This window comes from Myxocyprinus asiaticus, chromosome 41 (genome assembly GCF_019703515.2).
Source record: "Myxocyprinus asiaticus isolate MX2 ecotype Aquarium Trade chromosome 41, UBuf_Myxa_2, whole genome shotgun sequence".
In the NCBI taxonomy this organism is placed as follows: domain Eukaryota; kingdom Metazoa; phylum Chordata; class Actinopteri; order Cypriniformes; family Catostomidae; genus Myxocyprinus; species Myxocyprinus asiaticus.
In genome coordinates, this window is record NC_059384.1 from 12,240,035 (window position 1) to 12,312,123 (window position 72,089).

At 38.7% G+C, this 72,089-nt stretch overlaps 1 protein-coding gene across 1 annotated transcript; it reads right to left on the bottom strand.

The window, feature by feature from the left end:
• Nucleotides 1–3,392: 3,392 nt before the first annotated feature.
• Nucleotides 3,393–60,219, bottom strand: LOC127431625 (parapinopsin-like). Its single transcript, XM_051682152.1, has 4 exons — nucleotides 59,072–60,219; nucleotides 53,612–53,940; nucleotides 21,606–21,839; nucleotides 3,393–7,226 (listed from the first exon to the last, which is right to left on the bottom strand). The coding sequence occupies exons 1-4, from the start codon at nucleotides 59,433–59,435 to the stop codon at nucleotides 6,951–6,953; spliced, it is 1,203 nt and encodes a 400-aa protein (XP_051538112.1). The 5' UTR covers nucleotides 59,436–60,219; the 3' UTR covers nucleotides 3,393–6,950.
• Nucleotides 60,220–72,089: the final 11,870 nt, after the last annotated feature.

Genomic DNA, 72,089 nt, shown 5'->3' on the forward strand with positions numbered 1-72,089 from the left:
TCATCTTATACTTAATATGTTGTATTTGGTTGTCACCATTATTGTGATTTGTATGTCAAATAATAAGACCTACCCGATGTAGCTCGTTGATATATATATATATATATATATATTTATTTGAAAGTGTGCTATGGTAAGTAAGTAATGTCATACCAAAAGTCAAATTAGTTTTATAAAATAAAAGCTATTGTCCTGGCTGTACTATACTAAGTTTTTTGAATATCCACTCTGTAATGGGGTCCGCGTTGACATGTTGCGGATGGCCGCCTATGTCTCCTGTAGGACGGGCCGGTACTTGCGCACCGGGAAAACGCCCGGTGCTCCCGACGGCCAGTCTGCCCCTGGTTATAAATGTTTCAACTAATAATATCAACATGAAAATAGCCCGTGAAGATCTTCTAGTGATAACAGCCAAAGCAGATAACCTCAAACCATGAGATTCATCCGTGCAAACGATCAGTGCCGCAACACATGGACATGGATTACACCACTGGAGTCATGTGGATTACTTTTATGTTGTCTATATGTTTTGGACCTTCAAAGATATGGCCACAATTCACTTGCATTGGACCCACTGAGCTGAGATTTTCTTCTAAAATGGGGTTAGTAATGTTGATGAGTAAATGATGCGAGAAGAGAATTTTCATTTCTGGGTGAACTATTCCATTATCATCAAGGCACAGGAATCATAAACAGGCATAACCATAAAAAAAAAAAAATAAATTAAAAAAAAAACTTAAAAAAGCATAACATGTAAAGTAAAAACAATAACAAGTAAAAGAAAAGACAAAAAAATAAAATAAAAAAAATAAAAATAAAAATAAAAATAAAAAACTAAACATTTGTAGATGTTATATATATTCCAGGTGTGCATTTTTACATTTTCTTCAGTAGGCCTTTGGCCTACTTTTTTAATGTAACTAGACTACAAAGAATATCTATAAATGCCGTATTTTATGACATGACAGAGCATTAGTTAAGTTTCTTAAAACACAAACGCAAATCAATATTTTATGTCCATGTATTTATTTATTTGGTTAGTAGCCATGTAATAAGTGGGATAATGTACAGTCAGCCGGTTGTTATAGCAAAATAAATCCCTTCTGGGTGATACAAGACCTCTCCGCTATGCGTCGGGGTTTATTGTGCGATAACAACTGGCTGACTGTACATTATCCCTTACGTATTAGGGCTGGGAAATGTAAAATGTTAATTTCTGTGATTAATAAACGTGTTTTCATCCATCTTCAAGAAGTATTTTTCACATTCTTTTTTTTTTTCACAGGCTTTTCATAAAATTTTTATAAAAGAGTTATAAGCCATGAACCAAACCAACCAGCTCCAAGGTGAATCTCAACATTACAAACTTTGATTTGAAGCAAAAAAGCATTTAAAAATCATACAAAAAGACAAAATTAACAAAGTTTTTTTTTTTAACAGTCTAGACGTTTTTATCTAATTATTAATAGTTTTTTTATTTTTTTTTTTTTTTTTTTTTTACATTTTATAAAGAAATAATGTGTAGTTAGAGGTTTCTGTTTCTTTACATATAAAATTGTACCCCCAATCATTTCCACACAGTGAAGTATAGATATTCTAAACTGATTAAGGAAAATACAACACTGGTATCGGATCAGAATCGGTATTGGCTGATTCAGAGCATTCAAATATCGGAATCAGATTGGAAGAGAAAAAGGAATCGGTGCGTCCCTAAATTTTAAACAATGAAGTTGAATTTATGAGAACTGATGGCTTCAACAAAGGCATATACCATTGATGAACAATGTCAGAGCTCATGGTAGGTCTGTCTTTAAAGGTTTAAAAGTTATCATTAAAAAATCAATACGGCTATGGCAAAAATTTATAGGATTTTTACTTCCGGAACCAGACTGTTGCGCACTATTGGAATATACAAATTTCCAGGAGGTACACGCTTGACTCAACTGCACATCCTAGCACAGAAGCTGATTGTGTGGAGCAGTACATGCTTATTCATCACACGCGACGCATGTCCAGGGCATACTAAACACAGGAGCGTATTTACTGTATGAAGAATGGAGACTTCACCAGCAAGTGGTGAGCCAGGTGTGGGAGAGATACAGGCAAGCTGCCCTATCTCTTTGCATCGCCCAAAAACGCTCACTTACTGTCATCTGAACCAGTGTCAAAAGCTAAAACCACAGAGACTGAATGGCAGCCAGAGAAAATAAAGACATTTGGAACAGCATGAGGTGAGTAACCGTTGAAAAAATAAATGGGGACCAATCACTGTATCTAAAAACGTACACTCTCCTATTTTTCATATATTAACCTAGAACAATCATATGTGCACACAAAGGCCCAGGTGAGAGTGAAATTGTGTGCACATTGTGAGGTCCATTTTGAAGCAAGTGCCATGTTAAAAATAAGTGATAGGACTGTCTACAGCTGAAGACTGTGAAGAGCCCCTATGCGACCCTCTGACAACTACTGCCTGCACCAGAACACCCATCAGCACCACACATACACAAACACACACACACAAGCTTTTTCTATACACTCCTTGTATAGCTGGAGTCTTAACACTGGGAGGTGGAAATGTATAATGTAATAAATATACTGTATATATGGTCACAGTGCAGATAACACCTGCATGTAAAATGAGTGCATGACTTGGAATTGAAAGTGAAGGCTCTTTCTTTTTGGCCATTTGCATGCCATATTTGAAGTCCCTATGTTTTTTCTGTTCTTTATGTCTTATGCACTTAGATTGATCAATCAACATCTGGAAGTATGCATTATGCATAGCTGGACTCATGTTGGATATGATCAGTCAGGTTTAGGTACAGTAATGGGTGGTCCTGGTGGGTGATGAATGGGGGTGCGGGTAAGTAAGCTTCTTCTGAGCCATCAAGAACAATTTTTTCCAAGGCATGAGAATTCCCTGTGTATCTCCACCATTAAAACTATTGATTCATCCTCTACGAGAGGAATTTATCATACTATGTGTGACTTTCCCATTTTCAAGTTTCAAATCAGATCCCAGTACATCACACTGTTATGAAAGACACTAAGAAAGCAGACATCTGTCACAAAGATAGATGATGCAGAGGTTTTACCCTTTGCATTTTGGTATGAAAAAATAGGAAACATTACTCATTTTGTTTAACAGAAGTAAAAGAGAGGTCATTTTTGACAGCTTAGATCAAAAATCTTATATTTTATGCCAGAGCAATCTGGAAATTTCAATGAGGCAGCTTGGTTCCTGAACAAACTCTGAATTGTGCTTCATCTCTTGTAATAAAACTGTCTTACAAATTGATCTTTAAAGACATTGTGGTAATTTAAACTCAATTTAGCAATCATACAAAGAGTTACTTTTATAGAAGCCAGATACATTTTTTATACTCAGACAGATATTTTTATTTGCAATAACATTTGTAACATTTGGGGGGAACAAAAATCTGCTTTGGTAATACATAATACTGACAGTTGCTTGCAAACACACACACACAAATATGTTTGTCAAATGGACCCGTCTTCCTAAACGTGCAATCAGAACGTAGAACAACAATCTCTGCACTGCAAAAATTATTTTCTGTCTTTCTTGATATTACTTAAATACTAGAAAAACTTGTTTTCAGAGAATACATCTTTCTGATCTCATTGGCAACACGGTTTAGTGAGGTTTACACTTAATAACAAGAGAAAAGTATTTGCTATTGGTGTAAGAAACCTAATTCAAAACTTAATGTATTTTCAAAAAAAAAAACTAAAAAAAAAAAACTTATTTTGTTTCTCAAGTAAATAAATTACTGGAAAACCACACAGAAATACTGATTAGGAAAATACATTTTTGCAGTCTGACCAAAGACAGATCACTATGATGAAACAAAACATAGACTAATGAAAAGATAGAAGACAGCAAAAGTATCAGAAATCATATTAAATTTTCTTAAGAATGTACCACGCAAGGGAAAAATCCTCAAAAGATAATAGATCAAATGCAATTATGAAAAAATGTGTGCTGTTCATTTGCATTTGTATGCATTCTGAAACAATATGCACGGCACTGCCTGCATAGAACATTCTTGCTTAATTTACTGAATTAACATTTTGCAAATCGTCAGCTTTGCATTATTGTTTATCGGAATGGCAAATCTATATTACAAGCTAAAAAACTGGGTCACATAAAATCCCTTCATCCCTCAATCTACAGTATAAATAGTTCTCATAAAAATACTCACTAATGTTATTTCACACCCTCTTTTTTGTACAATATACAAATTACCCTGCAATTAACTAAAAATTATCACACTGAATTAGTTTATTTCACATATCCACTCTCGTAAAAAATAATCCTGTTGCTCCTTTAATCCGAAAGCTTGTGTTTACAAATTTGCTATTCAGTAATAAACTATATGGGTTTATGAGGGTAATCCTCCATTCCAATATAACACATAAAGTGATGATCGTTGTCAATCCAGACTTATAAAGCCTTATGAAATTTTTAGTTTAGTGCTAAAATGCAAATATATATCAGCATTTTTTAAAATTATTTAAACATTACAGAATTTCTAGTGCAACCTAGTAGGTTCTGTTGTATGTACTATGTGTACTTGCATAAGAAGGGAAATGTTATGACACTGAAATTGATCAATAAAATGATCATATCACACTTTAAAACATGTTTTTCTTTCACTGACAATAAGAAAAGCTTAAGATAAGCCATAACAAAATCTAGTAAAAGTGGAAAATAGGACTTTCGATGTTTCATGGTATGACCCCTTTAAATTTCAACAGCATTGTAAAAATATCCCCTGACAAAAAGGTTTTGTGTGGTTACTGTATTGTACTTGTAATGTCCACATGACGAGCAGAATTATGAGACAATTAGACTGCAAGAATAGCATCACTTTCAACAAATTGTGCTACAGTGGTTGTTAAACCATGAAAGGCAACTCAAGAAGAAAATGGCCATGTTATAATATTGGCGAAAAAAACAGACTCATGCTTAGTTTCAAATATAAACAGACCTCACCAAACTCATTGGTAGATTTACAGTTGAAGTCAGAAGTTTACATACACTTAGATTGAAGTCATTAAAACTCATTTTTTAACCACTCCACAGATTTCATATTAGCATACTATAGTTTTGGCAAGTCATTTAGGACATCTACTTTATGCATGGCACAAGTAATTTTTCCAACAATTGTTTACAGACAGAATGTTTCACTTTTAATTTGACTATATCACAATTCCAGTGGGTCAGAAGTTAACTGTGGCATTAAGCAGCTTGAAAAATTCAAGAAAATTATGTCAAGCCTTTAGGTAATTAACCAATTAGCTTCTGATAGGCTAATTGGAGTCAATTGGAGGTGTATACGTGGATGTATTTTAAGGCCTACCTTCAAACTCAGTGCCTCTTTGCTTGACATCATGGGAAAATCTAAAGAAATCAGCCAAGACCTCAGAAAGAAAATTGTGGACCTCCACAAGTCTGGTTCATCCTGGGGATACATTTCCAAATGCCTGAAGGCACCACATTCATCTATACAAACTATAGTACGCAAGTATAAACACCACGGGACCACGCAGCCATCATACCGCTCAGGATGGAGATGCATTCTGTCTCCTAGTGATGAACATAGTTTGGTGCGAAAAGTGTAAATCCATCCCAGAACAACAGCAATGGACCTTGTGAAGATGCTGGAGGAAACAGGTAGACAAGTATCTATATCCACAGTAAAACAAGTCCTATATAGACATAACCTGAAAGGCTGCTCAGCAAGGAAGAAGCCACTGCTCCAAAACCACCATAAAAAAGCCAGACTACAGTTTGCAAATGCACATGAGGACAAAGATCTTACTTTTTGGAGAAATTTCCTCTGTCTGATGAAACAAAAATTTGAACTTTTTGGCCATAGTGACCATCGTTATGTTTGGAGGAAAAAAGGTGAGGCTTGCAAGCCGAAGAACACCATCCCAACCACGAAGCATGGGGGTGGCAGCATCATGTTGTGGGGGTGCTTTGCTGCAGGAGGGACTGGTGCACTTCACAAAATAGATGGCATCATGAGGAAGGAAAATTATGTAGATATATAGAAGCAACATCTCAAGACATCAGCCATGAAGTTAAAGCTCGGTCGCAAATGGGTCTTCCAAATGGACAATGTCCCCAAGCATACCTTCAAAGTTGTGACAAAATGGTTTAAGGGCAATAAAGTCAAGGTATTGGAGTGACCATCACAAAGCCATGACCTCAATCCGAACTGAAAAAGCGTGTGCGAGCAAGGAGGCCTACAAATCTGCCTCAGTTTCACCAGTTCTGTCTGGAGGAATGGGCCAAAATTCCAGCAACTTATTGTGAGAAGCTTGTGGAAGGCTACCCAAAACATTTGACCCAAGTTAAACAATTTAAAGGTAATGCTACCAAATACTAACAAAGTGTATGTAAACTTCTGACCCACTGGGAATGTAATAAAAGAAATAAAAGCTGAAATAAATAATTCTCTATTATTCTGACATTTCACATTCTTAAAATAAAGTAGTGATCCTAACTGACCTAAGACAGGGAATATTTTCTACGATTAAATGTCAGGAGTTGTGAAAAATTTAGTTTAAATGTATTTGGCTTTTAAACTTCTACTGTACATCCAATACTTGACAAATAAGAAACTTAGATCCATGTGCATTTTTTTCCTACTATTTCTGCTTTAACCACTTTAGTAGTGTCGTCTTTGTCTGCATCTGTTCACATTCAATATCCTTTCTTTCCCACAAAGGTCATGCATGCTGCATGACATATGATCTCCAAAAAGGGCTATGTCCCAGTTCCTCAGTCCTTAGCAGACCATGGCAACTTCCCCTCCCTCAATTCTTTTTTCTGTCCGTTGTTCACCGTGACCTCTATGTCATCTTTAAATCCTCTGTATTGGAATGGGTTGTGATATTTGCTTGACTGTAAAAGTTCAGGCATTGTAATAGGCCACAAGAGAGACAACAGGTTTGCTGGGCATTTGGCCCACAGCAGGAGAGGGTCCTTCACCCTCTGAGGAAGTTTTCTGCCCATCGCTGTGTTGAGCATAGATAGTAGGGGGGCCAGCTGAGGCCACTGCAAAGGTCATGTTCTGGCCATTGGCACGTCGCACCGTCCTGAGAGTTTTGGTGACTTTGGAGGAGTTTTTAAAGCTGGAGCCTCTCTCTGGAGTCGTGCACATGATGAGGGCATGGAAACATCTGCAAAACTGACACACAAAGAGACTTAAAACATAAAATTTGTAATCCTTAAAGGGATAGTTCACCAAAAATTACAATGCTGTCATCATTTATTGTTATGTTATGCCAAACCTGTGTATCATGCTTTCTTCAGTGGAAAACAAAAGAAGACATTTTGAAGACTTCTTAAAGGAATAGTTCACCCCAAAATTTAAATTGTCTCATAATTTACTCACCCTCATGCCATCCCAGATGTGTATGACTTTCTTTCTTCAGCAGAACGCAAATAAAGATTTTTAGAAGAATATCTCAGCTTTTTTGGTCCATACAATGCAAGTGAATGGGTGCCTACTTTGTGAAGCTCTAAATATCACATAGGTCAGCATAAAAGTAATCCATATGACTCCAGTGGTTAAATCACTATCTTCAGAAGTGATATGATAGGTGTGGGTGAGAAACAGATCAATATTTAAGTCCATTTTCACTATAGATTTTACTCCCTGTTCAGTCAGTTTCCACTGTCACTTTCACATTCTTCTTGTGTTTTTGGTGATTCACATTCTTCATGCATGTGCCCCCTACTGGGCAGGGAGAAGATATTCTATCAAAAATTGACTTAAATATTGATCTGTTTCTCACCCAAAAGTATCATATCACTTCTGAAGATATGGATTTAACCACTGGAGTCATATGGATTACTTTTATGCACCCTGTATGTGCTTTCTGGAGTGTCAAAATGTTGACGCCCATTCACTTGCATTGTTTAGACCTACAGAGCTGAGATATTATTATAAAAATCTTTGTTTGTGTTCTGCAGAAGAAAGAAAGTCATACACATCTAGGATGGCAAGAGGGTGAGTAAATAATGAGAGAATTTTCATTTTTGGTTGAACTATTCCTTTTAAAGGTTGCAAAAAGCACCATAAAAGGATCATAAATGTGGTCCATATGACTCATGTGCTTCCAAGTTTTCCAAAGCCATACGCTGCTTTATGAAACAAACTGACCAAAGTAATTTTTGACTGAAAATCTTGCCTTCTGCCATAGCTCTCCTTGGCGGTTCATGAGAGTTCATGAAAGAATTAGTCCGATTTGTGAATGAATTATTTCCTTGAGTCAGATCTTTTCAATAAATTGGTTGATCTTGTTCACAAAACCAGTCTGAATGATTTGTTCATGAATCAGACTAATCTGTTTCTCAAGTTCAACTCAAGTTATTGTTATAGCTCAATGGAGGGGAAGATTGTCAGTGAATAACAACTTAAATTTTTGTCTGTTTCTCACACAAAGGTATCATATGGCTTAAGAAGACTTGTAATATGGCACACAAGTCATATGGACCATTTTTATGATACTTTTCCACTGTTTTTGAAACTTGAAAGCTTCAGTCCACATTCATTGGAAACTGGAAAATAAAGACCAGCACAGTCTTTATCATTTCTGCTTCTGTGTTCCATGGAAGAAAGAAAGTCATACGTGTTTGGAACATCGTGAAGGTGAGAAAATGGTGACAGAATTTTCCATTTTGGACAAGATGGAATTATTTTTCTTTTCTTTGCTATTGTAATGGATTTGCAACAGCAGGAATGATAAACTAGCAGTCAAAAGGGGGGAATAATCAGTCCTGGAACAACTGCTGATGCTCTGTCTACTCTAATGTGGAAAGGCTTGTTTACAAATTGAAGGCTTTTCGTGCACAAAATTCAATAACTGATGCAGGACCTCTCAGCATGAGTATAGGCAGTGATTATCCAAGAGTGATGGAGATGCCTGTTTGAAGGTGCCAATCCCATGCTGAGCGCCTGTGTATACATATCTACATTCCCCCGCACACAGATTGCACACTCACAGGAAACAGCTTGCAGACACTGACCATCAGGTCGTCACAGATGGAAACAAAGCTGCTTTACTTGTTGAAAATGAGAGAAAAATGGATACCAAAAAAATTAAAAAATGGAATCAAGGGACTGTATTATTCTCCAAACCTCTCCTTTGTGCTCTTGAACTGCATTTTTCATTATAGATAAAAGTCTATTGTAGTTAATCATTCCTGTCTAGAGGTTTTGTAGGAGTAAAATGCATTTTCCAAGAGAAGGTGTTTTATCGATTTGTAAGAGAGATTTCCTGTACCACATCCTCACAAAATTTTATGGCCTTCGCCATAAAATTTTGAGCCAAAACTTTAAAGAGATACACTGTATGAATACTAAAGCTTAGAAGAGCATTCGTAAAGGTCAAGCAACTCCATTTCTCTAAGGGAAGACATATAACCTCCCTTAATGTCAGTGCAAGATATTTTGCTCTAAGAGGCCAACACATTTACATAAGAATGCAAAGGACTAAATGAGGAAATGTTAGAGAACAACCCACCTTCAGATTGCGAAACGATTTCATGCAAGTTTTGAGTAGATGAATGGCTAACCATAAAAGGAATGTGTAACTAATTTGCCCTTCAACATTCTCAATTTCAGGAGCTCAGCTGGACATCCTTGGAGGCAACCAAGACAACTTAAATTTATTTATGAAATATATAGGTTTTTTTTATGCCATGATGGCAAAACTATATGAAATACAGTGCTCCAAATGTCTGAGACCACTAGTGAAAATTCTTCTATTTTGCATTTTTCTAATTTAATTTTAAAAACAATTACTAATTTGGCAACTTCAGATACATTTCAAAATATCTTTGAAATTTAATTAGCATTTTATTGTACAGTACGTGTACTTTCTGGGTAAATATTAGGTAATTATGTTGTACCTCAAGACAAGTGTGGGGTAATAACAGGTACTTACTTATGGTATATGTGCATGGTAACTTATGTTGTACCTACAGACAAATGTGGTATAACAATACTTACTTACCCAAAGAGTACCTACATGGTAACTAATATGAAACTTTACAGTACATCTCAATGCTACACACATGGTAAATCAGTAATACTTACAGACAAGTGTGGGGTAATAACAGGTACTTAATTATAGTGTATGTACATGTTAACTAATGTGAAACATTACGGTACTTACCAATACTTTAAAAATGATATGTATTAGTAAGTACAAGTCCTCATGGTACATGCTTTGGAAGTTGGATGGGATCTTACATAGAACCAAATATGAAACTCAGCATTAACTATACAGTATTTCATAGGGTTAATACTTAGTTATTTTAAGCACAGCCTTCTTCACATGACAACTGGTAAAGTTAAGTGCAAATATGAGTCTGGTAGCTACTGCATATGTCCAAAATGAGAACTGTTAACACACACATAATTATTATATTAAGTATAATAATTATATATGAATTGCCAGAAATTACAAGGATGTAAGGAGGGTAATGTCATGGTACATACCAATCAGTTAAGAGAATTAATGTTCAGTTAAATATTGTTAGGTAAGGTGAACTGCAATGGTACTCAAAAAGTATCTTCATCCATGCTTGATTTTGAATTGTAGATTTTCAGTGTGGTCTCAGAGCCCACTGTATGTTGGAATAATTCCTACTGCTATCACCTTCACACCACCTTAAAACCTATGCTTTGTGTCTGTCTGATGACAAAAACATTTGAAAATCTATGCATTTTATGCAGCTGTAGATTTCAGGGTAATATAATCAACAAAACAGCGAGATTTCACCCCTTAAGAAAACGTAGTGTACTTAGTATACGTCCATTTTCAATGTATACTTATAGTCTACTACATTTCCTCAGAAGATGCCAAACTTTGCAGAACCATCACATTTTATCAGTTAAGGGCAGCTCTCTTTGTGTTTTGTACAGCTAAAAAAGGCTGCACAACCTAAAACCTTTATAAATAAGTCAATTATCAATGGCTTTTATAACCCCTGTAGACCTGGAACAGAAAACACAGAGAGCTAGACAGAAAGATGAAGACAGAGAAGAGAGATAGACAACTACAGGGGTTTAGATTGGGTTCAGGGGGTCACGGTTATGGCAGGCTGCAGATTCACACTTTTCCCAAGACAACTGGCTTCAGTCAGCCTGTTAATGGCTGTTCAGTGTTCTGTTAGCATTGACAGGATGCAGTCATGCAAGACCATGGCACTCTCTGACAGTCACCTCAAAAGCCCTTACAGTCTCCCCTATAAATCCACAGCCATTCAAGATATCCATCTGCTTAATGTATCTACCAGTGTCCGAAATTTATGTTTTTATTAAAAGGAAATTCTGTCATCATTTACTCGTGCTCATGTTGTTCCAAACCCGTATGTCTTTTTTTGTGTCCTTCCGATTAACTCAAAAGGAGATTTTAGACAGAATGGTATAGGGACAAGGGCTGGGCAATATGTCTACAAAAATTATGTCTCTATATTTTTCAGTCAATTGACAATATATATATATATAAATCTTGATAATTATATATTTGCTCTGAAATGATTTAAAATGTATTTGTTTTTGTTTTCAGAAGAACTATTATTTCAACTAAACAGCCATTAGTCAAGAAGACTCAAAATGTTTAATGCATTAAGTAAAAATCTAGTTAAGACTTATTTTTTGCAACTTATTCTTTGAAAATTATTTTAACACTGAATTATTATTGTGGGACCCAGCCAAGTTCCTTATTATTATAATATAATAATACTGAATAATTATTACTATTATTTTAAGGATTAGATTTGATTTATGCAATAGTAATGTGTTTCTGTCATGTTATTTTTTCAACTGGTGCTTTTATTTTGGCGGAACACTGAAAGTGCACTGGAGTTTGTATTTGACAGTTTACAGTGTTCCTCATTACAAATTTGATGAGACACTGTGATTTTCTTCTTTTCTGTGATACTGTGTCGTGTTTTTAGATTTCTATAATAACTTGTTGCAGTTACAAATGTTTGGAATTGCACGATTGTGTGAATCTGCAGTTTTCACAATGTAAGCAAACGGCTCTGAAAACAGCATTTTATGCGAGCTCCTTGGTATCATGTGTGAACTGAGCAGCAGTCTAGCTAATGAAGAGCGGAACGTTACGTTGAAACGTTACGTATATTAAAATCCTGTTGATGGAATTTTGCTTTATGTGCATCTCCTTTGTTCTCTACTGTTTTATTATGAGTTTTTTAGATTCTGCACCCTAATACCTGGTATATTGGATGTGCATGCCTTTGTTTGTATATTTTTTTAACTGAGCAGCATGTCACCAATTCACTCTGCAGCGTGCACTGACCATGTATTCACGTCATAAAGTCACAGCCTTTTGAGGTTTACTTCTTACATATGACTATGTCCTGAAAGCCCTGAAGAATCATGAAATTAGTCTAAAGATGTGCTCTTTAGGAAATGCAGCGGCCAAATAAAAGGGGCATTAAAATTATCACGATATTCACGTAATTGCTTAATTTTATATCGTCAGGAAAATAATTGTGATTAAATCGTGAATTTTCAATATATCACTCAGCACTAGTAGGGACAGCCTGTCACCATTCACTTTCACTGAATGTAAAAAAAGATGCAACGAAAGTGAATGTTGACTGAGGTTAACATTATGCCTTACATCTTTTGTTTTCCATGGGGAAAAAAAGTCAAACAAGTTTGGAACAAGTAAATTAAGACAGAATTTTCATAATTCCTTTAAGAAGCCATATTTGCCCCCTGAAATACATTTTCAGGGGCATTTCTTTTACCTTTGTAAGAGCCTTTTTTCCCCCAACATATACAGTATTTGTCCAACATATTTTTCATAAAAAATCAGAAACAACATCACATTTAACAACACTAGACTCTGAGACAAAAATACAGATATACAGTAGCAACTACAGGTCACTGTTGTGCTAAACCCAGGGGCATAACAACTATTAGATATGGGGGCCACAACTTTTAGAAATTTAAGCGGCAATCAGCCTATTTATTATCGTCTACCCTCAGCAAATCAGTTAGGACTGCTGGGCCTATTGAATATTAATTACATGACACCACAAAATTAATATTAATGAGACAAGCTAATTCATTTTTTTTTTTAGATGTGCCTAAATCCCTGTCTAAACCCATAACTAGAACAGAATATTATGAAATATCAAATATTAGATAACAAACATTACGTAACAAAACAAAGCAGTAATTCATTTGAAATATCTGTGGCATTTTTGTCACTTTCAATGGCATTTCTTCCCAAGCCCCAGCTAATTTTTGACTCTAGTATCTACTGATAGGGATGACTTAGTGGTGGTGGTAATAAACCTGTATAATTCTGAAATTGGTCACATTGCTGTCAGCTGTCACAGATGTAGCTCTCTGATCTATGTGGGTGTTTTTTAGGGGGCAGCAGGCAGGTGAAGAATGTGATGCTTGTAAGGTGGAAGGAATAAGTCTATAAATGGAATCAGATCCACAGACTCATTACAGGGGCCAGCAGGAGGTCCAATGAACGCTGCAGAGATGATGAAGGTAGCGCAGGTAGATGCTGATTATCTGGACATGCTGTAGGACAAGAATGTGGTAGACTACTTCTATTTTAGCCAAGCAGATTTAGTGCAAGTGATATATTGGTTTTACATGGACATTAACACAATTAGTTATAAGGATAAGATGACACTATTTTTTTCTCAATATGGATGTGATATTTGTTTCGTGGTTAAAGGAATAGTTCACCCAAAAATAAGAATTCTCTGATCATTTATTTACCCTTATGTTGTCTCAAACTTGTATGACTTTCTTTCTTATGCAAAGCTCAAACGAAGATATTTTAATGGAGTTATGATGTCTATTTGTCCAACTTTGACCAAATTTCAAGCTCCAAAAAGCAAATAAAGGCAGCACAAAGGTAATCTATAAGACTTCAGTGGTTCAATCCATGTCTTCTGAAGTGATCCAGTCAGTTTTGTGTGAGAACAGACCAAAATGTAACTCCCTTTTCACTATAAACATAGACAACAGCAGTCTCCTTGGCGATCATGATTTAAAGCTCAATTAGACTTCCTTGCGCAAATGTGTCAATCACTAGGAACATAGTTGCCAATTTCATTTTTTATAAGCGACTTTGGGCTTGTTTTTTCAGAAAGTCACTTGTAAAATGTGTAGTCGCAGGTTGCGTTTTTTTGGGGCTTATTTTCAGTAGTCGGTTGCCGCTTTTTGGGCTTGCTGGGGCTTCTTAGCACTTAGCACAATAAAGTATAACACACTACTGATCGCAGCTGTCAAATAAATGTAAACGATGAGAGAATTATAATTTTTGGGTGAACTAATCCTTTAAGGTCGTAAGCCAGAGACAAAAAGCTTACTTGTTGGTTTGTTAGTATCCATATAACTTAATGCACAAGTAATTAAATAAAATATGAAATATTAAATCAAATATAAATCAATGTGACGAGGAGGAGGGCGTGGCCGGGCCGTGAGGGTGCACGGCTGGCGCTGAGTCAACTAATCAGCGTGAGAGAGAGATAAAGGGGAGCCGGAGACGCCAGTTCATGAGAGAGAGAGAGTGTTTGTTTATGTTTGTTTTATGTTGTTTTACATTCATTTCTGTCATTAAAGTTTACATTGACTGTTCTGTCAGTTCCCGCCTCCTCCTTGCCCACCTTACCTCATTACAATAAATTCAGGGTCGATTTAAAAATTCTACAAGGCACTATCTGGTCTTGCACCCCAATATATCAGTGACCTTCTCCTCCCTTACTCCCCTACCAGAGCACTCTTCTGATCAACTTTTATTGAGGGTTCCTCATTGCCGCTATAGATCTAAGGGTGATTGTGCCTTTTCTGTGATAGGTCCTAATCTATGGAATTGTCTCCCTTTCCATGTGAGGTCAGCTTAATCACTAGCCATTTTTAAATCTTCTTTAAAAACATTTTTATTCTGTGGCTTATTATGTTTATATTTAACATTAAATCAATCTGTTTTTATATCACTCATATATTATGTCATTATTTATTTCTTTATTTGTTTGATCTGTAAAGCACTTTGGGTCAACTTCTGTTGTTTTTAAATGGGCTCTATAAATAAAGTTTGACTTGACTATATATTTCAAAACAAAAATATTGGTCAAAATACAGATAGTCCTGCTCCAAACTTATTCCATTGGTTGGGCCAGTGTTGCTGTGTTGGGCTGGGATGCTCTAACAAGGTCTCATGACAACTTGCAAGATATGGTACAACTTGGCTTGTACAAAAAAAGGTACAAATTATTTTCCATACAGACAAACCAATCAACAAACAGAATTACAAATCGATTAATTACAAAAAATGTTAGCAAGCCTCCTATCCAACACTTTATTTTATTATAAGAAATGTCAGTGATGCAACACAAATGACTAATGTATATTAATAACCTGTAATATATGCTTTCCTTATTTTGTTCCAAACCCAATGTGTTATTTATACTATGGTACACAAAGGTTCCTATTAAAATTATGGTTAGCATTTGGGCTTTGGTAAGGGTTTTAGGTTTGGGGTTTGGGTTAGGCGTTAAACTTAATAAAAAATCATAAGAACGCTCCTTCAAATCCCTGATGTGTCTTTATCTTAAGTGATACAATAGTGATTAAAATCATGGTTAGCTTTAGGTTTGGGTTAGGGGTTAAACTTCAGAAAAGTAGACAACTAATTATAATTGTCTCTGCATATTAAGTTTGTATAGGAGAAAGTACTTTAACATTGAAAAAAATAAACATTTAACCTTGGAAGCAGTTGGGATTGAGGGAACCTTTTTCACCCCTGGTAGATAATGAGCAATAATTTTTGTGCATACTCATGCTGGATAAGTGAATGTTCTGTTGGCCAGGGCAGGAAAGAACAGCTCAGATCAGAGGGGTGTGCTGGAGAGCAGACCTTTGACCAAGTGATACTCTGGAACAGAGATGATTAGCTCTCTGTGGGGTGTCGAGAAGTTTGGGGATGGACAGAACTTACTTGCCAATTACAGTACAACTGATCACAGGTGGTCCCACCGCTTGAATGAACTGGCTTTTCTCTCTGGAAATAGACTTTGGAAGTGGGCACTATTGCACACCTTAATATTATTGTAACATAGTTTGCAATGTGTCTACTTGGAGTCACTTTTAACACTGCAAAAATAATTTTCTTTGTTTTTTTTTTTTTTTTTTTTTTTTTTGTACAGTAAAATATATAAAAATCTTTAAAATAAGATACATCTACTTCAGAAGAACAATTGTTTACAGTAATAAATTAAATGAATAGTTCACTCAAAAATTTAAATTCTGTCATCATTTACTCACTCTCATGTTTCTCCAAACCCTTATGATTTTACTTTCCTCTGTGGAATACAAAAGGAGATGTTAGGCAGAATGACAGCCTTGGTCACCATTCACTTTCATTGTATGGAAAAAAAGATGCAATGAAATCAAATGGTGACTGAGGCTAACACTATGCCTAACATCTCATTTTGTATTTCATGGAATTAAAACAGTCAAACAGGTTTGGAACAAAATGTGGGTGAGTAAATGAAGACAGAATTTCATTTTTGGGTTCATTATCTCTTTAACACTTGTTTTCTAAAAATCTATATTGAATCAAGTTGATATTTCTAACCCCATTGGATTAAACAAATAAATAAAATAAAAATTAAGCATAAACCTCGCTAAATGTTGTTAAATGTATGCTTAAAACAAGAAACAACAATTTGCAAATAGGAGAGAAAAATAAACTAAAAGATATGTTCTATGAAAACAAGTCACACTATTGTTGCTTTTCAACTAAATTGATCATGTTTTAAGGACATTTTTACATTTGTACTGAAAAACGCAACAAAAATATTAATTATGAAAGTCATTTGCAGTGCGATTTGCATGTGGCCCTTATCAGCAATTAATGAACAGTGAAGGTTGATGTCATGTGGAAATGTGATAAAGTGCCCTCTATAGTGCCCTTCCAGTGGACAAAGTGTGATGCAGTGCCCTCTAGGTGCCCTTCCAGTGGAGAAAATGTGATGCAGTGCACTATTGGGTGCCCTTCCAATGGAAAAATTGTGATGCAGTGCCCTCATGGGTGCCCCTATGTGTGAGTAAATGTGATTAAGTGTCCTAGTGGGTGCCCTTCCAATGGAGATAATGTGATGCAGTGCCATGTAGACTGCCCTAATTGCTAGAAAATGCTAAGGTACCTTAAAGTCAACGATGTGGACACAGTTTTCCCTACCCTGACTAAGCTCCTCAAAATATATGCCACATTGCCAGTGACAACCGCTCCAGTAGAGTGGTCATTCTCTAAACTGAAGCTGATCAAGACCCAGCTCAGGAACAGATGTGGGGAAGGCAGGTTCTCAGATCTTCTGCTGCTATACATTGAGAGGGACATCCCAGTTGACCCAAACGAGGTCACTGATATTTACTAACACATGGCCAAAAGAAGAATTCTACTCTGATTCTACCACCCTGACTATCTCCCTAACCTGACTAAGCTCCTCAATATACAGCTCATTCTCAGTGACATCACTTGTGTGTGTGGGCGGGTCTGGGTGGTTTACGAGGACATTTTTTTAGGTTACAAACTGGTAATTACAAGGGTATTATGCTATAAATGTGGTTTATGAGGACATTTCTAGTGTCCCCATAATTCAAATCACTTAAAAAACATACTAAACTTTTTTTTTTTTAAATGTAAAAATGCAGAAAGTTTTCTGTGAGGGTCTGGTTTAGAGGTAGGGTTAGGGGATAGAATCTATAGTTTGTACAGTATAAAAATCATTATGTCTATGGAGAGTCCTCATAAGGATAGCTACACCAACATGTGTGTGTGTGTGTGTGTGCGCGCATGTGTGTGTGTGAAATAAATGGTTAAATAGTTAACAGTTCCCTGTGTATTTTTATTACAGAAGTGTAGCAGTTATACTTAAAATCTGAGTCACATAATAAAACAATTTAAATCTTAACCACGATTTGGAACTGTTTCATCATAAATGCATCACAAATATCTGCGTGCTGGTGCCCAACCACATGCAGCTGGTGCCCTTTTAATTTTTTTTGACCCTGCCCCACAGACAGCCTGAGTCCACCACTGTCCTGAACCCGTGTGTTTTAAGAGTGCTGTTATTTACTTACAGGCTGAGGAACTTTGCCACGCTCTCTCACTCCAAAAGGGTCTGAACTCGTTTTTTCCTTACTCTTCTGTGCTCTGCTGTCTTTCCATCTCCACCAGTCATATCGACACATGACGGGTAGATACTTGAATCTGTACAGCACTTTAAGTCTTCAACTCGCCTCAACTCACAGTTTCCATGGTTACGGGCTGGGAGGAATTGAAGACTGAAAATGACATACAGGTGACTTGGTGGCTCCGATGGGCAAAACCAGTTTCCCAGATTCTTCATCTCCCGTCTTATCACAAACAATAGTTTGAAGCATATGTTCTCCAAGAGCTTAAACCCATACAGATGAGAGGTGTACAGATATTACAAACACATAACTTAACTTGTTCATATATGTTCAGGAATATAATACAATTTGTAGCTGGTATCAGTAAGTCATCTTTGAAGGGAAACTTTCTTTGGAAACATTCTATTAAACTTTCTACCATTTCCTTTGAGCACATTTTGAGACTTCAGCCTCAAAAAATGTGTTTATATTCACTCTATTGGTTTGTGCTTTCTTCCGAAGACTTGAACATAATTGCATGTAAAAGTATTTTCATCTGGAGGGAGTACTGTTGATTATTTTGGCCAGCTATGAACCAGAATGAATGATGGAATACAAACCCACCATCAAAGTAGGGACAAAATGTCTGGGTTTGAAGGGGAACACAATGAGTGAGAGAGGAGAAGGGAAAGCAAAATAGAGATAGAGGTTATCAACAGAGTAAAATCCAAAAGAATTCAACTTAAAGAAAAAAAATTGAATAAAATCAAATCCTGGTTTGCTCCCTATCTGTAAGAACTTAAAGGAACAGTTCACCCCAAAATGAGAATTCTCTCATCATTTACTCACCCTAATGCCATTCCGGATGTGTATGACTTTCTTTCTTCAGTAGAACACAAATAAAGATTTTTAGAAGAATATCTCAGCTCTTCTGGTCCTTTCAATGCAAGTGAATGGGTGCTAAAATGTTGAAGCTCCAAAAATCACAAAGTCAGCATAAAAGTAATCCATATGACTCCAGTGGTTAAATCAATGTCTTCAGAATCGAAATGATAGGTGTGGGTGAGAAACCCCACACCTATCATTTTTTTTATCTCTTTACTGCTCAGTCGATCTCCACTTTCACTTTCACATTCTTCTTCTTGTGTTTTTGGTGATTCACATTCTTCATGCATATGTCTCCTACTGGGCAGGGAGAAAAATTTCTAGCAAAAATGGCCTTAAATCTTGATCTGTTTCTCACCCACACCTATCATATCACTTCTGAAGATATGGATTTAACCACTGGAGTCTTATTGATTACTTTTATGTTGCCTTTATGTGCTTTTTGGAGTGTCAACATTTTGGCACCCATTCACTTGTATTGTGAGGACCTACAGAGCTGAGATATTCTTCTAAAAATCTTAATTTGTGTTCAGCAGAAGAAAGAAAGTCATACACGTCTGGGATGGCACGAGGGTGAGTAAATGATGAGAGAATTTTCATTTTTTAGTGAACTATTCCTTTAACCTAAACAGTACACTAACTCTAATAGTGGTACTGAAATAGTACATTTAAGAATATGCAATTTTCAACAGCTAACCCTGGAAACTTTATTAATGCACCTATAGTGGCTTGATTGGTGAAACTTAATGGCCATGAGAGAATTCTATATGGCCAAAAACTCTTTGAATTCAAGAGATCCTGCTTTGCATGGGCTCTTTTAAAGAAAAACTGGCAACACTTTACAATAAGGTTCCATTCATTAACATTAGTTAATGCATTAGGTATCATGAACAAACAATTAACAATATTTTTTTATATATAATTTATTAATCTTTGTTAATGTTAGTTGATAAAAATAAAATTGTTCATTGTAAGTTCATGTTAGTTCATAGTAAATTAACTAATGTTAACATATACAACTTTTGATTTTAAAAATGTATTACTATATGTTGAAATTAACAAGAACTAAGATTAATAAATGCTTTTTAAGTATTGTTCATTGTTAGTTCATGTTAACTAATGTTGTTAAATAATGATGAATGAAACAAATGGAACCATATTGTAAAGTGTTACTGAAAAACTTCATATTATCCGGACTCTTTGTTAAATAATAAAAATAGAAATGAATAGCATGGACTCATTACAAAAATACAGGCACCATAAAATATACATAAAAGCCATGATTATGTGAATTTTTGTGCATTAATAACAAACTATAAACCCATGAAGTATCTTCAAACAAATGATGCTAGACCTTTTCTCAGAACAAAAATAACTTTTCTTAACCATTTTGCAAGTATGTCTAAGCAACTGGTCTAAAGGTATTTTTAGTGTTAACCGAACAAACTTCTTTTTGTGAAATGTTTTGCTTACTTTAACAAAAATTCCACTTGGTTTGATATTTTGTTATTTAATGCACTGACATTCATCCATTTTAAAGTAATGTTCCAGGTTCAATATAAATTAAGCTCAACTGACAGGGTGTGGGGTAGGGGAATCTCATCATGAAATAAATATTTTTCTCCAAAGCACATTTGCCCCAATTATTGGCACCCCTAGAAATTCTTCAAGGATCACAGCTGGAGAATTGCAGAAATTAGTTTGGTCTTGGGGTCATAAAGTCTCCAAAACGCCCATGCCCATGATTAAATATGGTGTTGGATCTTTAATGTTGTGGGGCTATTCTGGAGGTTCTGGACATCTTGTTCGGATACATGGCATCATGGACTCTATCAAATACCAACAGATAAAAAAATCTAAACCTGACTGCCTCTGCCAGAAAGCTTAAAATGGGCCGTGGTTGGATCTTCCAGCAGGACAATGATCGAAAGAACACATCAAAATCAACACAAAAATGGTTCACTGACCACAAAATCAAAGTCCCCTGACCTGAACCCCATAGAAATCCTGTGGGGTGAACTGAAGAGGAGAGTCTAACAGCGTGGACCTACAAATTGGAAGGATCTGGAGAGATTCTGTATGGAGGAATGTTCTCAGTTCCCTTGCCATGTGTTCTCCAACCTCTTTAGGCATTATAGGAGAAGACTCAGAGCTGCTATCTTGGCAAAGGGAGGTTGCACAAATTATTGAATAAAAGGGTGCCAATAATTGTGCCACACATATGTTTCACAAACATATTTGTTTTTTGATCAAACTTGTGTTGTGTTTGAAATTGTTTGATATCCATTAGAGGATAGATTTTTGTGAATATTTTGAATGAAAGATCAAAAGGATAAACAATAAAGACATATTTTCACAGCCTTCTTTGCTCATATTTACCAAGGGTGCCAATATTTTTGGCCACAACTGTATGTCACTGATGATAAAATAAGCATAGACATCTGTGCATATTGAGTGATCAGCTGTTCAAACAGTGTTAGTACCCACCTGTTTGTTCATGAAGATGTAGATTATAGGATTTATGACGGTGCTGGTCTTGGCTAAGAGAGAGGGAACAATGCTGGCTGCTGGAGTCACCAGACCAGGCTGCCCAAATGTAGCAAGCAGGGCCATAATCCCATAGGGCAACCAGCAAAGCAGGTAACACACCACCATGGTGACCACCATGAAGAGAACTCGCTGCTCCCGTTTACGACTCACAACCGTATTGATCCTGCTCACCTTTGTCATTGTGATGGTGGAGGGAGGTAAAGAAAAACAAGAAAGACGTGAGTAACATGACATTAAACTGGGCAGCTGCTTCATTTCTACTGTAAAAACAACAGAAACCAGCCTAAGGGGGTTTGCTAGTTTTAACTGGTTTAAGATGATCTAGTTGGTCTCTTAGCTTGGCCAAACTTGTTTTCAGCTGGTATAGCTGCTTTTCGAGCCTATGCTGTTGTTTAGCTGGTGTGGACAGTCATCCAGCTGGTCTGGAAACCGTCTAAACCCTCTAAAACAGAGGCAATTGCTTTAAGACTATACAGGTAGCACAGCTTCCCCTAAAATTTTATAAGAAATGTGGCAATAAGAAGTTTAATACAATTAATCTAAATAAATTACATACTACTCTTTGTGCATTTCAATATATTAAGTGAATAAAAGTAAATATTACACATTACTATTGTGCTGTTCGTTAAGTTACAAAATCCGCTTTATTCTATGATAAATGTTCATAGAAGTAAGTAGACGCACAGCTCATAGAGCCCCACTGAAGCTGTTTCAGTGGGAGTCTCAGATATCTGTACCATTCAAATCAAGGCGCAAAAGATTGATGTTCACTGGACAAAAGGCTCTTAACACGTCATTTTGGGTCCCGTCCAGATGCCATGCTCCTCTTGGAGTCTATAGGAGCTTTATGAGGGCTTTTTGCATTGGATCTGCATGTGATTGCCTATTGGACATTAGGCTTTCAATTATGTATTTATGTCACACCTGGAAGTCAGGATCCTCTGTATGATTGGTCGAGCTCTCAAATGGGCAGGTTTTAAAAGTTGATAAGTGCCACAAACACTCTAAAATCAGCAAAACAGAGTAGCTTAACTAGTCTGACAGTTTGACAAGTGCTCAAACCCCCTCTAAAACCAGCAAAACAGACCACTTAAACAAGTTTAACGGGCTGATAAGTGTCCATAACCCCTCTAAAACCAGCAAAACAGACCACCTTAACTAGTTTGACAAGTTGATAAGTGCCCATAACCCCTCTTAAACCAGCAAAACAGACCACCTTAATTAGTCAAACAGGTTGATAAGTGCCCATAACCCCTCTAAAACCTTCAAAACAGACCACCTTAATTAGTCAAAAAGGTTGATAAGTGCCCATAACCCCTCTAAAACCTTCAAAACAGACCACCTTAACTAGTTTAACAGGTTGATAAGTGCCCGTAACCCCTCCAAAACCAGCAAAACAGACCACCTTAAGTAGTTTGACAAGTTGATAAGTTCCCATAACTCCTCTAAAATCAGCAAAACAGACCACCTTAAGCAGTTTGACAAGTTGATAAGTGCCCGCAAACCCTCTAAAACCAACAAAACAGATCACCTTAACTAGCTTAACAGGTTGATAAGTGCCCATAACCCATCTAAAACCAGTAAAACAGACCACCTTAACTAGTTTAACAGGTTGATAAGTGCCCATAACCCCTCTAAAATTGCAAAACAGACCACCATAAACAGTTTGACAAGTTGACAAGTGCCTGTAACCCCTTTAAAACCAGCAAAACAGACCACCTTAAGTAGTTTGACAAGTTGATAAGTGCCCATAACTCCTCTAAAATCAGCAAAACAGACCACGATAAGCAGTTTGACAAGTTGAAAAGTGCTCAAAAGCCCTTTAAAACCAGAAAAACAGACCACCTTAAGTAGTTTGAAAAGTTGATATGTGCCCATAACTCCTCTAAAATCAGCAAAACAGACCACCTTAACTAGTTTAACAAGTTCATAAGTGCTCAAAACCCCTCTAAAACAGGCAAACAGACCACCTTAACTAGTTTAACAAGTGCTCAAAAGCCCTCTAAAACCAGAAAACAGACCAACTTAACTAGTTTGACAGATTGACAAGTGCTCAAAACCCTTCAAAAACCAGCAAAACCAAGCACCTTAACTAGTTTAACAAGTTGATAAGAGCACAAAACTCCTCTAAAACCAGTTAAACAGACCACTTTAACTAGTTTAACAATTTGATAAGTGCTCAAACCCCCTCTAAAACCAACAAAACAGACCACCTTAACTAGTTTAACAGGTAGATAAGTGATCAAAACCCCTCTAAAACCAGCAAAACGGACCTTGACTAGTTTAACAAGTTGATAAGTGCTTTAAAAAAAAAAACCTCTTAAACCAGCAAATCAGACAAGAGTAACAAGTTTGGCAGACCAGTCTAACCAGCTTGTCCAGGCTAAGAGACCAGCTAACCACCTAAGGCTGGTTAAAGCTGTTTTTGTTTGCAGGAATGGTTTCTTAAAAGGCCCATCATACGTTTGAGAACAGCATACAGAGCACGATGGATCATTTTCTCAGTGTTGTGTCTGACAACTGCTAAGTGCCCTTTTGATGTACGTAGCCAGGCAGGAGTTGATACTTTAGTCCCTTAAAGCGAGAGTTCACCCAAAAATCTAAATTCTCATTTTATAAAAGTCATTTACTTAACCTTATGTAGTTTCAAACCCATATGACTTTGTTCTGTGGAACGCAAATGGAGATTTTAGGCAGAATGTTCACATCTAACAGACTTGGTCACCATTTACTACTTTCATTGCATCTTTTTCCAAAAATGAAGGTAAATGGCAACTGAGGCTGTCAGTTGCTAACATTCTGCCTAACATCTCCATTTATGTTCCTTGGGAGAAATAAAGTCTTATGGGTTTGGAACAATTAGTGAAAGAATTTTCATTTTTGGGTGAACTATCCCTTTAAATCTGGCGCAGTGGTGGTCTTGAGTTCTGGTGTACTCTCTCACACCACGACGTGGATATGGAATGAACTCATTGAAGGCTGCTTAACAGTGGTTACCATCCCTTAGTCCTCATAATTGGCAAAGACAAGTCTGGGCTGCGCTTGGATTGGGAACAAAGGACAGCTGTGCTGGGAGGTTAAAGGGCTGAGAACAACTTAGCTGAATCTGAAGCCAGTATATTTTATTCCTGTCACACTTTCTCAGCTTAACTCTTCTGTCAGCTTAAGTCTCTCTCTCTCTCTCTCTCTCTCTCTCTCTCTCTCTCTGAGGGAAGTCATGCTCCTGAGCAAAGACTCATGTCTACTTTATAAAGCAGACCTGCTTGTTAACACAAAAACAAAAACTATAAAATATGCGTGGATACAACCCAATATCTAAATAATGCAGATCATCAGTGAAGGGATTAGTTACTGCTCAAACTAACATTAAAACGGGATAGAACTTGATTTGTATGTAGTGTGTGTCAGTGTTAATGGTGGTTCCAGATTTAGTATACCTACTGTAACAGCCCTTAAAGGGATAGTTCACCCCAAAAAATTAGAATTCTGTCAATATTTACTCATATTCCTCATACTCATATTGCTCCAAACCTATATGACTATAACAAAAAAATAATAATAATTATGAAACACAAAATATATTTTCTCCACATGAGTTTTAAGAAAGACATACAGGTTTGGAACAACATGAGGGTGAGTAAATGATGACAGAATTTTTATCATAATCATTATCACTAATTTACTGTAGGCCACATTTTGAAATACCTCAAAAATTTAAATCATAATTTGCATCATATCATATAATTTAAATTATAACGTTAAAACATGTCTTACTGATTGGCCTGTACTTCTGGAACATAATGGCTAGCTAGAGCCAGCATAATTGTTCTTTTACAGAGAGCTAATAAAGAACATCAGTGGCAACCCTTTCTTCACAGGCAGTCCTCAGTAGTTTTCTAGTGCTGATATATCACATTCACACAGAAACACTCATTTCCACCGTCCACTTTGAGAAGAAGCGGTTTCTTGACAAATTAATATTTAGCAGAATGTCAGTTGAATGATGAGTCTCTAATAGTCTCCCTGTGGAGTTGTGCCAGTTTTTTGTTGTTATTTATGGTCTTATCCAAAAATGAGTCCAGTGCCTATGCACAGAAGGGCACCATGCAGGGGAACAGAATAACACAGGCTGCAAAGTGTGAAGGCCAATGGGGGTTTAAAGTCCTAGCAGAGAACATCACTGGAGGCCGCAGCCAGAGGCACAGCTGTGGTTGCACTACCAATTTAGAGCGAGAGCTTGCCGGGGAGACATGATAGCTGTTTGAGATGCAACACAAAGGTGGGTGGACAAAAAAGGGCAGTTTATACACTGCAGGATAGAATTGCAATATAATTTTGATAGGCAGATGGAACTTTTATGGTCACATTAAAGGAATAGTTCACACAAACATGAGGTTTTGTCTGCTACAAAATAAAAACAAAACAAACAGAACAAAAAAGCACTACAAAAGTATCATAAACAAGTCTTGTAGAGGCAGGCAGTGGCTTTGTGTGAGGAACAGACTAAAATTTAAGTTGTTTTTCACTGATAATCTTACCCTTCAGTGGGTTGTTAAAAACTACATTTTCTGTCTGTTTCCCACACAAAGCTATCGTATGACTTCAGAAAACTTGGATATAGTAAATAAGTCGTGTGGACTACTTTCACTTTCATTATATGGCATTATCATCTTTTGTGCTCCACAGAAAAAAGTAATATGGGTTTGGAATGACATTAGGGTTTGTAAAAATGACAAAAAAAATAAAATAAAATAAAAAATAATATATATATATATATATATATATATATATATATTTATTTATTTTGCGTGAACTATTCCGACTAAGACAGGATGCCAAGCTGAGCAGACTTAATAGAATAGAAAATCTCAAATGTAGCACAATGGGATACATTGAGTTTGATATGTTTTTTTGGTGAATTTGTGTAGGTGTTCATCTGCATTCCCTAATCCTTCAAAAAAATTCTGTAATTACAGCACAACTCATGATGAAACATTATTGCTGGGGAATAGCAATTAAAAGCAGTGATTTTAAAGTGCTGGGATACAAAATGGATTACACAAATAAACTGTGAAATGGGAAAATTAATGCAAGTAGGAATAAGTTTTGTGAAAATTACAATAATCATGTGCAACACACACATTACAAACACATTTAGAGTGAAACCAAAAGCTCCATGAGCTTCCATGAGCACTACCACAAATATATAGTCTTTAGAATTTTCTATCCAAGACAAAATAATTACATGATACTGAGATGAAAAGATTATATAGCAACCTTGTCTCATTACTATACCAAAATTTTTGCAAAATTACATTTACATTATGTGGCTTGTTGTATGTATCAGTTTCCTGTTAAAATTAACACTAGAGACGCTAATACATCAATGACATTTATTCCCTTTCACACAAATCATAAGTAAAAGATTATCAGTTCATAAACACTTACTTCATCACTTACTACACTCAAACTACTTATGTAATACATTTTAATGTTTGCATTACATAACCAACTACATTTATAAGCTTGTTCGTGCATGATCAAATTGCACTGTAGCTCAACTGACAGAGCATTGCACTGCAATACAAAGGACCAGAATATGAGTCCTGAAGAGCACACAAGTTGGCACAAGAGCCGAAAGTGTAATATAAGCTCCACAAAATGTGGTTGCTTCAGCACTTGTGTTTTTCATGTCACATTTACTTTTTAGGTTACTATCGGTTTAGGTTTAAGGTTTAGGGTAGGGAGGTAGATATTGTGGGAGAGGAACATTATCATTCTAGAGCCTTTGACTGGATAAAAATCCAATGTCACTGTAAACCCTAATAAGATATCAGAACTAACGTTTTTTTTGGCAATCAGTTACATAATTTGGTTTTAATTTAATAAACTCCCAAGTTTAAGTTAATAGAGATTTCAAGTTTTTTCATGTTAATAGCTCTTAACGATACGTGGGCATTTTGTTCTACAACATAAATGACACAGTTATACCTCAAACATGAATTTTGAAGCCAACATGCTTTTTTTTTTTTTTTTAAGTGTGTAATTCAATACGGCTTCAAAATTCCCATTGTGGTGTGACTGTGTGTAATTTATGTTGTAGAACAAAACGTCCACGTATCCTCAAGTAATGTTTGCCACAGACCTTATTTACTCATAAGTTAAAACCTGAACCCTGAAAAAACTCATTATAAAAACTCATAGGAAAATCCAGAGGGAACCCATGGCGAATTCTCTTTCGGGTTTTTGGACTACAAACTGAACAGCTCTATTGAGTAAGCTAACTGATACATTTTGATGTCACGTAACTTTAAATGTAACTCTTTGGCTGAATTTTAAATTATCAAGTAATCTCAATTTAAATACTTCAAGTAGAGAAAAACTAGTAATATCTAGAATTAGCTAGTGCAATGAATGCTAGCATGCTAAATGTATGCTAATTGCTAATAGTATGCTTTGATTAGCATAGCAATAGTTCAACGTGTAAAACAATATAGGACATTTTTACCTTGTACCCGTCCTCAACCTAAGCTCAAGCTCCCCTGTTCACCGTAATGGTAACCCCCCCAAACTCCAACATTACCGAAACTCTTCTAAATAACAAACACACCAAAAATTAAACACTAACAAGTCTCCCCCTTTACATTCATCTTGCACAAAGGCAAATTAGGCTATAAAACACTTAATTTTAACATTTACCCTCCTTGTCAAGTATCAGGCAAAGAGTGTTGGAAATAGAAATCCCCTGCCCAGTTTCATTTAAATTTAAATTCCTGTAAATTTAAAGAATTTAGAGTTTTCTTCAAACTCAAAACAATAAATTAATCCAGGTTACTTAGAGGGTGTAAGTTTTGTGAACTCAAAAGAAAGAGAAAGTTCTAAATACTTACTAATTAATTTATTTGAACTAATTTGTATGATTAATTTTTTCCTACCCAAAACAATTAATTATTTCAAGCATTAAGGTTTACAGTGTGTAGTGCAAAATACGTTTTTGATATTTGGGGCTGTTTTCTCTGTAAAAAAAAAAAAAAAAAAAAAAAAGACTACATTTGAAATGTGTCTATATGTTACAGGTGATTCTTAACTTTTGGGAGTACACTAGCATATAAATGGCTCAAAACCAATTATAGATGACCTAAAAGCTATATCATTCAAATTTAATGAGGTCTTTAAAACAACATCATGGCACCAAAATCTGATGACATCCCTAGAGCTGTCAATCTCCTAAAATCTTCTTGGAGAGTTTCAAATACAAACGATGGCCACTCTGCAACCATCCACAAACTTGCATCATTACAGAGGATGAATACATGTAAATGGAGGGAGTTACATACATATTCGGACATACAGTACCTGATGTTGTGGTAACAGGTTGGTAATGAGACTCTCCCCTCAGGGTGCATGTGAGCCCTGCAGTCAGAAGGCAGCAAACCTAGTGAGACCTAGCGATATGAAGGAGATGCTAATGTGTATGACAGCACATGTGGCTGTCAGGGGTTTGGTCAGAGAGCAGGTCAATTGAGTCTACAGGGAACCTCTCAGGTTATGTGGTACACTCTGTCACAAGGTAGATTTTGAATAGCACGTGGCTGTGTGATCATAGTTGAGACCCAAAAACTGGCTTTGTTTCTGAAGATCTCACTGTGTTCTCTGATTTTTGTGAAAAATAGTTGTAGGAAATTAGCGACTTTGTGGCAGGGTATATTTACAACTGTAAGCATTCATCACCAATAATATGTAAGAATTTTATATGTAAATTAGTTTAGGAATCTTGGCCACGTTTGACCACCATTATATGAAGGATAAATGACAAACGATCAGATTAGAAATCTGAATAAAAATTCTCCAACATTAAATATGTAATACAACATGCTCGTTGTATCTGCTCACAATTTATATGTAAGGGATTTTAGCTCAAGAAGGGAATTATGATTCATCCGGGGAACCATGCCGAGTTGATATGACGCATCTGTTAACTCTTTAGAGCAATACTATTCTCATGGCCATCGAAAAAAATATTATCACAAATATGTTGAAATATTGTTCGAGCACGGAGCGTAGACCTTTAAGAATCAATTGACGAGATTATTTATCAAAATATACCACAGTCAAATCCTCTTTGAATACAAACAAGACTTTATTTCTAATCTAAAACATCAACTAACTAACACACATAGATGAACATAAAACAGGTTGGTGAGTGAGCTGTGACAGAACGTGAATGTAAACAATCTGTAACAGAGAAAATTTAACTTTATGGAGTCTATAGACCATGCCCTGAACCCTCAATACTTCATTAACAATTGGGTTACACAAAGTATTTAAATAAAACACAAACACCTATCTAGCAAAAGTCTAGAGGTGTACTTGCATTGTGTTGCGTTTCTTTGGTACTTTGGGTCTGTAGAAAGTTCTGGTAGTTCCGTCGATGTTTTGGACCTCTGTTAAGATCATGGACGCTGGATAGTTCTGTACTGGAATGATCAGGCTGGGCTTTGAAGCGAGGCCTCCCGCAAGGGAGACTTACGACTCCCCGTCACGTGTGTGAGTCGTTGAGCAGAGAAGATAACTCTTTTCGGAACTTTGCGTTCTGAGCATTCCTGAACTCTACATTGTGCGGAACCTGGGTAGAGGGGTGCCGAATCGAAGCCAGCTGAAGAAGGGCTAAGAGAACAGCAAGAGCCAAGAGAGAAAGAAGAGAGAGAGAAGAGAGAGTTTGTCCTAGGCGGGGAGGTTTTGTTGAGTTGGGGTTAACCGTACCCCAGTTAGAAGTGTCTTTTGCTGGGTCACATGGTCATTTCTGTCCTCCCCTCAAGATAATTCATTTATGGCCCATTGTGTGTGAAGATTTCTGTTTCCCGCTCAAACTAGGGCAATGTTTAATCATGAACTTTTATATAACTAAATTGCTAAGGAGTATTAGCAAATAACCTTCAATAGCATTTGAGACATGCAAAATGAAACTCAGTGATAGTAAATATGACATACTTCCATGAACATTCAACATACTAGTTACAGAACATGAAAATACCTGATTAAAAATCATAATGGTTAATTCATTGGTTTTACAGCATGGGTAAGCATGTCTATGCGTCAATGTATCACAATTTCCAGGGTTATTATCAGGTTAAACCTTGAATGAGAGTTCTAGGCACTTTAGCAGATTATGTGCAGGATAAAATTACAGTAAAGTAAGTTTTGTGATTGTGTAAATGTTCCTGGATTAAGATGTCCTGATATGTGTATACACATGAAAAGTTCATTTTTACATTTGAAGTTATAAGCAGAGCATTAGTTTTGTGTCCTGCTAAAAAGAGTTCAACGGCTCAGATCCAGTGCATGTCTGTTCAATCTCTCTGTCTTGAACAACGAATTTTAATTTTAAGTGTCGCAAACTGGTCCAAGAACAAAGAAGCCGTAGTCTAGGATTCTATGCTTTACATTGCAATCCTGAAGATTTCTTGGGAGAGTCTCTTGCAGATGGTCAAGATGGCCATGTCATGTGATGACCATTAAGTGTGGGGGTTTCCTGATTTATAACATGAGTGAGGAGGGTTCTGAAGGAAGGCTATGTGCTATCTTGAAAAGTTTCCTTTGTTCAGATGATGGTTAACACTCAACAGAGCAGCTTTTATGGACTCTTTTCAGGCCTCTTGCTAGTTTACTCCCGAGTTTGGTAGACTGTTGGGTGTCAGCAGGGCAGAGTCTTTAATTTATGACGTTGAGGAATTTCGGGGGCCTCTCTGTGTCTTATTTTTAATAACTTGGAAGGAAATATCAGTGTAGCTCCTGGATTCAAGTAATTTTGTGTAGAAATTGTTCATTCTTCTGCCCATAATATACTACATAGTCCTCTTTATGAAAATGCCTGTAAGCAGTCTGAGGTACTTAAGTAAACATGTTAATTCACCAGTAAACCTGATATTCTGCTGATCTGGCGCTGTGTTAAATTCTAATTTTACAGCACCTGATTAAATTCTAACTGATTATCAACAAATATTAGTTTCACGCAAGAAGGCTTCATTTCATGCTACTAGTCTTAGAAATTACAGTAACTGTTTTATTACAGTATACTATTACATTACAGTAAACTATTTGTAGTAGTGAAATGTGAGGAACAATAATTCAGTGCTTTAATGGTTGTAATCAGTGATACTTGTAATATGACATTTTATTTGACAATAAAACACTGACATATTTATGAAATATTTCTGCCTTTACAAATATTTCTTGTGCACCCCAAAAGGACACTCTACTGTTGAGCCTCATGTATTCAGATATAAGACAAAGGCAGGCCTGCACACAGTCGTAAAGCCTGACTGAGGCCTACACACACAGTCATAACATCTTACTGATAACAACTGTGCCAAAATCAAACAAAGGGAGTCCAAAACAGACTACAAACCCCATGAAGCCTTGCTCACTTTACATCTGTGTGTGAAATTCCAAAGGATCGAACTCTCAACTCCTTTTGGATGAAATGCACGACAGAACGCCCCTCAACCATGACGTCATCGGGAGTAGAAATACTTCTGAGATCCTACTGGGCGTCGCTTCCAGCAACTTTGCTTGCCATGCGTAGACGCAGCTCATCGCTGCTCTCAGGTGTAGCCTTGTTGCACAAGGAAGTAACGTATGAATTGAAACTGTGGCCATACAATCTCCATCTCGCTGGACGAGTTGAGATTACTCTGTGTTCCACCGAACACTCTAATGGATCTGAAGGAGACCACCAAGCAATCCACATCTTCATCCGTTTGCCTGCAGAAGTGAAGAAAGAAGATTTCTCTTCCCTCTTCTACCGAGTCAACATCACTGATTTCTCTGCCAGCCCGCCGAGAATCAGCAGCTGTACCGCCCACTGACAGAGCGAGGAAACTGCCTCCCGTCATCACCCGAGCCTCCAGGAACCGAGTCAGAGTCAAACGACGGATGAACACACATTCTACCTGCGTCCTCATGCGATTCAAGTAAGAGGTTTATGTCTGGGCAGAGATAGAATATTATAGTGTGTTATTCTTGTGTATCAAGTTTATTGCTTGTACAGTTTACGGACCGCCGAGTCCGCTCATTGCTGCTAATAATACTTAAGGTATTACTGTAACGTACTGTTACCACAAATTAGATTTGCTGTGTTGTAGTCCAACCACGTTGGACTGTTGTGTATTTCCACCATTGCAGATGAGACTGGCACACTGAATTTATCCATTAAAGAACCAAAGACCGCGGGACGGTTTACGAGCAGTTCACCGCTTCTCTGAGTGATAAACTAACAGCTGCTTTCTCTCCCACGATCGCGAAACCGCCTTCGGTGCCACCACTTTATTCTCTCTCTCTCATACTAACCACACACACACACGCAACCCCTCATAATCATACCCGCACACACATTTGGCTAGTAGATAACTTGGTGATAAAGCTCAGCTTTGTCCCTGAGTTATCGTACAAGCGGGGACATGCGGTAAACGGGCAGACGCCATTAACCGGCTTCTCTCCGCCCATATTCGCGGCTATATTCTCTGGCCAGAAATCTCGCATGACGTACTCTCCACGAGAGTCACGTCCGCCATTTTGTGCACGTCACTCCTTTCACACACACACACACACACACCCACACATTCACACACACACACATACCTTCCTCTCATGTGTTATAGGCTTATTTTGGTTACCATATCTAATCATGTCACTGTTTAGTTTGTAGTTGTAACTCGGAAGTTTATTTATGTTTTATATTTCAAAGAGAAGTGTTTTGGTTTGTTTTGCATACACCTGTGTCAAAGGCTGGCAGGGGATGTCAGTGTTCAGATTCAAGCCTTCATTGTTTCCTTTTGAATGTAGATGTTCTCCGGACGTCGATTTCCCTAAGAGAATAATCCTATATTGAGACTGTTATACTGTCTGGTTATTAGTCCCTGATTCCAGGGTGGTGCCCCGGTGATATTAATCCTTTTTAATATTCTATTGATTTTGATAATTGATAATTGATGATTGTTGAATTTGAAGGATCAATAAGCTAGTGTTAATTCTAATCAATGTTCCATTGATTTTAATAATTAATGATTATATTTGATAATAATTAATATTCTATTGAATTTGATAATTGATGGTTATCTTTGATGATTGTTGATTTAAAGGATTAAAAAGCTAACACTGATTCTAATAAATGTTCTATTGATTTTAATAATTAATAATTATCTTTGATAATTATTAATTATTGCTAATAACCAAACCCGCTCCTGAACGTAGTGCACAACACTACACACACTCACTGTTCTAAATAAATGAGAAATGGCAACGATACTGTTGTTAATTTAGGTAACAGTTTAAAAAAAGAAAAGAAAAAAAACGTAAAACTGCAATACATTTTACACACTGTGAATTATATATATATATATATTTTTAATTTACAAAAAAAAAAAAAAAAAAAAAAAAACCTGGCAGCTGTGGTTGCCAGAAATACACAGTAAACAATACAGTGACCATGTTTCAGGCATTATTGTGCCTTTATATTTTACAGTTCACTACCATATATATTATTTAATGATATAATGTTAATACCAACCTACTGGAACTGCAAAATCTGCTTTTAAATGTACTGTTAAGCAATAAGAACACAATAAACATTCACTGACAACATCAAATGTAACCTTAAACACCTTAATGTACATAACTGATATTAAAAATAAGAAGAAACATAAATCTTTCAATAAATATTATAAAATGTAAAAGGTCACGCAGGGTAACAGCCAATTATAATTTTTTAACAGTAGGTTACAGTAAAAGTACATGTATTGTTAAACATAATATACATTTTCACCTGTAACTATAAAGAAAATCATACTTCTAAAAAGCTTTTTTATTTTCTTTTTTTTTTACAATATTTTACCTTAACATTTAATGTATTGTCTTGTTTAATAAAATAACATCTTTCATCTAGGCATCATTTATGGGTGGGACAGGAGAGTCATGTTCCTACCACTTTTTGAAATAGCTTTCGAAAGGTAAGTGTCTGATGGAGAGGAAACATTTAACAGTTGCAAATTTAGGGATAACGTTATCAAATGAAATATGTGAAATATTTATTGGGGCACTGAATTGGTCATCAAGAATGACAACAGTAAAAGAAAAGAAAACATTAAAAGATTATTTGAAATTAACTGTGCATAACCTAATTAATACAGTATTAATGAGTTTCGTGACGTTACAACCGGCAACCCCCAAAACTGTCCCCACCACTAAACAAAGTGACACCCCTGCTTTCATTGTATACAGTGCTCTTTGCATGTATAAAGTGCAAGGAAATATAATCTAGCTTCAAATTATGATCGTACCAGGTGTCAAGTGTCAAGATGTCAAAATTTATAGTGAAAAAAGAGATACATTTTGGTCTGTTTCTCACCCAAAACCTTATCGCTTTAGAGGCATGGATTAAACCACTCGAGTCATCTGGATAACTTTTATGCTACCTTTATGTCCTTTTTGCTTGGAAGCTTGGAAGTTTTGGACCCCATGGACTTGCATTGTATTGACATACATATGAAAATATCTTTGTTTGTGTTCCGCTGAAGAAATAAAAGTCATACGAGTTTGAGTTTTTGGATGAACTATTCCTTTAAATAAGTGTTACTACAACAAATGATTACAAGAAATGAGGGTAAAAATGACTTGGAAACCCCAAAACATTCAGAGAGAGAAAAAAGCAGGAATGTAAAATAGCTGGCAGGAAAAAATACCCCTGTATGTTCAAATAGACACACATACAGTAAGTGAGAGAAAAGTAAGTAGAGAAAGAGAGTTGGTAGTTGAAAGACAGATGGCTGGACTGACAGATAGAACACTGAGTGAGAAGCACACAGTAAAGTCAAAATAGACTTAGAGAGAGTGGCAGCCAGAGAAGGAGCGAAACAGTGAGAGTAAAAAGGGGCCAGAATATAAGTGAGGAAATTGATTGGGCAAGAATGACAGTAAAGCAAAGAAAGGATAAAACTTTATTCTAAATTCTAGACCAACCTGTCTCAGTTAAATAGGCCCTGACGATCCTCTCCTGATTGATTTGGGGCATAACCTGATCTGTCTTCGCACGCACTAAACAAATACAGTAGACTGAATCATTAAATCTTCTCTCTGACAGGTAGGCAGAACAGTTGTGAGTACAGCTGCTTAAATAGCTCCTGGGAGACTGTCTCTCTCTCTCTGTCCCTTTCTTACTTTATCGTTTTTGGTCTCTCTCTATTCTTTAAGAAGCTAAAGTTTCTGTACAGCATGCATAAATCAATGTCTTTAAGCAAACGTTCCAACAAAATGAGTTAATCACATTCATGTCTGCATTCTATTCTATGTACTTACATACATTTTGGTAGGGCAGTGGTAGCTCAGCGGTTAAGGCTCTGGGTTACTGATCAGAAGGTTGGGGGTTCAAGCCCCAGCACCGCCAAGATGCCACTGTTGGGCCCTTGAGCAAGGCCCTTGACCCTATCTGCTCCAGGGGCGCCGTATCATGGCTGACCCTGCACTCTGACCCCAGCCTAGCTGGGATATGTGAAAAAGAAGAATTTCACCGTATATGTGCAAATGTATAATGTGTGATAAATAAAGAAAATTATTAAAATTATTAATTATTATTAATTATTACATGCAAACTAAGGAAGGGGTGGTGCGTTCAGCAATACAAACACTCCTTCCACTGCTAATCTCATTTACTGTGTGTAATTATATCGCTTTCCCATAATTATTATTAATTTTTATTTTTTTTTTATAAATTTCTCCCCTTTTCTCCCAATTTGGTGTGCCCAATTCCCACTACTTAGTAGGTCCTCGTGGTGGCGCTGTTACTCACCTCAATCCGGGTGGCGGAGGACAAGTCTCAGTTGCCTCCACTTCTGAGACCATCAATCCGCGCATCTTATCATGTGTCTTGTTGTGCATGACACCGCGGAGACTCTGCATGTGGAGGCTCATGCTACTCTCCGCGATCCACGCATAACTTACCACGCACCCCATTGAGAGCGAGAACCACTAATCGCGACCACGGGGACGTTACCCCATGTAACTCTACCCTCCCTAGCAACCGGGCCAATTTGGTTGCTTAGGAGACCTGGCTGGAGTCACTCAGAACGCTCTGGATTCAAACTCACGACTCCAGTGGTGGTACTCAGCATCAATACACGCTGAGCTACCCAGGCCCCCTTACCCATTAAATTTTAAGGAAATTCAGTGTCCAGTAAATATTGATTGTTGTTATAAAACCCAATCTAACATCCATATAAATCATACAAGGAAAGACTCTTTGGGGCTGTTTTATACTGTAGTTGCTAAGAAAAAATTATGCATGCCTTAATATATAAATATGAGTGAAGAAATGTTGATGAGACAATTTTGTAAATATCAAAATATAATTACATCATTTATTTGGTGCGTACAAGCGGTTGTGTTTGATTTATTAAAAGAGAACATTTAGTTGATTACATTTAGTATACATCAAACACTGTATAATTGAGCTCCAATATCCTCTGAATCATCCATGAATTTCTTGGAGCAAGTTTGTATTCAATTGGTATTCAACTGCAATCAATCCTGAGGAATTCAGTTATTTACAAAAGCAAGCTTTTAATCACTGGGTCTCTGACACTAAGATTGTTTACAATGGGTCACACTAGGTAATCCATGTGTGCATGTTTGCACATAAAAAACAGTACATACCAACTTGTATTTTACACAAGCTGTCAGTTTATAGTCATTAGTCTTGTATGTCGATATAGAGAGATGAGATGGACTGGCTCTATGCAACCCATAGTAATCAATTTCTGTTGGGATACTTAGATCCACTGTAACCAACAAATCAACAGGACTCATTCGTTTTAATAGCTTTGCTTCATCAGCCACCTTTGGTTGGATACGAATCAGGATAAAATATAGCAAACAAATAATGGAGAAAAGACCCCGCCCTTCTTATAGAGGATTCCTAAAGGACTAAGGTTTTATTCCATCTGTCCAACATCCAACCAATCGACAACGACTGCTCTAAACAGTGCAAGGTGTAATTCACACGTTCACATTTTCATATAATCCTTGAGAGAGATAATTCTATTTGACTTGCTGTCCATGATGGAGAGCTGAAGCATGAGACCGGACTCAAGCTCTAAATCCCCCATTTGGCATACTTTATTAATAAATTATATAAGATTTAATACATAATAGATAAGTGAACAGAAATAGAGGTTGAGGATGAGATCGTGAAATAATAGCTTGTATACCCTTGCATTGTGATTGACAGGAATTAGGTGAACATGTTCCACCCAAAGTTTTGTTAAGAACTCCATTATGTGGTGGATGCGGCACATTCTTGGGTTTGCCTTGTAACTTTCTGTTTGAGAAGTGCAGAACAGCATTTCAGCAGTGGCTGCATTAAGGAACATGTGACAGGAGACATACATAGTGGACTAAAGCACTGAACTGGTAAGCAGAAGGTTGTTGGTTTGATCCCCATAGCCACCACCATTGTGTCCTTGAGCAAGGCACTTAACTCCAGGTTGCTCCAGGGGGATTGTCCCTGTAATAAGGCCACTGTAAGTTGCTTTGGATAAAAAACCTCTGCCAAATGCATAAATGTAAATACAGTATGTTGTATTATGTGACATCCTGAGGGCTGTCTGTTCTTTCTGAAACAAAGCAGGCAAGGAGAAAAGGCTTAGAATAAGACAGTAAGCTAAGAGCTATCAGCTGGTGCTACCAGTATCAAGCAATGCACAAACAGGGTTGGGAAGGTTACTTCTAAAAAGTATTCCCCTACAGATTACAGAATAAATGCTGTAAAAAGTAATTTGAAACATATTCCATTAGATTACTCATGGTCAGTAACATAATCAAATACTTTAGATTCATTCTTCAGCACTGGCAGATTTTTTTCACTTGTTTTGACTATAAAGAAGTAAATAAAGTAAGAAAATACACTTCGCTGTAAAAATACATTCTCTGAAAAAAAGCCTAAATATCTTATGCAGTTTTGCTACTATGGTAAAAAGACACTGGCTACCACCCCTGGCGTTCACTAGTTCACTAGTTCTAATCCCAGGGCATGCTGAGTGACTCCAGCCAGGTCTCCTAAGCAACCAAATTGGCCCGGTTGCTAGGGAGGGTAGAGTCACATGGGGTAACCTCCTTGGGGTTGCCATAATGTGGTTCGTTCTCAGTGGGGCACGTGGTGAGTTGAGTGTGGATGCCGCAGTGGATGGTGTAAAGCCTACACATGCGCTATGTGTCTGTGGCAATGCACTCAACAAACTACGTGATAAGATGCGGGGGTTGACGGTCTCAGACGCAGAGGCAACTGAGATTTGTCCTCTGCCACTTGGATTGAGGCGAATCACCACACGACCACGAGGACTTAAAAAGCACATTGGGAATTGGCCATTCCAAATTGGGAGGAAAAGAGGAAAAATCTAAAGAAATAAATAAAAGAATATATTTTTGGCAGTACATCTTTGCCATAATCTCAAAGGTCTTACTAGAGAAAAAAGTTATGTTCTGACGTGAATTTTCTTCATAGAATTCGTTATAAAATATAATCGTGCCTGGTTAAAGATGCATGTAAAGGCATGAAATAGCATTTTAGCTTACCATAAAGCTAAGTGTTCACATGACAATTTAAACAAGGTAAACTATTTTTGCTGCTCCAAACTTCAAAACCCCACAGTGTACACAGCGACATCCATTCCCTATCTGTCACTCACTCGACGTTGGTGTCGATGTAGTGACACTAGGGGTCACTCTTGGGAGCCCGAGACACCTCTAGTCTTTGATAAAAGGCCAATGAAAATTGGCGAGTGGTATTTGCATGCCACTCCCCCGGACATACGGGTATAAAAGGAGCAGGTATGGAACCACTCATTCAGATTTTCTCTTCGGAGCCGAACGGTCATGCTCACTGAGCTGAATACTACTGTTCATTCACCTCTGCTGGATCTGACGGCGCATTTCAGTGGCTTCTCCCTCCTCTGCACTGGTGCACTGCAGAGAACGCCCCTGGGCGCATTTTTCCCCTCTAAAAGAGTATATATTTCTCTAAAAGAGCGCACACACGGAACGTCTTTTTAAAGACGCGTCTTTTTAAAGATGCTTTTCCGATTGTGTGTTATTCCTGGTTGTGCTCATTATCTCTCGCCTTCTGACAGTCACGATCACTGTCTTTCGTGTCTGGGAACTGCTCACGCGGAGACAGCATTCGTGGATGGTCATGTTCTCATTGCGAGAATATGTCCATGGCAACGTTGCGGTCGCGGCTCGCCTTCGTAAGAAAGCGAGACACCCCAGAGGCTCCCGCCTCGGTCCTTTTACCCACGGGTATGAGGCCAGTGCGGCTAGCACTGGGGGCAATTTGGGGACCCCAATGGGACCGCCTCCGCCGGGTATCACCCCGCGGACCTCCCATTCCCCAGCACGCTCGTCTGCCCCGATTGGGCTTCCAGGTGAGTCCGCCGGCTCGTCTCACGGCGAGTTCGACCTCTTCTTCAGAGCCCGTAAAAGTGATGAGCTCTCGAGCGCAGCATCGGAGAGCGGGCTCATCCAGTCGGAAGCCTCAGCTGGGCTCCTCCCTTCGGGGTCGATTGCCCTGTTACAGGCTGACGCGGAGATGACGACATGCTTTCCCGGACAGCCGCGAGCGTCGGCTAGAGTGGAACTCACTGCTCTTCCCTGAACCCTCGCGCCTCGGTGATTGGTTCCTGGGCTCGCGGCGCCGCTCAAAGCCACGCCCCGCCCCGTTCCTTTCTTCCCGGAAGTGCATGAAGAGCTGACAAGGTCGCGGGAAGCACTTTTTATCTTTTCAGCTTCCCCGCCCTCACTACCCTCGATGGTGGGACAGCCAAGGGATATTCGGCAATCCCCCGGTGGATAAAGGCGCTGGTGGTGCACCTATGCCCGCAGAGCGCCGCCACCTGGCGCAGATGCCCAAAGCCCCCATCCAAGGCCTGTAGGTTTACGTCGTCTCTGACGGCCAAGACCTACAGTGTCGCTGGACAAGCCACCTCCACCCTGCATGCCATGGCTCTCCTGCAAGTCCACCAAGGCGCTAAAGGAACTGCACGAGGGTAGTCCTGCCCCGGGATTGATGCAGGAACTGCGCTCGGCGACCGACCTCGCTCTACGAGCGATGGAGGTCATGGCGTGGTCTCTCGGGCGGACGATGGCCACACTAGTGGTCCAGGAGCGCCACCTTTGGCTCAATCTGGTCGAGATGGGTGAGGCTGACAGGACACGATTCCTTGCTGCCCCCATTTCCCAGGCGGGCCTATTTGGCGACACCGTCGAGGATTTTGCCCAGCAGTTTTCGATGGTAGAGCAGTAGATGGATGCTAGTCGGCATATCCTGCCCCGGCGCGGCTCAAGATCCCGCACCCCGTCTACTCATCGCCAAGGGTGTCCCCCTGCGGTGACTGCCCGGCCCCAGCATGGAGCCCACCGCAGGAAGCAGAAGCCACCCATCTCGCGGCTGCCCAGAACCTGTGAAAGGCTTCAAAGTGCCCTTGAGACGGGCGACCCAGGGACAATGAAACCCGCTGCTCTGGAGCTGGTAAGCAGATCTCCATCCTTACCTTTTGCATTTAATTGCGCTGCATGCCCAAGTGGCTGCAGTACTCAAGAGCTCAGCAAGAGCGGTTTCCTTGATCCCTGGGTCACATATCCGGTGTGTACAGCTGTCATCATGACCACCGTCCACCACTCTATTTGGCAGGTTTGGCACTCCAGCAGCGGTCTCCCGCCCCTGAGCGCCCAGCTGTGGCACAAATCCGCCCCCGATGTGACAGTCTCCACGGGTCACGAGGACAGGCCTCTTCCTCCCCCATCCCAGGCTGTTCCGGGGGTGGTCACAAGGAGCCAGGTAAGTGCTTCGATGTCCTTAGACTCAGCACGGCCACGACGTGGTGTGACACCTCGAGCTCCGCCCCGCCGCGAGGCCCCACCTGCCGGTACGTCCGATGACGTTCAGCGGTGTCCACTTCACCTTGGTGGAAGACGAAAACGCTGCTACCTTGTGCGTAGATCGCTACCCTCCTACGGAAGGGCGCGATAGAACCTGTCCCTCCAGCCGAGATGAAGAAGGGGTTTTTCAGCCCCTACTTCATCGTACCGAAAAAAGGCGGTGGGTTGAGGCCAATCTTGGACCTGTGAGTTCTGAACTAGGCTTTACACAGACTCCCATTCAAGATGCTGACGCAAAAACGCATTCTGGCGAGCGTCCGGCATCAAGATTGGTTCACGGCGGTAGACCTGAAGGATGTGTACTTCCACGCCTCGATCCTTCCTCGACACAGACCCTTCCTGCTGTTCGCGTTCGACGGTCAGGTGTATCAGTACAAAGTCCTCCCTTTCGGCCTGTCCCTGTCTCCTCGTGTCTTTACGAAGGTCGCAGAGGCTGCCCTTGCCCCGTTAAGGGAGGTGGGCATTCACATTCTCAACTATCTCAACGACTGGTTAATCCTAGCTCACTCTCGAGACGTGTTGTGCGCACACAGGGACCTGGTGCTCTTACACCTCAGCTGACTAGGGCTTCGGGTCAACTGGGAAAAGAGCAAGCTCCTCCCGGTTCAGAGCATCTCTTTTCTCGGTTTGGAGTTGGACTCAGTCTCCTTGACGGCGTGCCTTACGAACGAGCGCGCCCAGTCGGTGCTGGCCTGTTTGAAGGCATTCAAACAGGGAACAGGGGATCCACTGAAACTTTTTCAGAGGCTCCTGGGGCATATGGCATCCTCAGCGGTGGCCACCCCGCTCGGGTTGATGCATATGAAGCAGCTTCAGCACTGGCTCCAGACTCGAGTCCCGAGACGGCCATGGCGCCACGGGACACACCGCGTGGCCATTACATCGGTCTGTCACCGTCTTTTCAGCCCTTGGAATGACCTCTCGTTCCTACGGGCAGGTGTTCCTCTAGAACTGGTCCCCAGGTGCGTCGTGGTCATGACAGACACCTCCAAAACGGGTTGGGGCGCTGTTTGCAACGGGCATGTAGCTGACGGCCTCTGGACGGGTCTGCAACTGCATTGCCACATCAACTGCCTCGAGTTGTTGGCAATTCTGCTCACACTGCGGAGGTTTCGGCCTTTGATCCAGGGCAAACACGTGTTAGTTCAGACAGACAACACAACAACGGTAGCATATGTCACCCGCCAAGGTGGTTTGTGCTCTCGTTGTATGTCACAACTCGCCCGCCGTCTCCTCCTCTGAAGTCAGCAGCACTTCAAGTCGCTGCAAGCCACTCACATCCCGGGCAACCTCAACACTACAGCGGATGTGCTGTCACAACAGGTTACCCTCAGGGGAGAGTGGAGACTCCACCTTCAGGTGGTCCAGCTGATTTGGATTCGATTCGACAGGCACAGGTGCACCTGTTCGCCTCCCAAGAATCCTCCCCACTGCCCGCTCTGGTACGCCCTGACCGAGGCCCCCCTCGGCATAGACACGCTGGCATACAGCTGGCCCCCTGGCATTCACAAATATGCGTTTCCCCCAGTGAGCCTGCTTGCACAGACCCTGTGCAAGGTCAGGGAGGATGAGGAGCAGGTCATCCTGGTAGCACCCTACTGGCCCGCCCAGACGTGGTGCTCAGACCTCATGCTCCTCGTGACAGCTCCCCCCTGGCAAATTCCCCTGAGGAAGGACCTTTCTCAGGGAAGGGGCACATCTGGCACCCGTGCCCAGACCTCTGGAATCTCCATGTCTGGCCCCTGGACGGGACGCAGAATACCTAAGCTGCCTCCCACCTGCGGTGGTAGACACGATCACTCAGGCTAGGGCCCCCTCTACGAGGCATCTGTATGCCTTTAAGTGCCGTCTGTTCGCTAAGTGGTGTTCTTCCTGTCGGGAAGACCCCCAGAGATGCGCAGTCAGATCAGTACTTTCCTTCCTGCAAGAGAGGTTGGAAGGGAGGCTATCCCCATCCACCTTGAAGGTGTACGTTGCTGCCATAACAGCACACCATGACGCAGTCGACGGTAAGTCCTTAGGGAAGCACGACCTGATCATCAGGTTCCTAAGAGGCACCAGGAGGCTGAATCACTCCAGACCGTGCCTCGTTCCCTCATCGGACCTCTGTAGTTCTTCAGGGTCTACAGAGAGCCCCCTTTGAGCCTTTGCAGTCAGCCGAGCTTAAGGCATTCTCCTTGAAGACTGCCCTCCTGACTGCACTCACTTCCATCAAGAGGGTAGGTGACCTGCAAGCATTCTCTGTCAGCGAAACGTGCCTGGAGTTCGGTCCAGGTTACTCTCACGTGATCCTGAGACCCTGACAGGGCTATGTGCCCAAGGTTCCCACCACCCCTTTAGGGACTAGGTGGTGAACCTGCAAGCGCTGCCCCAGGAGGAGGCAGACCCAGCCCTGTCGTCACTGTGTCCGGTGCGCGCTTTACACATCTATTTGGATCGCACGGAGAGCTTACGAATCTCTGAGCAGCTCTTTGTCTGCTTTGGTGCACAGCGGAAAGGAAGCGCTGTCTCCAAGCAAAGGATCGCCCACTGGCTCATTGATGCCATAACTATGGCATATGTCGCCTAGGACATGCTGCCCCCGGTAGGGCTACCAGCCCATTCTACCAGGGGTGTAACGGCTCCCTGGGCCCTGGCCAGGGGTGCCTCTCTAACAGACATTTGCAGAGCAGTGGGCTGGGCAACACCCAACACCTGTGCAAGGTTCTACAACCTCTGGGTGGAACCGGTTTCATCCCAGGTAGTGGCACGCAACACAAGTGGATAAGCCCGGGATAGCTGGCCGGGTGTATCGCTTGCACATAGCGCCTTCCACCTCCCTTGGAGCTGAAGACGTGCGCCATTAATTCCCCAGTAGTGTTCACAAACTTTGTTCCCTGGTTGACTTCCACCGAGCCCTGTGGCAGTCGAGTTTTCGGAGAGACTCGCTGCCGGCCCAGTACACACGCTAAGAGCCCTGTTCTGGGGTAGGTGCTCCGCATGTGGCGGTTCCCTTTAAGGCTAACCCCATGCGATCTATATCTTCCGCTAGTTCGTTTCCCTGCTGGCAAACTGCGTCTTCCTTGGGCAGAGCCCCTCTGCCCCAGTCTCCATGTTTGTAGTAACTCCTCCCCCATTGGGCAGGATCTACCTTGAAGGCTCTCCACATGGTTGGAAAGACCATGTGACGTATTTTTCCACTTAAATATCCCCCCCTCCCTTTGGGCAAGGTGTGGTCTCCGCGGTGTCTTCCCCTTGGGAGGGACACCCCCAGACTAGACCTGGCGGCCCAGTCGGATAATCCCCCTTCTTTTTTAGGGAATGGAAAAAGAGAAGGGAGAAAAGAGGCCACGACTGGGTTAAGCCTGTCTCTATCTTTGGGTAGTCGACTTGTCCCCAGAAAGGGCCGTTCGACACTCATAACTGTGTCGGGGGAGGTTACGTGTCGACCTGGTGTGCTGGCTATGAGGCACACAGCAAGTCTGCTCACCACACACCGCCAGTTCACGTAACACAGTTCAGCCTTGTGGCGTTATGAATAGGGACACCTAGTGTCACTGCATCGACACCAACGTCGAGTGAGTGACAGATAGGGAACGTCATGGTTACTGGTGTAACCTCTGTTCCCTGATGGAGGGAACGAGATGTTGTGTCCCTCCTGCCACAACGCTGAACTACCCGCTGAAATGGCCGGACCTTATATCGGCTCCTCAGCATAAAACCTGAATGAGTGGTTGCATACCAGCTCCTTTTATACCCGTATGTCCGGAGGAGTGGCATGCAAATACTACTCGCCAATTTTCATTGGCCTTTTATCAAAGACCAGAGGTGTCTCGGGCTCCCAAGAGTGACCCCTAGTGTCACTACATCGACACCAACGTCTCGTTCCCTCCATCAGGGAACGGAGGTTACACCAGTAACCATGACGTTTCTGATCGTATGTGGATTCTGTTCATAGAATGAGGCAGAAAATATATTACTGGTAGCTTTCTATACGATGTTAAAGGCTACATAGGTTAGCATTTCTTGTAAAAAATACCCTAACCTCATAAAAAAAATTGACAAGGCATGTGATCGTGTATTTACTGGATTTATGTTATATCTGTCAAAGCGTTTCTATCTGTTTTTTGTTAAGCTGTTGAAACACGATGTAACTACACTATTAAGCTCCCAAGGGAAAGATCCACAATGATGTCATATCCACCTTTTCACTCACAACAGTGTGAATGTGCTCGTATGAATGAAACAAATCATAAGACAGTATTTCACCGCTGTTCAAAAGCTCCTCGGATCGCATCATTTATATGGATAAATGTTTTCCAATTGAATAGACTAAATATTAAATGAAACAAATTACAATAAAAGTAATCTCTTCAGTAATCAAAATACTTTTTGACTGTAACGGTATTCTGATTACCAATTATTAAAATTTTAACTGTAGTGGAATACAGTTGCTAATATTTAGCATTTTAAACACGTAATCCAGTTACATGTTGTGGTGTTGTAGCCGTGGCCGAGCGATGTCTATGGAGAGCGAGGTCAGGAGAGGAAGAGTGGTAAGGATTGACCCCTGTGGGAAATCACCTCTAACAGCTGTTTTGTGTTGCAGTGAGAGCTGGAGAGGGATAAAAGGGCAGTCCAAACTGCCAGAGGGGAGAGAGAAAGAGAGAGAGAGATGCATGCAGCCATGTTCGTGTTACCATTTTGTTATGCTGAAAAGAAAACCCTTTTGTGTCACTAAAAAGTGTAAAATAAAAGTCTTATGTTGGATGTTTACCCAGCTCCCGCTTCCTCCTTAACAAAGAGTCTATAGAGAACAAAGTCATATTGTTTAAATTCCATTTCCAAGTTTGATCAGATGTAAGAGCAAATGAAAGTTCCAAAGCTTGTTGGAATGGACCCGTTTCCGCCTTCTTTAACAACGTAAATGTAGCAAACATTTTATATTTCCAATTTTTAAAATATTTTGTGTAAATTTATAACATTGTACTTTGTATTATATTACCCTGGAATAAGTTTAAAAAAATCAGTTACCATTGCTGCGATGAGGCTTCTAACACAGCTGATGAGGGAGTGACAGAAAATTTTGCCTATTTCTCTCTTCTTACTGCTGTTATCCAGCGCGCTATATTTTTATCTTCTTTTGCTAAGCTGTGAAAGCGTAATTGTTGTTTTTTTTTCTTTTGCTGTTGGAGCAAAAGAGTAAGCAAAAATTAAATTTGCTGTGGTCTCTCATTCACCACCATTCAAGTTTACCCTGCTATGTGTCTACTTTCGCTCTCCAACCCGGATATGTGAAAAGGGTCCATGCCACAACGAAAGTTGTAGCAGCATGCTGAAAGTGTAGATAGATAATTCTCGCATAATCTGTACTCAAAAAAATCATTTTGAGATTTTTTTCATAACAAATTTCCATCAAATTGTATTCTTTTACAAAATAAAATTTAAAAAACTGTTTTATTAATTTAATTTGTTTAAAGGTAACAATTAAATTTGATGAAGATTTTTAATGAAAAATGTGAAAATCTTAAAAATAGGCTAAGAAAATGTCATGTTCATATTTTGAAATTATATTTTGCATACAGAAAAATTAAGCCTGTTTTTGGGCCATGAATTTTTTTATATTGTGACATTATTTTCATGACAGTTACCCCCTAATTCCCATTACCACAATGTGAAAAAATGAAATTTTTTAAAATGTAAAATGTTTATACATAATAGAACTAGTTCCTTGGTACTGCCTTTTTAATTTTCACTTATTTTAATTTTAAAAAATCATTTTACAACAGCATATTTTATACTGTAACTTCATCAAAAACATGGTGTTACGATTATTAAAATCATCATTACAAACATATATATATATATATTACGGTAATAAAAAATGGGGGATAAAATGTACTTAAGTGTCCTGAAAATAATGTCACAATGCAAAAAATATGTATGGTCCTTAATGCAGGCTTCATTTTCTTTATGCAAAATATAATGTAATTTGTGTGTGTGTGTGTGTGTGTGTGTGTGTGTGTGTGTGTTGATTTTGAGTTTAAGAGTGTTTGAGTGTTTGTTTTTGTGAGAATCACCCAGTTCTGTCTGTCCCAATAACAATTCTGGACTGACAGTTTGGATAACAGAAAATTGTTGCTTCAGTTCATGATTGTCTTGAGTATGACAGTGTGCTCATTTAGAGTAAATATATTTTAAGTCTGGCCTAGAATCTAAAAACTCCCTAAATTGAAATTAACTGAAAGCTTCACTTCATTGGCAAAGTGGAAAAAAAAAAGCTGTCAAACACTTAGTCTCTTGAAGGCTCCTAATTACGAGGGATTGCTTTGTTACTAATTAGGTTGTAAGCAGTCAGGCTTGACTTCAAAACAAATAAAACAAAATGAACAGAGAGTGCAGCTAATATGAGACCCATAAAGCCACTCACCTAAAACAAATCAGTAAGCCTGAAAAGTTGTAAATATGCGACGGCAAGCAGCAAACCGAAGAAAACCTTCCATGCTACTTTACCACCTCAAACTTACTGAATTAAATAAAAATGATTCATCTGCAAATTTGCTCCAAGAAAAATATATTTCAGGTCCAAACTTTTCAGAGATCTCAAAATAACTCTGAAAAGTGCCATGTAGCAGATATGTACTTTGTTTTTCTCTCTCAAATGAACAGTTCTTGTCTCAAAAGTTAGCCCGAAAACGAGTACTGCAAAATTTTGGGCTTTTCCAGACATTTTTTCAAGCGTCCTTTGCTCAGTCTCCCTCTGTTTTCATAGTGTACTCCGTTTCACCCACTGCGTGAGTTTACAGAAAGAGACAGACCGTGTCCGAGTTGTTCTTTGGGAAGGCGGTCAGCCCCCCAACTGGGTGACATTTTGGATGGGATTATAAATGGCTGAGCGTAGTGACAGGAGGTGGGAGGGTAACTGTAGCTTTATGAGCTGAGAGTACAGCAACTCTGTCATGTCTTCATTCAAACTTATATAACGGTATGACACCCTCTGGGGGGGACAGGGACAAAGCATACAGGTCTTCTTAGTTGACATTCAGACCGTCGCAGTTTGCCAAAGGTAAAGTGTACCGAAGCAAATCAGACCATGGTTTGTGGTGTTATTTTTTATTTTTATTTTTGGATTTTTCCCCTTTTTCACCCAGTTTGGAATGCCCAATTCCCAGTGTGCTTTTAAGTCCTCGTGGTCATGTAGTGATTCGCCTCAATCTGGATGGCGGAGGATGAATCCCAGTTGCCTCCGCATCTGAGACCATCAACCTGCGCATCTTATCATGTGGCTTGTTGAGCGCGTTGCCACGGAGACAGCGCATGTGGAGGCTTCACACCATCCAATGCGGCATCCACGCTCAACTCACCACGTGCCCCACCAACAACGAACCACATTATAGTGACCACGAGGAGGTTACCCCATGTGACTCTACCCTCCCTAGCAACTGGGCCAGTTTGGTTGCTTAGGAGACCTGGCTGGAGCCCCTCAGCACACCCTGGGATTTGAACTAGCGAACTAGCGAACTCCAGGGGTGGTAGCCAGCGTCTTTTACCACTGAGCTACCCAGGCCCCCCTCGGTTTGTGGTGTTATTGATTGCAAATATGCATTAATTAATTGAGGCATGATGCATGCAATTAAACAAAGCCTTCAGCTTAATTGAACTGCAAAAGAGTTACAGTTACTATTTAAAATAACATCACATGGCATTTTTATAGCATATAACATTTCTGTAATATAGCAGATCACAGGGTGAATATATCGGGCACCTGTCCCGTCAGACTCTACAGCATCAAACGGTCATGGAGTCACATCTTATATAAACATATGGGTGTTAACTGATTTATAGCTTATCAGTATTCCATCTTCGATACCAGCAGAGAGGAGCTAAAATCACTCTTATACAGTGGCTACAGCTCTTTAGTTATCTGATCTAATGCAACGCTTGCCCTATAATTGCTATGCATTAAATGACATCCAAATAAATTGAAGTCAGCGGATTAGGAAAATTGCCTTTGATCAAATTGAATGATTTTATTACCTTCAGGGTACCATTATGTAAATTATTTTGTGTCAGGAGTCGATGCATATTCTCAAAATAGGTATATAAATCTATCAGACAAGCGTAGTGCCAGTAAATACAGTCTGAAACAATTAAAACAGCACTTAAAGGAATAGTTCATACAAAAATGAAAATTCTGTCATCATTTACTCACCCTTGTGTTATTTTAAACCTGTATGAGTTTCTTTCTTCCATAGAATACAAAAGGAGATGTTAGACAGAATGTTAGCCTCATTCACCATTCACTTTTATTGCATCTTTTTTCAGTAAAAGTGAATAGTGACTGGGGCAGTTCCTAATATCTCCTTTTGCGTTCCACAGAAGATATTAAGTTATTTGTGCCTTGTTCTGAAGGCATATGATAAGGTGTGGTGAGAAACAAAACTAAATCTAATTTATTATTTAGTAAAAATCATGACAAACCATGCTCTCCTGTGCGTGTCCATGAGAGTGCATGAGAGCAGAAGTTCACACACCCCTCGCTCACGAGATGGGCCATTCAAGTGCGAAACCACTTTTATTTGGTACAACCGGACCAAGCTGCACACAAACCTGAGAACCAAACTTACAAAACATGTCTGAATAGATTTAAAGTAGAAGAGGACATGAGTTTCTATGGCCAGCCTTATTAGTATGTACCGAAGTACTCTACCCCTTTACCCCAAAGGGATTCCCCTGCAGCTGGATCCTTGGTTGGTCAAAAAGTGCCACAAATGTTATACACAGCTTTATCTCCAATCCCCAAGACTCTGTGTGTGCCTACATGTAATCATTCATCTAATCTTTGGGTAACAATGTCATAAGCCCAGTGACTGTTCTCATTGAAAATGCTTTTGTGGTTCCCTCCCTCCGCCCTAGTGGGGTGTTGTAACTCATTAATTGGAAATTATTTCCAATCAGGATCTTGCAGGCTTCCCTTTGTTCCTGCCTCTATCAAGAGAGCCCATGATCAAGGTTATCAGGCATGCAGAAGCATGTTTCTGTTGTATTTTCTGACACCACTGAGGTTAGATCACACCACTGATGTCTATCGCTAAGTCTTAACTTGACCTACATACTAGAATACGACATGTACATTATAATCACAGCTCCACACACAGGTCTTTTTACTGGAACCCTTCATTATTTTGCAGTTGACCTTGCTTGGCAATGCATGTTATTAGCTACACTGAAAGTTCTCTAGCTGAATGTGAATAGTCTATTGGAGTCTTATCATTTGAACCATTCAGCCATGTTTGATGCATCAGGAATGCTGTGAAGGATACGGTAAGATAGCTTTGTGGATCATTTGGCCTTGTATGTTTTTGTTGTACACAAGGCATACATGCACACACACACACACACACACATGTGCATGAAGACACCCAATTAAGTCACATTACAGAATCTTAAATATGCTTATGCTGTTGATTAACTAACCAAGGGACACCCACCAGAATGAAGGTGCGGATCGCATTGTGCATGCATCTATAGATAACCTTCAGGACAAAATGAGATTTAGCAGGGCTTCTCACACACAGTAAAAGCATTTCAGAACATTTATGTAGAAACTGCTCATTTTCATGCAATGACAGGGTCTGGGTGACTCGGGTTGGTGGTGCTAAATGATGTAAAAAGAAAGGGTGAAGTTTACTCTTTTGAAAAGCATTAATTACCTTATTTAGGAAGGTCAAATTGGAATGCGTATAAAGGTCCAATTTGAATCAACATGAATTTAGATCTCTTAGGCAGCATGAAAAGTCTATGAAAAAGTGCTGAAACATCTCTTCCAACATTGTCCTCTACTAAGAAGCAGAGAAGATTTTCATTCATTGTTGCTTTCCAAAGCAATTCAGTTGCAAATCAAAGTGCTTTGCTATGTCAGTGCATTTGAAGTGAGCAGTCGGTGGCCCCTGTTAGCTAAACTAATAGGCGAGGGGTGGGGAGAAAGCAATTGTGGGAGCTTTGAAAGTGTTTGCGTTTTGTTTACTCCAGAAAACTGGGCCACTCAGGGGACATTAAATAAAAACGAAGGCTCAATTCAAAATGTTGTTTTTTTCCCATCTCCATGCAAATTCTGACACGATTTTCTTCGTACCCAACATACGATTGTGCTTAATTTGCATTCAAAACATCTCACGCAAAACATTGAGAATAATCTCCAATTGTTGCTGACTGCCGACATTGGAAAACACAGGACTCCCGGTGAATGGTTGTAAAGGAACTAATCTTGTTTCCTAAGTGGAAATTATAGAGGAGCACAGTACAGCTACGAGCCAAATTATTCAAACTGTTTTTAATTTACGCTACTCGTAGAATTACTTGGGAGTTTCAGCAATTAAAGGGACAGTTCAAAAATCATTTACTCACCCTCATGTCTCGGTCTCAGTCACCTTTCACTTTCATAGCATTTTGTTCCATACAATGAAAGCGAATAGAAACTGAGGCTAACATTCTGGCTAACCAATACGGTCTCATTAAAATTCGTAACAATTCTTACAACATGGCGAAATCTTTAAATATTGTACGACTTGAAAATGAAAATGTCCGACTTTTATTTACATTCACACCAACCAATCAGCAAACACAATTCGATTAAATACACACATCCATTTTTTGCTGACCTCCTATCCAACACTTTCTTTTAATAAAGGAAACGTCAGTGAACTTTTTTTAGTCACTGTGCAATAAAAAAACTTGTGTATGTGAATAACCTGAAATATGCCACCCTTGTTTCCTTTCAAACCGACATGTTTTCTCTCTTCTGTGGTACACACAGTGATTTTCCTCTTAAAATCATGATTAGATTTTGGGTTTGGATACGATATTACATTTTATGGTTATAGTTAGGTTTAGGTTTGGGGTTAAACTTATGAAAAATCGTCAGAACGCTACTTCAAATCCCCACCCTTCTCTTTATCCGTGGTACATAATCGATTTTTTACGATTTCACCATCTCGTACTATTTTTTTTTCTCCCCTTTTTCTCCCCAATTTGGAATGCCCAATTCTCAATGCACTCTAAGTCCTCATGGTGGCATAGTGACTCGCCAGGTGGCGGAGGACGAATTTCAGTTGCCTCCACGTCTGAGACCATCAATCCGTGCATCTTATCATGTGGCTTGCTAAGCGCGTTACCACAAAAACATAGCGCGCGTGGAGGCTTCACACTATTCTCTGCGGCATCCACGCACAACACACCACGTGCCCCACCGAGAGCGAGAACCATATTATAGCGACCACGAGGAGGTTACCCTATGTGACTCTACCCTCCCTAGCAACCGGGCCAATTTGGTTGCTTAGGAGACCTGGCTGGAGTCATCCCGTACTACTCTTAAACTACTCTTTAACTCTTAAAGTTAGCCCAACAGGTTGGGCTAACTTTTCCTTTTAGTGTTCAACAGAAGAAAGAAATTCATTCAGGTTTGGACAAACATGAAGTTGAGTAAATGATGATAATAGTGCCTCTAATGATCCTTTAATAGTGCAAAAAGGTCATTTAAAAAACTCGAAATGAATGAGTGAATATTATGCTAATTTAACTGAAGAACAGAACAATGTGTAAAGTGCCACAGAGCCACAGTGTTTACAATTTTTGAGGGACATATTAATCTAGGATGGAAGAAAGTATTTAACCATTGAAAAATTACACACTGCACATTTAAGAATGCTGTGTATAGAACAAATAATACATCCCAAGATTATGTTTCATTCACTGAATTTGCTAACTGCCGTGTTTACTTAAAATCAATTATTTAATTACCCTCTTAACTCCAAGCCTGTCTAAATTTACCATGCATCATTTATAACCTGCAATTAAAGATACATCTAAGCCAAAGCTGTAAGTGTAGCTAAACTCATAAATGAGGCATAATGAGCTTAATATTAACCTATATTGTAAGCTCTGAACTTAATATCTTAGATACAAAAGGGTCTGACACCTACCTGTGTTATAGCCTGAAGGAGTCTGCCATAGCTGTAGACAATCACGATGAAGGGAAGAATAAGGCAAAAAAAAAAGAGACAGACGATGTAAGACACATTGTTGGCCGTCTTGGCATCCCAGTTAACGCTGCAGGTGGTGCCGGGACCCTCAGGACCATAGCGGCTCCATCCAAACAGTGGAGGAAGAGTCCAAACCATGGAATACATCCAGGAGAAGGCAATACCCATGGCTACCTTTCTGTAATTGGAAGAGTCGGCCTGCGTGGTCCCCATCATAGTGCAGTAGCGCTCATAAGAGAGCACTGCCAGGGAGATAAGAGACACAATGCCTGTACAAACAGAAGAGAGAAACAGAGACAATACAATAACTCTTAGTGTTATGAGTAATAGCTGCAGACCTGAATTGCTTGCAGACCCTCATTGCCAGTAAAGGTTTGTTTACAAAGAAGAGCACCAGGGCAAAGTCTGGTTAGAGTGTATTTTGTGTGGACTGCAAATATAGTGTACATCAAGCTACAACAGTTGCCTACTGCTGTATCTGGTAAGGGACAAAACTGTTCCATTGTGCTCTCCTACTCAATCATTGTATGTTTTACTGTCATTTGTGCCAGATATCCTCAGAGGAAACTAAAAATACCTGAAATTGTTGGCAGCTGTATCTGGTGCAGGTGTACGGTCTCATGTGAGTTGTGTCTGACTGCCAGTTCTCTATTTGATTATACACAGTTGACCATATATAATTACGATGAGGCCAAACAATGTATTGTGTAATGATACAAAGCCTAAAAGGAGCGTTTGGGTATAGTCCGATGTAAAATAGCACAATCGTATTAATAAGTTTATTAGAACTACAGTACTTACAGCTAGTAGAAATATATTACAGCTGTTGAGAGAGAGGTTGTTGGACAGGGACACTGAGTATGATTTTAATGGAAAGCATGCATGCATGAACTACACCACATGGTCCAGGAAAGAGTAAATATGTCTTAAACACACACACACTTTTGACTAATATTTGTACTTTTATATTCTGCTCTCACTTTTAAGGGCCTTTTTTTTTTTTTTTTAATAAAGGCATTCTAACCATAAAAAAAATCACCCTGTATCACGTTTTTATAAATGATTAATTCAATCATCTGATTCATTAGGATGTTACCTACATCTCTTGACATACTATTTAAATAATATAACTTATGCTTTAACATCACCCCATGCTGTGTGAATATGTACATTGTTTGAGATACAAGTGTTGAACTTAAGTTGGCTAACGCGCTAAAGCTAGCGGCAACAAATTGCATGCGTTTGAAACATCACTTCTGTCAGCTGTTAAACGGCAAATACTTCTGTGTAGTAAAACAAATTAAGTGTTCCATTTGGGATGATACTACACTTTGAAAATTCATACACTACATGGCTGACTGCATAGTGTATATTGTAAGAGCATAGTGTATAGTGCATCATTTGGGACACAGCTACTGTTCGTGAATGAATCAGTGTTTATGAATTAATCTTTTCAAATGAACGAATCGTTCTTGTTCAATTCCACTGTTTGGTCATGAACGACACAAGGGCCATTCCATTCAGAAGTGATCATCCCTACGTACTATATGCCCTGTTGCCTTCTAAGACTTTACCATCCACTGTAAAATCTTTGGATGCTAAAATTTGTTGAGCGGGGATGGTGTTCGTCCGTTCGGCCCCGTTTCGCGGCCGGCCCACCGGGAAAAGTCCCGGTTCTCCCTATGTACAGTCTGCCCCTGGGCTCAAAAATAATGTTTTTTTAGAACTCACCTTGTAAGTCATTTTTTATCGGAAATTCTGTTTGAAGCGATCTTACAGAATGGGTATCATGATTGTTCTCCCTTTGAAGTGCCCTTTGGAGGCTGACTTATCCCATTTGAAACGCAGGGGTAGTTTTTAACTAATCAGTTCAATCAATGATTCAGTTACTCATTTATTACATATAATAAATTTAAGGTTTAAAAAATATAATTTTCTGACTATTATTTCATATGTTAGGCTTTATATGGTTAAGCTTTATTCTTTGTATAAAAGGGCTGACGAACAAATACGTTTACTATACTATTCATTGCTAAAACTGTATGTTTGCCCTACATTCCAAAAAAAAAAAAAAACTTTGTGTGGTTCAAATGTACTGATTAACTAGAAATGTAAAGTTTGTCAAGACAAACCATAATGTTGGCCTGACAAAACCTTGTCTGAAAGTTTAAAATAGTTTTAAATGCTTGAAGTTAGAAATTTGTACATGTTTTACAGTAATAAACAAAGAAAGAAAGAAAGAAAGAAAGAAAGCAAGAAAGAAAGAAAGAAAGAAAGAAGGGTTTGTGTGTTAGGCCTTGGCAATACACAGCGCAACGTGATATGAAGCTTCAGTGGCCTTTATATTTAATTTGACAAATTCTCCGACAACTTTTTTCTGACCTTGAAAGGCTTGAAGTTTTCTTTGGAAAAACTCGCTACCTCAGCATGCTTGGTATCAAGGTGTCTGATGAGTTTAGCAGGTCGCATGCTGTCATTTGCTAAAATCTCCTGACAAACGACACATAAAGGTCGTAGCGCATCAACTGATCCTGTCCATGTAAATCCTAAACTTAAATACTGCTCATCGTATTGTCCTCTTTTGAATTTGACCCCTGAAACTGAAGGATTCGAATTTGGTGGTCTCAGAAACCGCTCCATTGTAATTACACACTAATACATCATGTCTGCTTTATTGGTAGGCTTTACAAATATTTTTTTTTTTTGTGCCTATTATTATTATTATTTTCAGAACTGTTTAAATAATGTTTTAAATATAATATAATAGATAAAATCAATACACACACACACACACACACACACACACACATATATATATATATATATATATATATATATATATATATATATATATATATATATATATATATATATATATATATAAATTACTTAATACATTTTTTTTACCACTCTCCGCACCTCCCATGACATGCTCTAGCGCAGGGGTTTTCAAACTGGGGTCCGGGGACCCCCAGGGGTCCGCAAGAATGTTCTAGGGGGTCTGTAGAAAATTGAAAGATGCACAGATATGAACATTTTTGGCCGAAAGAAAAACGATTTTAACAAAAATCTACAGGCCGATTCCGATGTGACTGTATGCCAATAACTTATTTAGTCAGATCACTGTTTTGCTTAGGAATTTTGCTTTAAAAATGTACAAAGAGGAACAAATGCTATTTTACTGCTCTAACAATAAATAATTTCCATTGAACATTGATTGGCTCTGTTGAACAGCTGACAGGCCAATTTAAGAGAGCAATGAAAATACAAGATTAAAAGTATCACACAACGATTTATGTGGGGAAAAACTTTTGCACTTCTAAAACATTTTTACACTTCTGTTTTTGAAGTTTTAAACAATACAATTCACATTTAACGTATTATGATAGAACATTACAAATTCATATAATAAATTATTACATTCACCATGCTTTACTTTTTTGGATTTCATTTATTTTGGTAGGTATTTCTTCATATTACAGAGAGAAATGATTATAAACTTAATACATTGCAATCAATTTATGTAATTAATTATAAATAAACCATATTTTTTTTCATATCAGTGTTTCATGCTTATGCAATCAAAAGCATAAAAACACAGATATAAAAAATTATGGTTGATATTGGAGGTTTATATCAGTGGTTATTTAATTTGGTCAATAATTGGCCGATACATTAGTACATCCTTACAGATAATATTTTTATAAATTATTTTGGCTTTAGTATGATAACATTATAAAAGTTAATTATTTAATTCGTCTTTATAATATTACACTAGCAAAAACATACATCTTTTTTTTTTTTTTTTTTGGTCTTTATACACAATAAAATACAGCAACCTTTGTATATTTTAGGAGGGGGTCCCTTGCAAGGTGATTGTCATATCTGGGGGTCCTTGCCATCAAAAACTTTGAAAACCACTGCTCTAGCGCCCCCCCTGGGGAGGCGTGCCCCACACTTTGAAAACCCCTGGTCTAGGGGATTTTGTTTGCGGGGTTTTTCGATGGAAGAATGATAATGGTAGCCAAGCTGTAGGGTCGTTCCAAACAGAATTTCCCCAAAAATGACCAAATGACCACTATTTTTGAGCCCCACAAATTTCAGCCCTTCAAAGCTCACACAATGGAAAAAGTCTTTGAAGGAAATAGGGTGTAGGGATAATCAGTTCTGAATGGAACGCACCCCATCACTCAGATGAGTTGAAAAGATATAGCAGTGCGAGCCAGAACTGTCTGAACTCTGCGAAATTTCACCAAACCCTTGTATAGATACTGCAGGAGCCTGCTGTATTTGTTAAATTCATCAATATTGAAAGTGTTTGAAGTTAGATATTTCATAATTTATTGTGACCTTTAAATATATGCATTTTGTATTTACAATTTGTAGTATTTACATTGAGTTTACATGATGTATAACAAACGTTAAAATGGTACTGTCTCTTTAAGAACAGTGGCTGTTCAGCAAACATGTTTCAGTTGAGTGGTTTCTTCACCACATCTGTGCTGTCTGTTTGAATTAATCTGACTATAAATAACAGAGCAGTTATTAAAAGAGATTTAAATCACTGAAAATAGTTTGCGTAGATCTCAACTTTAAAAGATAACTGGACTGGGGGGCCCTAAAAGAAAATTGGCCCCAGGGCCCTTGATAGTCATAATCTGCCCCTGGTCCTCCTTTGTTGAATGAGGCTGGTTCCATGCCTCTATCTCCTTCCACAAAAAGCTATTACAAAAAGTAAATTAATTTTGGACATGCAGTTCACACACCAAGCTATTACAAAAAACAAAACAAAAAACAAAGGAAAATTGCACTTTCTCCACGGTCCGTTACTTACCACTAGCCAAGAGGAACTCTTCCTGGGGTAACATTGCGACGGGTTTTGCAGACCAATGCTCATAATATCGAGTGAAAATAATGAAAACAAGCTTGTGGAATATTATTAGCTTTACACGTTTTACAGTAATACTATTTGGAAAGCATTTGCTAAGCCGTTTAGGAGTTATCGTCGTTTATAGCTGAATGTGTGGAATATCGAAAACAAAACTATCTTTACCTCGCTACATGCAGGTAGGATTCAACGATTTTCTTAGGTTTGCAGCTTCAGTTACCTTGCAAGTACACTGCACTACATTCCACCTTTGCGTAATGGGGAGATATCCACTACATACTGTTATTACAGTGGGTTCTTGAATAATCTGAATTATATAATAAATAGATGCCACAATAGATTTGCAATTGCCAGCCAACTCAGGCAATGTCAGCTTTCAAACCAATACAGTGCAGTTAAATATCCTCGGTCATCCCAGCGCTCCCGTAAGATTGAAAAGTACCAAACTAAAGCAGATGCATGCGTAACCTGCTTTACGAGTTTACTGACAACGTTTTAACGTCCTGACTCACCCAGGTATGAATTGACGAAGCCATACCACACGCAGCCCACGCGTCCGATGAGCCACCGTCCCTGCGTGCTGGCGGCGAAGCTAAACGGAGTGCCGACGACGCACACCAGCAGATCACTCACCGAGATGCTCACCAGAAGACAGTTCATGGGCGAGCGCAGCACTTTGTAGCGACAGAACAGAATCAGGACCAGCGTGTTGTTGAGAAACCCGAATGTTCCGATGAATCCTAGACACACCGCAACCACCAAATGTCCCGTCGGACTCAGAGTGTGCGCTGTGTGATTCAGATCCAACTGCTCGCTGGTTCCGTCACCTCCTCCGGCGCACCATGCGCAACTCTGACTCACATTGGATTCGATCATTGCACCATTAATTATGGCTTCTGAACAGGATTTACTCACTTTCTAGTGATTTAAAAACAAGAGTATGTGCTTTGCGAAATCTGTGTGGATGTGTTGTGATCCATCATGTTTGGAGAGTTTTCTAACCCATTATGTCAGTGGGACAGTGCGAATCAAACTGGAATACAATGCCCGGAGTTCACAGACGCTGATTGCAGAAGTGAGTTTATTGCCCCAAATATGCTAGATAGTGGTTTCAAGATGTGGTCAAGCCAATTATGCCCCTCCTCGGGATGAATGGGGGTTTTTATTACCCCCCGCCTAGCTGACGTCTGCGTCTCAAGCCAGGAGCGAATATCTTTCTATGCCACTTGAACTGCACTTTTTAAAATCTCTTTAAATTTTAACCTTCACCAGTCTTCCTTTTATTCACAAAAATTATATTTATTGCCATACTGAGCTTATTATGGCTATGATAAAGGTACAAATATATGTCTGGGCACTTTCTGGATTCTGCTACACCACAAAAATAAATGAGCTCATTTTATATTAGACAGCAGCAGGTGAACTTATGAACAGATAATGTGAGATCAAAGGGCAAGGCTGCTGAATGCTCACACAATGAGTTTCATTACTAAAGCACAGCAATCACTGGATTCATAATCTGCAAATTCTCGTGGCTTTATGGATTTTCATTCTAATAATGTAATTTTGGACCATATAGATCGCTTTCTCAAGTGTGTTATGTCATACACTCTAACAATGGTTTGTCGGGTAACTTATAAATGTGCTTGATGTGGTAACATCTATGTTAACTTTTGATTTGTTTTATTTAAAAAAAAATTGTATCCACCTTTCTCCCAATTTGGAATGCCCAATTCCCACTACTTAGTAGGTCCTCGTGGTGGCGCGGTTACTCACCTCAATCCGAGTGGCAGAGGACAAGTCTCAGTTGCCTCCGCTTCTGAGATAGTCAATCCACGCATCTTATCACGTGGCTCGACCTGCATGACACCACGCAGACTCACAGCATGTGGAGGCTCATACTATTCTCCGCGACACAACATACCATATGCCCCGTTGAGAGCGAGAACCACTTAATCGCCACCACGAGGAAGTTACCCCATGTGACTCTACCCTCCCTAGCAACCAGGCCAATTTGGTTGCTTAGGAGACCTGGCTGGTGTCACTCAGCACACCCTGGATTCGAACTCGTGACTCCAGGGGTGGTAGTCAGCGTCAATACTCGCTGAACTACCCAGGCCCCCTTAATTTTTGATTTTTAAATGTTAGCATTCTAACTGGAGACAAAATTAACTTTTTTAAAAGATTAGATCTGTAAGTATAAATCATTTACTGAATTCTGGAAGAACAGACTTCCTGCAATGGATCTCCTCTGACAACATAATTTCTCTTCCATGGCACCATTTTTGTTTAGCTGTCATTTGCTTACAAATGATAAATTATCTGTTGGAATGTCTTTCATGTAGCTAAGTGACGATATTGATACACAGATAGTTTCAAGAAATTAATGTTATTCATCATTATTTAAAAAATGAACCTTAACAACAACCTGCACCATTCAACTTTAGCAGATTTGCCACTTAACTTGACAGCACCCTTTTTGCATTATTGTAATGTATTACTTCCAATTAAATTGTTATAATGCATTATTATTCATTATTAACTCATTATCATACCATAATTATAGCATGCAGTGAAAAGGGATTTACTCAAAAATAAACTCTGAAAGTACTGAAAGTATGTTTACATAATATTCTTAATCATCATTATGATGTTGTTGTTGTTGCTATGTACATTAATATGATAATATTACAAACATGCAGGCTTCAAATTTGATTTCCAATTATCTGTTTTGTCATTACTGAACACTAACATCTGTGGAGAAAACACTTTTTCAAAATGATACCACAATTAGATTCAATCAATGCAGATTAGGGAATAGATTTTGTGGTCAATATTATTTCAGTGTTTCCGAAAAATAAAACATACTCCTCTTGAAATTTTACTTGTAGCCTAGGCATAAATATACATTGGGAAGTTCATAACAAAGTGATCTGCTTTTTAGCTGCATGATCAATTATTTTCTTGTAAGTATATTTACCTCTTGCACAGGGAGTCTTTGCAAGGTGAGGGGGTCAGAGAAAGCAATTTTCCTCTCTCTATTTATCCATCTTTTTCCACAAGGGGCGTCAGAGAATTGCTCCACAATCAATTCTATTGATGTGGGATTTCAGTGTGTCCTGTACCACTTATGAGGTCCAAATTCATGAGGGATGTTTTCAAGAAAAGTAGCAGGAAGTTAAGTGAACTGTGCTCAAAAATGTAGGCTACATTCTTTGCTACATCCTCTGTATCCTGTTTAAATTAATGGTGGCTGATGCATCTTTATGCCTTTAGAATCTCACATCAGGATTTGAACAAAGACAGATTGGTTACCACCATACAATTCCAGATCTTTAGCTCCTCTGGTGGAAGACAAAAGGATGTAAATGTTCCCTGTTTAAAATGGCCCATGCACTGCACAGAAGGGGTCCTCTTTTTTTCTGCTTTTTGGAGTTTCCTGTGGAGAGAAAAATGTGTGGTGTTGTTCAACATTTCAGAGTGCTGATCTGCAAAATGTTTCATTTTCATTCAGCCCAAAACCACTCTTAATCATTACTTTGACCCTCCTACAGTATAAACCAAGAGTTGGTTATACATTTTTCACAGATTTTTCTGTGCAGTTTTTGTTTATTTATGGGGTTGCAGTGATGCTTACTGGCCATTTAATTTAAAATATAAATTTTTCATATCATATTTTAAATTTTTTTTGACATTTGTCAAATATGCATAGGGATGAGGATAAGGTACAGTCATCCTGTCATAAACTTAGACAAGGTGATCAGGACCCCAACGCAAACCTCCTTTATGTGAGACGAAAGAGACCATGGAGGGATATGGAGACATGTAACTAGCACATCAATGTAGGAAATCAATTGCCTGGGACAACTGTCAAATTATCCAGTTTAACAGTCATTATACAGTTATACTTGACCACACAATACCACGATTGACAAATCAGAAAGTATTCATGAGGCCCATGTAATCTTGTAATACATAAGCATGAAAATGTCTACTGATTTTCTGTATTGTACTGTACTTCCATATATATATATATATATATATATATATATATATATATATATATATATATATATATATATATATATATATATAGTAACCTATATATTCTCTCAATATTTATTTGTGCATTAGAGAATATTAGATAGAATTTGACGGATGAAAAACTAACTTTTCATGTTTTTTTATGACACCATTTTTTGATATCACCTGTTGCAACCTGCACTCAGGTCAATCAAGCAGATTAAACAAGATGAAAAGAAAATCAAGATATCAAGAAAATCTCCAAAGTAAATGAGAAGCAGGAAACTCTATAGAAAAATGTTTTCATAAAGGGGTTGTAGGCCTACAACATCTATTAAAGAGCCCCAAAAACAACACAACCAAAACCCACAGAAGGAGTGGGAAATAAAAAGAAAGGAAAACTTTAATTAACATACCACAAGGAGCCTGGGTAGCTCAGCAAGTATTGACACTGACTACCACCCTTGGAGTCATGAGGTCGAATCCAGGGTGTGCTGAGTGACTCCAGCCAGGTCTCCTAAGCCAGTGGTTTTCAAACTTTTTGATGGCAAGGACCCCCAAATATGACAATCACCTTGCAAGGGACCCCCTCCTAAAATATATAAAGGTTGCTATATTTTGTTGTGTATAAAGACCAGAAAAAAAAGAAGATTTTTGTTTTTGCTAGTGTAATATTATAAAGACGAATTAAATAATTAACTTTTATATTGTTATCGTACTAAAGCCAAAATAAATTATAAAAATATTATCTGTAAGGATGTACTAATGTATCAGCCAATTATTGACCAAATTAAATAACCACTGATATAAACCTCCAATATTAACTATCATTTTTTATATCTGTGTTTTTATGCTTTTGATTGCATAAGCATGAAAACACTGATATGAAAAAAATTATGGTTTATTTATAATTAATTACATAAATGTATTAAGTTTATAATCATTTCTCTCTGTAATATGAAGAAATACCTACCAAAATAAATGAAATCCAAAAAAGTAAAGCATGGTGAATGTAATAATTTATTATATGAATTTGTAATGTTCTATCATAATACGTTAAATGTGAATTGTATTGTTTAAAACAGAAGTGCAAAAATGTTTTAGAAGTGCAAAAGTTTTTCCCCACATAAATCGTTGTGTGATACTTTTAATCTTGTATTTTCATTGCTCTCTTAAATTGGCCTGTCAGCTGTTCAACAGAGCCAATCAATGTTCAATGGAAATTATTTATTGTTAGAGCAGTAAAATAGCATTTGTACCTCTTTGTACATTTTAAAGTATAATTCCTAAGAAAAACAGTGATCTGTCTAAATAAGGTATTGGCGTACAGTCACATCGCAATCGGCCTGTAGTTTTTTGTTAAAATAGTTTTTCTTTCGGCCAAAAATGTTCATATCTGTGCATCTTTCTCTAAAATTTTCTACGGACCACCTAGAACCCTCTTGCAAACCCCTGGGGGTCCCCGGACCCCAGTTTGAAAACCCCTGTCCTAAGCAACCAAATTGGCCTGGTTGCTAGGGAGGGTAGAGTCACATAGGGTAACCTCTTTGTGGTCGCAATTAGTGGTTCTCGCTCTCAATGGGGCACGTAGTAAGTTGTGCGTGGATTGCGGAGAGTAGCATGAGCCTCCACATGCAGTGTCCCCGCGATGTCATGCACAATGAGCCAAGTGATAAGATGCGCAGATTGATGGTCTCAGAAGCGGAGGCAACTGAGACTTGTCCTCCGCCACCCAGATTGAAGTGAGTAACTGCACCACCACGAGGACCTACTAAGTAGTGGGAATTGGGCATTCCAAATTGGGAGAAAAGGGGATAAAACTTGAGGAGTAAATCTTTCCAGAGACAGTCAGCCACAGCTGTGTTTTGGCCATCTTGGAGTTAGCTCTCACGCTGATCTACCACATGCAAATAATGAGTACAGGTTTTCTCAGTGGTGTAGAAGGGATGGTAGAAGACCAGGACAATCAAGTGATCAGAAAGTGATCAAATCTCTGATCAGAAAACACACTCACAACACTGTTTCTCTCAAAAACAGACCAACACACAACACACACTTCTCAGCAGCAAGTCAGGGTTTAGCTAAACAAGAACACTAGTGCGAGCTAAAACAAACCAAACAAACCGAGCTCCTCCTCAGTACAGTACTTAAATTTATCATGCACACTCAATACAGTATATTTCAGCATTAAATGTGTTAAAGATCTAACATGCTATGCTCAAAAGCTTCATCAGTGGTACAAAGTCAACTTAACTGAACTATTGACATGGCAGGGTTGTTTTAAACAGGACATATACTGGCCGATCACAAACCACAATGAATAATTTCCCTCTATATTATCTATTTTTCTCACTTTAGTATATAAATTTGATTTCAACATTTTTAGTGGCCTTGATCTAATCTTCACTCTTCAATCTCACTCTTTGAGAGATGTTGAAGGAAAGGAGCCAACCCAGTTTATCCCCAACCTTGAGAAGACATTGCTACCAAAGGTCAGTTTTACAGGCTAAACGCCCCCTCTTTTTCAAGTTTGTTTCAGCATGCTCCCACATCCCACGGGTTTTTGTGACAAACCAACAAACCACATCTCTTATCTTTCAGTGCATCGTATGTGTGAATAGTGACTGTCGCAACAAATTTACATCAATGCTGCCTTATGCCTCAAGATGGTCTCTTCCCATAGTCCCACAGTGAATCGTGACATGGTTATGAAGTACACTAAAAATCTTGCCTTACATACCTGGACTTAGAATAACAGGGCAGAAAAACCAGAAGCAAAGAACCTTTCAAGCCACATCACTGAGAAATGGAAGATGGAAATCAGATGAGCAGATAATCCATAAGGAATCAAACAGGAGTAGATGGGACTTATTATATTTGTCTTAGGGTTTCGATTAAACATCAAGCAAAAATGTATTCAACACCAACTGCATTGTTTGACAGCACTACTGGATTATTCATGGTTATACATCGGCCCAAAGCCATAAAGTTCAGTGAAGGCAGAGGTGCTCTGTAAACAAACAAATGAACAAATCTTTGATTCAGTCAATAGACTTTAAAGCGCAGGGGTTAGCTGTGTATGAATTGTATGTATAGACTTCAATCTACCTGCTATGACTGGCATGTACATAGTACAGCTGTGTACAACACACTGATATCTAGAGATGCAAGGCCTTTGTTTGATAAAGAAGGCTGTATTCATACAGTTAAGAAACATTCCCCTGAGAATATTTCAGAAATCATGATGTGTGTCCTGTATTTCTGTCAGCTGTTTAAAATCAGAACTAGCGATGCCCAATTTGTGAATAAATCATTGTCTTTGATCACTATGCCACGTTTCGCTGTGTTTTTAGCATCTCTCACAGGATCGGCACATTTTTAGATGCCGTGCAAAGTTAAAGGTGAAGAATGTAATTTCTGCACTACTAGTGGCAACAAATGGAATTACAAAAATGAAGTATCAAGTTTTCAAACAACCTTTGCCCAACACCCCTAAGACTCACGGCCTTTCGCACTCTCTGATTCCCTATGAACAAACAGGCCATAATAAATTAAAGGTGATAAACGTTTAACGTCATAATGAAGAAGACCACTATAACTTGTACACATCGGACAGAAAGCGTGGCAGTGGAATCGGGTTGTCCGAAAACATTGTCAGATTTAAAAACAGCTGGGTGTGCGGGGGATCCAGCACTTAAAGTAGGATGGTTCATCTGATTACTAGTAAGCATATCGACAGCGCCATTTTTGACCCTTTTGGCGCACTAGGCAAGATCACTGTTGTTGACAGAGGGAGACGTGACATAGCGTATTAGCATTAGTATTAGGGACTTGCTAAATTTATTGCCAGTCGCCAATACTATACACCAGTGAGCAACTCGCATGCCCTTCAGGACTCGTACCCCGGTCCTTTGCATCGCTCTCAGTTGAACACTGACTGTATCTGAACAAGCTTAGTTAGTTATGTAGTTAGTTATGTAATGCAAATGTTAAAATGTATCATCCTACATGTTTGTAGTAAAATGTTTAGATGTCATAAGATAGCATTTTATGTGAAACAGGGTGAAAAGTACGTGCTTTTGAAGTGATCATGTGCCATTTTCCCTGCAACAAAGACCAGCTGGTCTAGGCTGGTTTATGCTGGTTAATGCATAGCCATGTTATTCACCAGCAAAACCTAGCTGTTGAAACTTGTTGACCAGCATGGTCTTTCTAAGGAAGCTGGTTAAGCTAGTTTAAATGCCTGTTTGGGTCTCTAGCATACTAGCATCCCTTGCTGGGGGACCAGCACCCAAAAAACAACATTAGCTGGTGACCAGCAATGCTGGTCTTTTCAGCAGGGTTACTCGTAATTTGTGTGAAAGTGAATAAAAGTCATTGTTGTAGTGCCTCTAGAGTGTATTTCACCAGGAATCTGTGGCGATATGTACAACGAGCCATGTAAAATCATTTAGCAAAAAAGTAGGTATAGTAACGTGATTCTATGAAGAACAGGTTGCAAAAAAGCCTAAACACCATTAAAACCAGCTAACAGAGCACCCTGACCAGGCAGTGAGATCAGCAAACCATCTTATGCTGTGTTTTGCAGCAGGGTAATGTGTGTTTAATCCATGGCAAATATGAACAGAAGAAAATATTGTTGTACCACCTGATTTTTCCTCCTAACGCTCTCTGGTTTTAGCCAAAACATCCTACTTTCTCATCACGCTGGGACTGTTCTGTTTAACATGAGATGAAATCCAACCCTCCAGTGTGCTATCCGCTGGGAGCCTGCAGTATATTGAATTTCCTCTGAGTGCAGCACGCTGCCCAAGGTCATAATAATGAAGTCTGATTAGATCATATGGGTGGACATGAGTGAGGTGAAGAGGCCTCAGGATCAGAGAGGGATTTGTTTTATGTAGCCTTGATTAGCTTCTTCACTCTCATTAGTCAACCCCCCCCCCCCCCCAACCCATGCACACACGGCACATGAGCATCCTATAAGCTTCATGGGTGCTCCCTGCTTTGTTTTCAATCTCACACATAAGTGTAGCTTCCTAGAATTTCTTGAAGAAATTGAAAGGTCAAGAGTCAGAGGCTGATGTAGAGCATTGATCAGGATAGCAAAATAAATAGGCTTACAATTCGTCTAATTAGACAGATGCCAACATAGATGGGCTGTGTGGCATGCCCACATCCTTAAATCAAAACTTTCCAGCGTAAAAAAATAATAATAATAATAATAATTACAATCCTGATTACTAAATTAAATATAGGTTGACTTGCAGCAAGGATTCAAATTTTGATTTTAAGAAAAACTTTTGTTTACGATAAACAATTTGGCACCATGTTGGGTCATCACTTGATTTCCAATGTGAAATCTGGGTCCTGAAGCAAAACCAGTTGAGAACCACTGTTCTAAAGAAGGTGAGACAACATGAACCAGAACATAATGCTGTCTGAACAAAGAAAAAAAATGAAAAATTACATTACAGAAGTTTGCTTCTTCAGATCTGTGGAATGAAATGGGAATCAATCTGAAATATTTTTCAGTGTGAAAAAAGGCAGATAATGTTCATCAGTTACATCAGGAAGATCCAGTAACCTCAGGTTGGTGACACAAGGTGAGCTTCACCATACTTTATATTAGCATGAACTTCAAAGAGCACTTCATCTATGAGTCAGATTGACAAACCTATTAATGTGAATTGTGGAATCCCTCAGACCTAGTTAAAAAGGTAATTTAATTTTTAAATTGTAAAAGTATAATCATCAGACTTGTGAGCCGTGTACATAACAAATGCTTTGGAGAAAAAATAATCCACTAATCCCATTTGTGTAATCAGTGCATAACTCTCAGGCACTTCTCTGCATTATGAATTTCTTCATTTGAGTTTATGATTTGATTTGTCATAGTAATTTCTGATGCAAAACAAACTATCCTTTCCCTAAGATACAGTAGTTGTTCTCAACTGAGTCATGACCCAAAAATGGTCTGTTCTGATCGGGTTGCAGACAGCAGGGAAAAAACAATGCTAAATGCAAATAATTAAATGCAACTAACCATATGATTGTGCATAGTTAGGATATCAAAATAAAATGGGCTTATCAATTTTTAAAACGCTTCCCATTTCTTTAGTTGTTGCAGTCAAAGGACAAGCGTCCAAACTCTGCTAGCCAAATTAGCCAGATGCTAACATGAGCGTGTTGCATGACATGCCCTCATGCTCACAGACCATGAACAAAACAAGGTAAAAGAAAATACTATGAATTGAAATCCCAGAGACATTTGGAAACCAAACACTCTATCTCTTCCATCCAGACACAGGAAATCACTTTAACAACACATGCAGTAGAAGGAGGGAGTTATCAACTCCCACTTTCCCTGGTGTTCTCCTGAGGATATGGGCTTGGACAGAAGGAGATGTGATTGGGGGTATTATGGTAAAGAGCAACCTGGTAGGTCATGAGGGTGCAGATTCCACCATTAATCATGCTCCTCTGAGCTACGGGGCAACGGCAACTACGGTGGTGGTGCCACTCCACTTCAAAGCCATAGGGAACCAATCATAGCACCATGGCTGACACCTCCACTTCAGCCACTGTTTTACATCCTGTCTCTCTTCATAAAGTGTGGGCGTCTTGTAGAGTGTTGTAGATTCAACGTGTTGTGTGTGCTTGAATGTGAATATACTTATATGCATGTATGTATGCATGTGAAAATGGTTGCTGGGATAACAAGTCCCCAGGGTAGAAATCTGAAAGTTTAATTTGTCGACTCTTGGTACACAAATGGGGTCTGACAAGTGCCAGGATGACACTTGATGAGGTTTTTTTTTTTTTTTTTTTTTTTTTAATCTGTCTCATAACTGTGCTAGAACTGACACCTCCTCACATTGTTCACAGTGAGAATGTGGAAACAACTTCTTCATTATCAGTGTGTGACAGACAATGTTGTTTGACTATGTTGCCATGTCTGAATATGTTTCCTTGCATAAAGGGGAGGTGGGGGAACAAGTAAGGGAGCATTTGAGGTGAAAGGTAAGTATTGTTCAACATATAGAGTTATAAGCTCTACGACAATAAGGACACAATAATTAAATTTTATTATTATCCTGGGGTTATTTGAGACCGTTTAAAACCAGTTCTGTGAAAAAAAGCTTCTCTGTGCCATGGGCAATATACGATAAACGGACACGTCTGCAGATTTAAAGGCCGCTGAAATGAGGAGTGAACTGTCCTTAACATATACTTTACATATGCTGCTATGACAACTTTTTACTAAGAACAACTGTGCAGTCAGCAGAGATTCTGGCATACAATGAAAACTAACTTTTTTTTCCTGTCCAGCATGTTAGCTCAGCCCAGTTTGCAGTATGCTGGCAACAAAATATGTGTTACACACACACAAAAAACAAACTTAGAAACACTGAAAATAAAAATAAAATGTTCTTCTTTTTTTTTTTTTTATGCTTTGTGCTAAAATATTGTAGATAGACACTGGTCTTGTGTTGAGTGAACTTTGATTTATGATGTCTGATGAGAGAAATGTTTTTGAAAAAAAAAAAAAATGGAATCAATCAAACCAGTTCACAAATTGTTCTGAATTTGAATAATTTTGAATTGGCCAAAATAAGAATGATTTTTGGATTTTTAGAAATCCTTATTAACTTATTAACATTTTTGAGTGTAATCTGAGTACAAAGTAATTATTTACTGTAATCTAATTGCTTTTTAAATCAAAAAGTATATTACATTTTCAATTCTAGAAATCAGATTACAGTTACTGACTTTAAGTTAATTACTTTTAAGTACAGTACATTACTTGTGTTAAGTATTTCTAAAATATTTTTTTCTGTAAAATTTAAAACAAATTGTTCACATGTACATCTCTTTTATTTCTGTGACAGCTGAAGAGGGTAAGAACTTGTGGTGCTGAGTGCATGACTTGCTTGCGACAATGTACAAGGAGGGAATATAGACATTATTTTAAATTCGTTGATCTAAAAAACAATACTTTCTGTGAAAACTGTTTTAGAAAGTAATTTAAAAGTAAAGTAATTAGTAATGTAATTACTTTTCCGATGGTGTAATCAGTAAAGTAATATGATTACAATTTTATAGAAGAAATTTGTGGATTACCAAACACTACAGTTAGAGTTGCCTGAACACTTCAGTATTATAAATTGACAAAATGCATTTTTTTAGAGCCAAAAACATTGAAAAGTTTATAGAAAAGTATCGGTTAAAAAGTGTGGGAACCCATATAGAAAAATGTAGATCTAACAGTGTCCATTCCTTCACCCTGAAAAGACACAACATGACATTAATATGACACTAAATATTTTATGTCTGATATGACACTGCTTTATATCTGTCAAATCAGATGTTGTGTGTACGCTGTGGGAGCAATGCGCCCTGAGTGTTTCTTAGATCGATCAGACACTAAAACATCTCTGCTTACTTTTGAATCCTTGTCAGTGAGCAGATACTTTTATCCAAAGTGACTTATGGTACATTTTCCTTTCTTTCTCTCTAGACAACATTACATGATCTGCTAAAAAGACTTTCCAATAATGTGACTGGTGTAGCCTTGGAGAAAATTCAATAATGCTCAAATATGATGGTGCTGAGCTATCCTTCATACTTGCAGTTTAATAGACATAAAGAAGCAACATTCGATAGCATACATTTTTTTCTCTCTCTCTCTCTCAAAAAAAAAAAAAGGTTAAGTACACAGTTCACTAAATTACTAAATAATTTGCTTCAGTAGTGGACTGAATCATTGCTCAGCTGTCATACATTGTTCAATCAATAATTGAAGTACTGGTCATCAGTTTTTCAGTGAGATGACTTAAGCCGTTTTTTCACTGCATTTGACAAACGACAGATGACAGACCGCAAGTCATTCATTTCCAATGGAGAGTCACAAGAAGGTTGTATGCGGTTCCGACCATCTGCGGATTCTGAATTTTCAGTTATGAATGTAGAATGATCAAAAATGATCATTTACGTTGCAAATATATCACAAAAAGCATTTGTATTTAAATGTGTTTTTACATATGTATCATTTATTTCTGCACATGCAAAAACATCAACTTCTTGGAGATACAATCCATTGTGAGAAAACTGAAAGTTCATGATGACTGCCGCAAGGGGGGCAAAATGCGACAGTCGTATGCGAATGTTGGAGACGATGAAAAGGCAGCTTTAGGGGCTGTTCAGACCAAACATGTAAAATAAGCTGGAGGCAGCACAATGAATGGAACAGAAGTCCTGAGATGCATTTTTAAATTTGACTTGCTTTTTATAATGACACAGAGTCTAAAAACGTGGTGCTCCTGTGGGAGACCCTGAAAAATCTGTAAGACGCGGAACAGCGGTCAAAGACAGTATCTCAGCATTGTTTATAGTGGGCATTAGGGTCAGTTTTCTCTTTCAGGTCAACTACTTTGAAAAGCAACAGTTTGAAAAGAATCTTGCTGAGCAAGTTATCTAAAAGTTACTTATACTGTCGACATGATT

Bases quoted from the DNA above. Each gene is read 5' to 3' on its own strand.
- LOC127431625 (XM_051682152.1), bottom strand. From the start codon at position 59,435: ATGATCGAATCCAATGTGAGTCAGAGTTGCGCATGGTGCGCCGGAGGA. The intron at 21,840-53,611 runs GTAGGTGTCAGA...ACAATGACAAAG, and splicing joins TCCTTCAGGCTATAACACAG to GTGAGCAGGATCAATACGGT. The intron at 7,227-21,605 runs GTGGGTACTAAC...TTTGTGTGTCAG, and splicing joins ACATCTTCATGAACAAACAG to TTTTGCAGATGTTTCCATGC.